Source organism: Carya illinoinensis, chromosome 3 (genome assembly GCF_018687715.1).
Source record: "Carya illinoinensis cultivar Pawnee chromosome 3, C.illinoinensisPawnee_v1, whole genome shotgun sequence".
In the NCBI taxonomy this organism is placed as follows: Eukaryota; Viridiplantae; Streptophyta; class Magnoliopsida; order Fagales; family Juglandaceae; genus Carya; species Carya illinoinensis.
This window is the reverse complement of record NC_056754.1, coordinates 19501377-19573465: the sequence shown is the minus strand read 5'-3', so window position 1 is coordinate 19573465 and position 72089 is coordinate 19501377. Positions and strand designations below refer to the sequence as shown.

The following is a 72089-nucleotide window of genomic DNA, read 5'->3' as shown; positions in this document are numbered from 1 at the left end:
ATTAAAGCAATCTCATCTCATTTTTTTTTTTTTTAATAGAAACAAGCTTCATTGAATTATTCAACAAACCAAACTTACAATTGTGATTTATCAATATAGGAAAACTAGATTATAAGCCAACTAATTCTTTTACTCTGGAGTTTTTCTGCACATATAGTGACAAATATTATCTTAATTTCTAAAACTCTCTGAAGAGAGGGAGAGCGCTCTGTATTAACAAAGCGGAATGGTCCCTTCCATCCTCCTAAGAAGGTAGAGTACGGGATACCACTGTTATAGACATTAAGTCCAGTAGCCTATTTCACCTACAATACATAAACTACAATACAAAACACATGACAAAAACTACAGAACCACGAACACCGGCATGAGCCCCGACGGCACACCCACTGCAGGCATCAGCTTCATGAGCACAGACAGAACGAGCACCTAGCACACGTACAGACTACAGTAACCTCCACTGCGAAGGCTGGTAGTACGACCACCGGCCATAATATTGCCTGTCACTCTCAACCAACTCTTACCCCATATTGCGATCGTTCTAGCAGCTTATCCCCTCATTCGAATCAAAACATAAAATGAAAAAGAACAAAAACCAATAAAAGCTCCAAAATTGGAGGGACAAAACACCGACTACATTGGGCTTGGTGGCTCCTAGGTGGCACGTGACAGTCACATATCGAAGAAGTTCGAGTCTTTGTCCCGTACATGCGGGTTACACTCCCCTCAGTTTGGTGCTGCATTTGGTGGTCTTGGAGATCGGCGGCTGGAAAGATCTGAACGACATTCCTCTGGCCTGAAAAAAATCAAAATAAAACAAAACAAAAACTGTACCGAAAATAGAGAGGGAGGAGAAAGGGAAGAGAGGGAGGAGCTGAAGCTCCCGAGCTCCCGACCCCCTATCGCGCGCCTCTGTGTCTTTGGAAAAGTTTAGAGAGAAGGGAGAGAGTTTAGGGAGAGAAGGTGACCCGGGGCTCAATTACTTTGGCTATGTACTATTGGTTCCCAACGCAATCTCCTCTTGGCTCTTAGCCAAAGAACAAGAGTCCGAACCATTGGTTCATTGTCTTTTTTTCTCTTTTATTTTCGTTTTTCTTTTAACTACTGCAAGTATTGTAACGTGCTGATATTTGTTCGGGGCATCTCACCCCTTCCTGTTATACATTTGTTTTTAATTTACAGAACTTGCTTCTAAAAATTTTCACTCATTTACTAATATTTCAATCATTTTTCTTAAGGATTATGATGGGCCACTCTTCCATCCATATCTACTCAATATCATGAGAAGGAACTAATTTAGCTAGCTGATGAGCTACCCCATTTGCATATCTATATATAAATTGGACTCTCCAATGTGGTCTGCATATTTGTAATCTTCTGGTATCATCGGTGAATTGTCCATGTCAGGTCAAGCTCTCTTCTCTACTATTGGTTACTTCGATAACAGCTCAAGCATCTCCTTCGAGTACCAATGTACCATTCTTATAAAACAGCTTTAAACAAAATTCCATTGGGGGCAGATATTAGCGCAATCAAGCAAAGCGGGCAATTGGTACGTTGTCTGTAGACTTCAAGCAGCCAATAATTTTTATTGAGCTATGTATTACATCCCCATGCTAAATTATCATTAAAAAAACAATACAATAATAAACCAAGCACAAAACTACAAAAATGGCAAAGATGGGGAAGATGGGAAATTAACCAACATTAGCGTATCTAGTAAAGCAACCTGCTGCTTACGTTGGGGTTGTGGGGGAAGGGCGGTGGACCAAACTAATAACTTTATTACTGTTTTCGTATTTTGCGCCCTGATATGTTCGGTGGCACTGCCAATGCCAGGTTAAAGCTAAAATACCCACATTGTTTTTAATGAACTAAAAGTAGAAAAGGAAGCAACACTACACTGAAAATAATGTTCTAATTTAACTGATGTCACCATCATGCTACTTATGGAGGTGTACAGCCTAACTCTGTATTTTTCTTCTTTGGTAAAGAGCGAGCGAGAGAGGAACAGGTAGAGCCAAAGATAATTTATTTATTTAAGAAAAAAACAAAAAGATTTGGAAGAAATATTGGAGATTTTATATTTTATTTGAGCATGATCATATCATATTGGCCGATTTATTTATTCCACAAATCCTTTTGAATTGAGATTGATTTGATGTTTTTTTTATTTAAATATTTTCAGTCGATACCCAAGTAGAATGGCTGGTATGTACACAAAGAAAAAGTAGAATGGCTGGTTTACATTATTATTATTATTAAATGCAGAAATGATATCTCATTTTTATGACTTATCTGAAGAGATGTAAACTCCTTTTAACACTCAATTATTTTTTAGTCATAATTTCAAATCATTTCATATTTTACTATTTATTTATATTCACACTTGAAAGAATTTTAATTAAAAATAATTAATGTAGAAATATATGCTAATGCCCCCATTTGTTCAACTTTCCGTAGAGATTACTAAAATAATTAACATTAACTTTGAAACCATGCCCACAAAAAATTAAAAAAAAAATTAATATGAGGTCAGGTTGATTAAGCTTGTGGTTGGTGGAAACTGGCCTGAAGTCAAAGGAAGGAGAGGGATTTGGAAATGAGACATATCAAAGGTCAAGCTATAATTATTTATTTATGAATGGAAGAGATGGATGTAGGTTATATGATTTGAGAAATGATCCCTAAAATTCCTAAATAAATTACTGGTTTGGTTACAATTCAAAATTTTTAAATCTAAAAAAAAAATAAAAATTAAAAAATTATATTATAATAATATTTTATTTAACTTTCAATAACATATCTCATAAACTGTATAACTCAACGATTCATCCAAAACCAAACCAGTGAAGGCAGTATTTGTTGATGAAGGTTCATGGCTAGCTTGCTGTGAATTAAAATATGTGGGATTCTGAGGCCTTTCCCTTTCAACTTTTAGAAAAATTAAATTTGGTATGGTTCCTATATCCATAGTGGGGTCTTGATTCAAACAAAAACTAATTCAATCAACCTACATTGCAATAAATAAATAATAAATAATAAATTTGATTGATAAAGATTAAAGAAATGAAGAATAATGACTTGTTTCTATTCATGCTGTCCAGCACCAACTTAATTAGCCTTGGGCTTAATGAGACCTCGGCTAAGCAAGCGGCTGCGATTTGGCTTCGCTCAATTAAATTCCCTCAAAAAATCGGAGATCTCAACTTCCATTGATAGTATGATATGTTAAAAATTAAGAATGGTTACTGACGTAATTTAATATAATATATTAAATTTATTTTATAACGAAGCTTTTCTCAACTAGCCTATAAAGTGATCTAAATACGTAGTATTCTTATTATACTAACATAGGATGTCATATTTTAAAAACTAGAGAAATGTTTAATTTATAAAAAGAATATTTGCCAAAATTAAATTCATAATTATCACTATATATGGTATATTAAATTATAAAATTATTTTTAACGTAAAAAGAATCTTTAACGTTTCGAATCTAGCCACATCAATTTGTAAATTTTATTTTGTAAGATTTGTTCTTATATATAATCCCGAGAGTAATTAGTATTTTTTCTCGAGCAGTATTAGAATTCTCGAGAGTAATTAATAAGAGAAATGATAGTTACAGTCGTGAGTGTGTAAGTATCGTATAATTACTTTAAAAAAAATAAATGAATACGAGACTTATATGAAAAGAAATTAATTTTTTAATAATAGATCTCATTCTTTTTCAAATAGATTGTACGACGCTTTTGTACTTTATGACTGACTATATATAACATTATTCATTAAATAATTTGTTTTTCCTTTTTTTTCTTAACTTATCACGCTAAATACAGGTGTGGAAATCCCATTGCTAACTGCTTGTAAAAATGGAATGTTTGTATATTCAGTCAGCAACTGGATGTGGCTGCCAAGTCAATTAATTAATTAGAGAGACTATTGGGCAGCTAATTGATTAAGTTGACAGTTATGTGGAATATATTAATTAATTAGCAAAGTTGAATATATATACTTACTACATAGGTAATAATCTGTACCTATGTAATTAATTTCATGTCAGACATTGCAATTTCTGAAAACCTGCGGCTGGAACATAACAGACCATCTCATATATGGTCTTGTTTCTACATTTTTATTTATTTATTTATTATAATTTTGCCTTTTTGTTTTTGCTGCCTCAAAGAACCTGCATGCTTATCAGGAGAAGGGAGCACCTTATTCTGGCATCCACCTTATTCTGAAATGCCAATATCGAATTAATAAATTAAAAAAAAGACCTAAACTAAGCATGTGAACAGTGTCTAACTTGTCGGTGAATTTTCCGACATTTTCCATATTTTCATCTTGGATATTAAAAAATAAATAAAAAGAGGGCATGCGCGTTTTGTGATGAATGAATATTTACATACTATTTAATTAGATAAAACATTAGAGTGTGGACCAAGAAAAAGAAATACACAACACCAAAGCTTAAAATATTATTTCGTACATATTTTCTGAGCAAAATACATATTATAATAGAATATTTTTAAGATAAAAATGTAATAAAATGTTATTTTGTACATAGTACAACGCATATTATACGGCGCGAATCTATTCGGGAACCATAATATCCTGTGTTTTGTAATGGGCTTAATATTTAAACTCATTTCCAGGGTGACCGTTCATCTCATTTTCCCCCATACGAAGAAACGTTTCTAAGAGATTTATATTCCGGTCGGACAAATCCATCTGGATGTTCCATGGCAGCCGATCCTAGGTTTATTTATTCTTGTCCAGAAACTGTTGTCATTGCATTCAACAGCTGGCTCAGTTCAGTGGTCATATTAATATAATTTAACAAGTAAAAGGATTCGTTAATTAATGTAAGGATCTAAACTTGATTCTGTTTGCCTCGATCCCATGCATTTGCAGCAGATCCAAGGCTATGCGACATTAATAATGTGAGATGATGTTCCTAAAGTTGAAAACGCGAAATCAATTGACTATTTTACACAATCTTATATGTACAGAATATTCGTCTTATTTTATCAATTTTTTGTTTTAAAAATTCGAATTTCAAAATTTCAACATTTCAATAATTAATGTCATCAAATATGATTGCGTGTCGAATTATAAAAAAATAAAAATAATAGTTGTAGTTGTGATTATGCAAACGCCACATAATTACTTTAATAAAAATAAATAAATAAAGAATTTACATAAAAAAAATTAATTTTTTAATAATAAACTTCATTTTTTTTAAATAATTATATAATATTTACGTATTTTATAACTATACGTAGCATTACTCAATTATAAATATAGAGATTATTTGTTTTTTTTCTACTTTAATAGATGGATTGGGGTAAAGTAGTAGAGATTTTGATCGGATAATATTTACACGATGGTTTGGATCAGGATGACAAGGACGCCTATAGATTCCCGAGGTTGGGCCAGGCCAGGGTTCAGAGCCGGACAAGGCTCAAAACTAAAAGAACACAGTGGGGCCTACGAAGTAGGAGCTTTCAATGGGTGGAGCCCTTATATGGGCCCCACGCCCAAGGAAAACGAACAAATGGACCCGATGAAAGGACCTGGTAGCAAGTCTTCTTGGGCCAGGAGAGATGCTACCTGCTTCATCATTTACTCTCATTAAGTAGCGCGTGGTCTTATATATAATATTCTATATAATTATTTTTTAAATGAAGAATAATTTTGTAAAATATTTTATAAAAATAACCTTATTTTATAAAAAAAAAAAAAACCCCATCTTACAACATCATTATAAAATGTATTATGAAAATGTATTACGTGGTATCATTACTCTTTTATATTTGCCCACTAAAATATATATATATATATATATATATATATATATATATATATATATATATATATATATATATTTGTTTCCTCTATCTCTCTAAGATCTTATCTAAAAATAGATTAAAAAGACAGTTGCTAGGGAAAAATACAATGCCAGTGGTTCAGATTAATCCACGTGAGTCGTGAGTGACACAAGCAGATGAAAGCCTAGAGGACAGAACGCAATACAACACAATCACATTGAACTAGCTAGTTAAAGGCAACATCATGCATGACCCAGCATTTATTACAGTATGCATACAAAATTATGATGAAAGTGGATATATAAAGAAAAAAGAAATATTTTGAATATTAATTTCACAAAAATAAATTAATAAATTAACGTAATTTAATATAATATACCATATTATAAAATTACTTTATCATATTAAATCATATCAATTTGAATATTTATTTTTATAAAATTGATTATAACACTTTCAACAACGGCAATAGTGCATGGTCGATTGAGAATGTACTGTTTTTGACGCCCATTGTATGTGTTGGTAGATGAGATCACATCATCATCACACCCTTAATATTTCAATATTCGTGACCCAATTGTGAGAAAAAAAGAGTCTACATCTACATGGCAATGTCAGCGTCATTCACAACATGCCTAGCTAAGATGGAGTCATCTCAATCCACTTCAACCCCCTTGCCCCCTTGTTACCACCTATATATCAAGTGGTTTTCCAATTGAAAATTACATAATAATATCTATCTTTTTGCAAAGGTTGGTACTTTAAGTTAAGATGCATAATGCAGGGTATTTCCTTTGCTCTCTGTGTTCATTTTTTTTATAAAAAATTTTCCCCCACTTTTCAATCAATTTGGTGCCTACAATTTTAGAAATAAATGATAGGGAAAAATATAGTTACAAGTATAATTGTGCACTAATGTGTGTATCAATATGATGTGATTAGTTAAAAAGTAAATTTTATTGCAAACAGTATTGATTTAAATTTTAAGTATGAATAAATCAGTATTGATACACAGATTAATGCGCGATTATGTTTGTACTTAATAAAACTCTAACGATAAGGATAGAGAAAAATGAAGACATGCAGTAGTTGTTGGCGGGAATATAGAGAGAAGTCGAGCCAAGATCTAAAATTCAGAAGAAAGAGGTGCGCTGCTGTAAAATACAATCGAAAAAGGGTGACGTTTCCATGATTTTACATCCCAGCCGTCAATTATATACGCTATATATAATATTTCTTTTGAAATACTATTCATCATCATGACATGCAGCATATATATCTTTTTGGTTACGGGGTGATCGAGAAAGCTTATATATCAATGTATATATCTTTTTCATTTGATGGAACAAGGTTTGTAATTGACATAGCAAACCTGACAGCTAGAACCACATAATTAAGTTAAGTTCTTCAAAAAATTTTGATGTCAATAGACACGCACAAAACTCAAGGAAGTTGAGTTAGAAAAGGATCATGGAGACGCTAAAAAAGGGAAGGATGGAGATACTCATGTCTTTCTTTCTTCTTCTTCATTTTTTTTTTTTTTTTTCCTATTCGTCTTTCTCCTCTTTTTCTTCTTTAGCTGGACAAAGGCTTCATCTCTCTTGAACCCCTTCTTCTTGAAAAAGAGAATGGCCGGAGAGGGATTTGAGATAGAACAGTTTCTCCCCTAGACCTTATAGGTGTAGATCATTATACCGAACCACATTATGTGTTTAATTAGTGAGGTGATTTAAGACTACTCTTTATTATTTTTTATTAATATTTATAGATTAGCTGAGATCACTTTAACCCATGAATATACTCTTAAATCTTTGTATTCTTACTGTCTTTTCATATCACTGCTGTAAATACCGTTGCGTACGTGTTATATATATAAACGACAAATTGTTGGTCACGAGGTTTGAAAAAACACCAACTGATATTATTTCAGAGACAAAAATTGCAACACGATAGGATAAGCAACATTATCCATAATCAAGATACTAAAAAGAATGATTCGATTTGAGCTCGATCGATTAAAGTGACGACATTTTAACATCAAAAGATTCCCTAGCTAGGAAGCCCGGCCAATCTAACACCTCCAATTCATGATACAGAAGTTGAAACGAAACGAGCCTATATATGAAGCAAAGGTAGCAAGGAAGATACTAGAGAGATGGGGATGGAGTGTTAAATCATTGCGTGGATTTAAACAAGAAATGTTTGCTAGAAAAAGCAAATATGAATCCAATCCAAAGCGTAGGAAGATGGATAAGAAAGAGGAATATATTTTTTTTGGGGGGGGGGGGTGTTCCAGTGAGGCTCACATAGTTGGTGGGAAGTAGACCCCACACCCACCACCCCCACGTATCAGGTCACGTCGAAACAATGGGGTGTTTTTTCTGCATCCACCCATATGAACTTTTGCATCTCTTTCTCTCACCCAAATACACTCGTTTGGACTCGGAAACCCGTATCATCGCTTTCCATTCCTCTCTCTTTCCCCTACACCCTGTGTACGTGACGTTTTCTTTTTCTTTCCGTTCTTTATCTTTGGAAATTAGAGAGAGAGAGAGAGAGGGCAAAACGAAGAAGGAAGCTTGGACAAATAGGGCTGTGAGCAGAGGAGAGAGAGAGAGGGATGAATGGGACCCATTTCCAGCGTCGTCTTTCTCTGCTTTCAGAACTTGTGGGACCCACTTAAAGTCTCCGTCTCCGGTCCACACTCCTCCACTTTTGCTTCTCTCACTCTCTCTCTCCGGTCACCCATGTTTGACTCTCAGCCCACACCTCTAAGGTTCAGATCCCCTAGAAGCATCTCAGACTGGACAACCCTAGTGTTGTCTGGACTTTGATTCAGTCCAAAAAAAGAGTTGTTTTGATTAAGGGGTTCCCTGATCAAGTTGCATGAGCCCCATCTTGATCTCGGGCGTGGCTTGAGCCGCCAAAGCCACAAGCCATTCAATTATATTTCCCTTTGGTATGCTTCAGTTTCGATACGATAATTTTAGCAGGCATGACCGCCAAAGAGTCCAGAGCATTGAATTTTCACTTTTCAGCTTATCTTCTATCTCTGCATCGACAAAACAATCGCACGAAAATGAATGATTAATCCTTGCTCTATGCGACGAGCTTTAGGGTTTAGGATTTATCTAAATTAATAAAAAGAGATAACTTTACATATTTAAAGCATTAAAAAAATTCTAAATACAAGTCTATATACTTAATTTTTTTTATTTTTTTTATTTTATTAAATATTTAGTATATGGATAATAACTAAAAAAAAATATTGATACATACCCACACCATCGAGCTAGCTGCCGTGCAATTGAAACCCATGCATCAGGGCAAGTTTAACTCTGGCACATGCACCTACTACACTATCAGGGAAGTAGCGTCAGGAATTAGTGACTGACTGTCACCTGGTGTTACATGGCTGAAGCTGTTGAACCACCCGAACTGGCTAGCATGCAATAAATTTGTCAACCCTCATTGAATATTTTGACAGCAGTACCTTAATTCAAGGAAATTCAACTGCCTGCCTTCTGAAGCCTGGCCGGGACACAAACTATTGCTTTAGTACTGTTAACCCGACTGTCTAAGAATATATATATAGTTGATAGAAAAATGTTCTTCTGGATGCAAACAAAAACTGAGAATGACCTGATCATGATGCAGATGATCAGTGAATAAATTGATGGTTTGGATCGTAATCTATAAGAAACCGTGGCAAAAGAATATGGCAAATCTGAGAGACGTCATTGCATGGGCTTGGCTTGTCTTGTATGTAACAACGAAATATATACAACTTTCATTTTTTCTTGTGTCGTGATCCGGATAGAGTTGGACCCAAGCCGTCCGTTTCCTGAGGTACGTAACTGACACACAGGAACCCTAATCCTAATACACATGACTCTGCAATGAAGAGCGCCTTGAACGGAAAAATTAAAAAATGTCAGGTATTGAACATGTGTAAAGATTATAGAGGCTCAATCGTCAATGATGGTGGTGGGGGCAACCCAAGGTGGTTTAAATGTTTAATAGCTTGGGTGAAGGGACACTCCATCTAACTCATTAATGGTGAGATGAGACAACACACAAGCCCACGTCAATATTTAATAGGTTCTTCCCCATAAGACAGCCACACGTACATGCATTATTTTCGTCGCACCTGGAAATATTAGTATACATGGAATTGAAATTGAAACTGATCATGCCATGCAAAATACATGAATTTGTCCAAAATACACGAGTGATCTCCAAATATGTTGTTATTTAAATGTTTAAATTAGCTAAATCTAGCAGCTTTAACTAGTCTGGAAATATTTAAATGCTTATAAATTATTTGTGTATAGTTAAAAGTATATCCATATTATGAACAAGAATCTCATGTATATGTTTCAATCACATGCATTCAACTAGTCTTTTAAGCAAAAAGATTAGGACATTGGGTTGCCTTGAGAGGACCATATAAACAATAAGGAAAACTACTTGAACAACCTAAAAACGTTTCTAGAAGATCAAGTTATCTAATTTCAGCCATTTTGACTGCTAATTCCCTAGGCGCCATAGAGAGCTCCCAATGGCATGCAATTTCTGAGAATGTTTTCGTCAGAAAGTTTTAGATGGAACATTAACTAACCTGATATTGACACAATATTACATAATTAAGACGAATCTTTTCACTTGCTAGCTAGCTAGCGGGGTCACGCCGTCACGGACACTTCTATACCGTTGTCATGACGGGATGTGTTTCCTGCATATATATATATCGACTTGTAAACATAAATTTCATTCGCCACTAAAATAATTAATTCTGGATCGTGATCTACTTAAATCATGGGACCATATAAACTAAACTTTATCATCTGTTTGTTCTCCCTATACCTTTCTTTGTTGCGCGTAGTTCCCTAATGCATATAAGCCTAACATTCATGCTAGCTACTTTCTGTCGAGCATGCATGCAAGTTTATTCTGAGAAATCATGATATTTACAGTTATATAATATGCAAACGCTGTATATTCTTTTGAAAAAAAGTGAATAAATGTAAAATCTACGTAAAAAAAATTAAATTTAAAAATAAAAAAGTACGCGACGTTTGCCATCAGCCATTACTTTTTGAACTTTTGTTTTGAAAATCGACGAATAATTTAATAAGCCATGATCTTAGGGGCCGAGCAGAACCGACATTCTGCAGTGGTACAACGTAAGCCATGACCCATTAGCCCCATTAATTCATTGAGTTTCATGAACAATATGGGGCCCAATCCAAAATCATTCTAAGCCCACTTCTTCATCCGCCAACCCAAACGAAAGAACTCATTTTTTTAATTGTTGCAGACTTTACACTGAGGATGTTCTCGCCCGTTTGGGAACTTACCGGTAATATTCTTCTTCTTCAAGAAAAGAATCCCATAGTTTTTTTTTTTTTTTTTTTTTTTAGTAAAAGAATCTCATAGTTGCATCAATCATGAAAGTTGCTTTTTTTAGTAATGCTATGTACGTGAGTGAGTAAGAGTTGCGTAATCGTTTTGAAAAAGAATAGGAACTATTATTAAAAAATTATTATTTATTTATTTTTCATATATTTATTTATTTTTTAAAAAAAATTATATTATATTTATACACTTCACGATTGTAAATATAATTTCATAATTTCTTCTCTTTCTTTCTTCCTTTTTTTGGGTAGACTTTGGTGGTCTCGTTCAAGGGAGTAGTTTGTATAAGCCATTGAACCAACTGCGTCGGCCCCAAAAACTGGTCAAGAAAAACAAATGTTGACCCAATAGAAAAAAGCCTACACTCTTCACCCCCTTCTTTTGTTTCTCTTATAATTTATAAAATTTAATTTTTTAATACAAATTTCCCCTCTTTCTACATCAGAAAAGTATTTTTTTTCCTTTTTATAAAAATATATCTCTGAAAAAAATGTAATTTAAAAGAATAATTGATATATATATATATATATATATATTAGAACCTGCTTTTTTTCCCAATAACCTATCGTCATTCTCATTTTGAAAAACTAATAAACAAAGTATTGATTAAGAAAGAGTAAATAAATTATATATGTTTAAAAGAGATATATATCGGAAATCAAAGATATCTTTCATTGGAAAATTATACTCCTAGTCTTCTATTCCACACCACTATGATGAGTAGACATTGTCCATTAATTTTTGGATTTTTCTTTAAAAAAAAAAATTAAAAAAATTATCTAACATTAATAAAAGTGTCATATTTTATATAGCATGATGAAAGTGAGAAGGGGTGTAGTGTGTAGAATTACTCTTAAAAAGTATTAAAAGATCATAATATTGTACTTATGAAATTAAGTAATTTTTTTATTTATATCTTGATGATTAAGTTTAGTATAAAATTAAGACTCGAGGATTCAGGCTAAATTGTTTAGAAATCAAATCGATTTTATTGAACTTTTTGAATCGTTTACTAAATTGCTTCAATCGATCGATTTTGGTCAGTTCACACCGATTATATTCAACTTTAGACTGATTCAAGTCGGTTTCAACTAAGGGCCTGTTTGGGATTGTGGTAGGAGATTTAAAAAGTGCGGTAGAATGATATAAAGTACTTATATGACAAAATTTATCTATTTGATAGTTTTACATTAAAGTATTTCTAAATTAAAAAAAAAAAAAAGTAAAAACCTACGTTTCATCAAAAACACTAAAGTGATGTTTTTTGTCAAAAGTATTTAGAAAAAGTAATCTCTATTTTATCGTGTTATGTACATTACGAAATGACTCTTATCATTTTAGCACAATGATAATTTTGTCGATCTATATTTTTTATTGTTCCTGTATAATCTACTCAAGACTTTACCCATCAATATTTTTCATTCTTCTCTTATCACTTATGCATCGTTGAATTTTTTTTTATTATAATTATTGAAAAATCTATTAGACTATTTTTGTTATTGTTTTATTATAATATTTTATTTTTATCAATTATATGACTTTTTATGTCATTTTTATGTCACAAGGTGCTTTTTAAATTTGTTTCCAAATAAATTAGTATGTTTGAAAGTGCTATAGACATACAGATTCCAAACAATAAATAGCTTTTTAATATTAGACCTTATTGCATTAAGCTCTAAGCTATAAGCTTTAAGTTAAAAGTAATATTTTCTACAGCAATTCCAAACATGCACTAATTCAAAATTGTATTTATTTTTAAGTTATCTTATAACTATGTTTTGAATACTATTAGATACAGTCATGGGCTGTATAAGCGCCGTATTAAAAAAGAATGGGATCCATAATTAAAAATCTAGTTAATTTTTTATGTGGATCTTATTTATTTATTTTCTTCAAAAAGAAGGCATAACACTTACATACTTTAATTACAAATATCATTTCTCGAAAAGGAAATGCCACTGGGGTTGATTTCGAAGAAGAAAACCGACATCATCCCTTGACATTCTCTCTTCAAAGAGGGCGCTGCGTGATTACTACAAGGGGAAGAACTGCAAATCCACTGGATTCCATACCCACAAAGGTTTGCCCATTTAGTACTCCTCCAACCTCAGTAATTTCATTATGGGGTTAAATTGAATTGAATTAAGCAGTGGAACATATAATACATTCCCAAGGTTGCTGGTAGTGGTTACATGTATACATCTTAGAGAGAAATCTCTGACAAGATATATCTAACTCAAATGACACCTTTTCCCCCCACACCCATCCGGTCAAAATAAACATAAGAAGAGAGTGGAAGGTGATGTCACAGGTTTAAAAATGCATTAGGTATGTATGTATCTTATTTTAATCAGAAATAGAGAAATCGGGGAAGAAGCCCTTTTCTTGATATATATTTTACTGCATACTAGAGAATTAAAAAGAGAGATCATCTCTGAAATCAGCTGCCTACCCCCCTTGCTGCTGTTTCTCCTCCTGCCTTTCTTCCCAATGTTTTATTTTATTTTTTCCTTTTCAATAGATAGGAGATAGCATGAATTGTTACAATTTTCAAATCTGTTTGCGCAGATGTTGCCAGACTTGATGCAGCACTTTAATTTATTTATATCTGCGCGCTGTTAGTATCGCAGCAAATACTCATTCAGACAACACTTTCCAAATAATATAGCTACGCCGCCAGATGATCCCACATTATCAACATGTAAAACACAATGGCATTCTATACACATAAAAAATCAAGTAAAACAGTTATGCTACTTGCAAATTGGTGTCTAAACACATCTTTTATTGTAGGACTTAATGTGTTGAATGTGCTGATACACGGATTCATAGATACATTTTTTCATCAAGCTAGCAAAGACCAACGACCGATGGAAATCTTCTTCTTCTTCTTCGATTTTATCATCTCAATCATACTTGTTGATGCGTTATATTTAAGTGGATTTTCATTAAAGCAATTAATATAAAAAAAAAACTACTTAAATGTACGTATTAATTGACTAAAAAGCCTTACATCAATTCAAAAAAGGGAAAGAGCAAAATCCAAAAAATTAAAGTGAAGTTCGGTCATCATTGATTTTGTTATTCAATAATATTAGTTGATGTGAGATATTTTAAACGATTAATGTGGCAAATCACTTAAACTATGGATCGAAGATGACAAATTCAGGATTAAACCCCCAAAAAATTTTAATCTATTCTATTATCTTTTTTTTTTTTGATATAACGGTACTAGAATTTCGAATCTAGATTTTTTATTAGGAAAACTGAATTATCATATACCAACCATCAGACTATTAGACTCTTGGTGAATCTATTTTATTATCGATGAGAAAGGGATTGCTAGTTGTAGCACGCTAGCTAGCAAGTGCTCCATAAAAAACCAATTACTTTAACAAAGAAAAAAAACTCCCACTTGTCTTAATATTTCAACTTTTTCAACATTATCTGTTCTTACGTTGAGAATTAAGTACTTACTGTATAAATTATAACGTTATTCTTATCCTTTAAAGCAATGGACAAACAGTTTGGGACAGAGACTAATTTTGTTCGTATTGAAAACTTGTATGCGTGATCCATAAAAATCTTAGGAACAAGAGAGAGAGAGAGAGAGAGAGAGAGAGAGAGAGAGCCAGGGAAATTCTCTTTTCCAATTGAATGCTTACAAATAATATTGGGTGAACATGTGAAAACATAGATTGTATCTTCAGATGTATATATGCTTTCTATGCAAAAATGATAAGGTTAGGTCATGTAGCCGTCTACTTCCGTGAGTTTATAAGGAATCAAGGGAAGCATATGCTCAATAATTTTTCGAGTATTTGCCATAAAAATTTAATGGGGTTTTCATTTTTTATTTATTTTACCTTCTTGATTTTCACTTGAAAGCTAATCATCCTACTGCTCAACTAATTTCCTATTTGTTTCTTGATTTATATCGGTTGTTATCTCTGTAAATTAAGGAAAAAGCTATACCCACCGACTGTGGTATCGAACAGAAAATATCTATTTACAACATAGAAAACTGAGCCTATTACCAACCAAGAAGTAAATAAAACAAATTTTTTCAAGACAAGTGTGATTCCCAGGCACTGTATTTGGTGGTCAGAGGGGTCAAAACGAGATCCAAATTTCCCCGTTCAAGACGCAGTTCTTCTTTGTTGTGTCTTCTCGTAATTTCTTGCTAAAATGCAGCCCCTTTGTTGGCATCCTAGAGGGCCCTCTCGGTCAACAGTCTGCAATTTTGAAGGAGAGAGAGAACGAGGGAGAGATTTATTAGGTCTTATAGCACTGGTATTCATCTAGCCAAATGTCATGACGAGTCAAATTTTGGTTAACTATGTCAAAAGTGATTTATATTGAAATAGCCAAAACTTTATGGCTTGAGTTTTGAGTTATAGTAATTTTAAAATTTTCTCTAAATTTAGTCAGTTATTATTCATCTTCAAAATAGTATTTTATTCTAAAAATATTCCCAAATGTGTTTGTTGAATAATAGGTTGAGAAAAAAAAAGTCAGGAAACAATAATTTTAAGTAAAAATTAAATTATTAATCATATATTAAGTGTATTTGTAAAATATTAAAAAAAAATTTAAAAATTATTATTAAAATATATAATATTATATTATTATTTTAACTTTGAGATGGATAGTCCAATGCAGATTAATATTTCCATTAGTTTTGATTTTAGCCAAAAACTTTAATTTTAGTCAAATTTTAAACTTGAGAATGGCTAGTCCATTGCCAATACTCTTAAGATTAGAGTCAGATGAAAGAAAGAGTGGTGTGGAGATTTGAGACTTTTTTTTTTTTTTAATTGATATCCACGTAGGTGGCATGCTGGGTTGCCACATTAGTTGGTATATATTCTCGGTGACTATAGCATCGCCTTTTTCTAAAACAGAATTTTGTTATCTCTTATACAATACAAGAAAGGAAAAAAGTTATGGGTCATTCTATAGCCACCATCTAGTTCTCTTGCTTGCAGATCCTGTTTGACGTGGCATGACATGTGGTTTTTTAAAAAAAAATTAAATAAATAAAAATAACAACAGCTCCCTCATTTCTTGTTCAGAATCTGAAAACCCCTACCGACAAGCCTACCCCTCATTTCCTCTGGCTCCTCTATCAGACCTTTGTTCGGCACCAACATCCAGTCCGCGAGGCAAAAGAGATCCATTTCCAGCACTGGGTTTTGATCAAATAGATAGATTTCTTTTCCTTTTCCTCGAATCAAATAGGGTTTTGATCTATAAATTGATTATACTTAAATCGGTAGGTTTGAAGGGTAGGATGATGGCAAGAATAGGATACCAATCAATGGGTTTTGATCAATAAAAAAGTGGGTTTGAAATCGGTGGCAAAATTATGACATTTTCTTGGCACATTTGGTTTTTCTTGGTACTTAGTTGGGTTTGAAGGGTAAGATGATAGCAAGAATATGATACCAATCGGTGGTTTTTAATCTATAAAAGAATGGGTTTGAAATTGGTGGCAAAATCATGGCACAGTAATTTCTTGGCACATTTGGTTTTTCTTGGTGCTTAGTTGGGTTTGAAGGGTAAGATGATTCTTCTACCAAATTGTGTGCGTGGACCTATTGATTTGATTATTGGGTAAAGTGCACAATGGAATGGAATTTTGTTTCTTTTCTAGCATCCTATTGGCTTTTTTTTTTTTTTTTGGTTTTCCATTTGTTTTGTTTTTCAGATGCTGTAAGTTGTCAATCCTAGTAGTCTAGGGAATCAAATCTCAAAGTTTCTTTGTATATAATTTTCAGGTTGCCTTCTAAAATAGTTTGTATAAAATTATTTATGCAATTTTAAGATGCACAAATTTTGTGCAATTGGTGCAAACCTTTTGAAAGGAAATGAGATTCAAGTATTATTTTTTATCTAGCATTACTCGTTAAATAGTGAAAGAATTAAGTGGTTATAACTCAAGATGTTAGGATTGCCCGGATCTTTATATTTGACAACCTTTTCGATTTTTTTTTTCAAACTACATTATGGTATTTTTTTTCTTTATTCGCGTCTTCTTTCATATACAATGCATTTTCCTTGTTTTCAAACATGCTGTATCTTCATAGACAATTCAAACTTTGGATGGACAGTGGATGCCGACATAGAATATTCAGATATTGAGTGTGATGAGGTAAGAATTGATAACGAGATTGAATGTAAAGGGAATGGGGTGTGTAAAGGGAATTCTATACAGGATGACGATGTAAATGTTAAATGTTTTGCTTGGCATGTGCTCGAGGAGGCACATCAAAGAGTAAGACTGTCAATGTTATGAAACCAAGATAGACAGAGAGCATATGGTGTATGGCGAGGATTAATGCAATACTGAATGATAAAAGTGGATATACCCTATCTAAAGTGGATCACACACACGTTTGTACTCTTGGAAAAGCAAAACATTTATTTTAAGAAGGTTGATGCTCGTGTAGCTAAAAAGTTTGAAATAAATGACGAGGTGAGAATAAGTTGTCCAAAAATTTCAAAGTTGTGGTTGTTGAGGTGGGGGTTTACCAGAATGTGTCATTCGGGGAGAAGGAGTATTGAAACTACATTAACAAAACATGACAGCTTTATCTCAAGGTTGGAGGTACTGCAGCTTTATGTAATTATTTCCAAGATATGGAAAAAAGAATCCGAATTTTTATTATAAGATAGATGTTGACAATGAGATGAGGTGAAAGAGTGTGTTTTAGGTAGGCACCCGAAGCAGAGCTACATATGAATCATTCGGGGATGTGATTATATTTGACACGATATATCTGACTAATGCGTATAAGATGCCTTTTGCACTGTTTGTGAGTGTGAATTGATATCCAATGAGGATGCAAATACATTCTTATTCGAAAGCATTGCTTCTGCTTGTGGCATATAATGAAAAAGTTTCATGATAAGTTTGGATCACATTATCGATATGAGGAAATCAAGAGTACTCTACATAGGTGCGTTTATGACTTTTTTAGTGAGAATGAATTCAAGGAATATTGGCATGATATGCTCGATACTTATGATCTGCATTCGATCTGCACGAGAATGCATGGTTAGTATCATTATATAGTGATGGTGTTTTTGGGTGCCGGCCTACGTTGGAGACACATTTTGAGTAGGAATGTCAACTACACAACGAAGTGAAGGTATAAATGCATTTTTTGACAACTACTTTAACTCTAGAATAACTTTGAAATAATTTGTTGACCAGTACAATTTAGCCCTTAGGTGGAAGGTAGAGAATGAAGCAATTGCTGACTTTAATTCATTTAACATGTAGATTCCTTGTATCAGTCACTATCATCTTGAGAAGTAATTTTAAAAAGCATATACAATTGCTAAATTCAAAGAAGTGCAAGAGCAATTGCGAGGATTTCTATATTTGACTATCTCGTTATTAGGATGTGAGGGTGGTAGATATATGTTCGTTGTTGCTGATGAGGTTTAAGTTGGTGATAACTTGTTAAAATGTGCAACCTTCATTGTCAAAGTTGATCAACATCCCCTTGATGTTAAATATAGTTGTAAGTTGTTTGAGTTTATGGGCATATTATGCAGGTACGCTCTTTGTATCTTAATTTAGTTAGGCAAGCATACAATATCATTAAAATACATTTTAGATCGGTAGAATAAGGATATAAAGAGAAAATACATCTTTGTGAAGAATAGTTATGACACTAGTAGCATCGATGATGCCTGAAGGTATAATAGGATCCAAAATTGCTTCTATGAATTGTGTTTCAATGCTTTAAAGGCCAAGAACAGCTGTGTAAAATTGTTTAGCTAGATAGAATAGTTGAAGGTACAGTACCCTGGTATCGCTAATCGTGATACTAACAACATAATTGATCCAACTAATTCCATGGAAGGTACGACATGTAGAGTTCTTAGTCCGTTGGTAATTCGGAGTAAGGGAAAACCACCATTTAGGAGAAAAATGAACCCCGTTTGGATGAGTCTTAAGAAATCTAATATAGGAAGGCGATTGTGCCACGACGAAGCTGAGGTTCCTTTTTATTAATGTTGTATACTAAATTTACAGTTAAAAAAATCTTATATTTCTTATAATGATAAATTATTATCTTCATTCCAATGCACAGTAGAGTAGTCACGCTCCAAATGAATGCACTGTGAGTGGCACACAGCACGAGGCTCCTCAAACTCATGTACTTTTTTTTTCTGTTCACAATTGCTAGATTTTTTATGTTTATAAACATGGGAAAAATAATGTACTTTTGCTTAGGATCAACAGAGTCAAGTTTGGACACACGTGCCATATTTGTTTTTCAACTCCTTTGACTGCTATGGATTATTTTGGCATTGGACGAACTGCTTCTCCCTCACAAGGAATACAAACTACATTATGGTGGACAAATTTTTAATATGTTGGTTTATTTAACATTTTTTTATGTCACTCACAGTACGCACATGATCAAGTATACACTACAGATTATTTTGGTATTGGATAGACTGCTCCTCCCACACAGGTAATTCAAAATACATTATTTTGATATTATTTTTTGTTAAGTGAGTTGTCACTTTTAACATTTTTTGATGCCCTCCTTAGGACACAACTAATCAAATATACACTACAAAGGCTCTTCATATTGAACCAAGTGCTCTTATAATGTAGGTAGTCTCAACGTGAAATATCATATTTAGTTTTTCAAGATTTTTTTAGATGATAGTAGTGACTTTTTGTTCATTTAGGCACAATGGAGAAAATTACATCTTTCGGACTAGGATAATAATCTGAGAAACTAATCTTAAATGATGCAGTTTTGGTGATTTGAAGACGCCATGCTTTTGGAAGATAGATAGTTGATTTTGTATTTTTGCTCCAATTTTCTAGTTGATTAATGAGTAGAGGGTCCAATGGTATATTTGCTCCATTTTTCTAGTTGCTCCATATTTTGTAATGAAACTACAATTTTCTTGGAGGGACTAATAGTATATTTACTCTATTTTTCTTATTCCTTCATATTTTGTAATGAAACTACATTTTTCTGGTTGATTAATGAAGGGAGGGACCAGTGGTCTAACCTTTATCACATCAGCCTGTTGATTTTGTATAATTTAATAGTATATTTGCTCTATCTTTCTAGTTCCTTTTTATTTTGTAATGAAACTACATTTTTCTGGTTGATTAATGATGGGAGGAATCATTGGTCTAACCTTTATCACATCAGCTGTTGATTTTGTATATTTACTATGTTTGTTTGGACGAATTCACATGGTAATAAATAATGGTAGCATGAAAATTAAGAGATATGCATGTTCCATGAATGATAGGAAAGTTTAGAACATGAGAGAAGAAAGAAAGTTAGTTCTTTAACAGTTGGCTTCTATTTTTTGCTTTTATTAGAGGTATTAGTTTGATTGGAAAATTAAGCTAGCTAGCTAGGTAGCCTTCCAAAGCTCATTGGCAAGCAATCTTGGTAGAGACTCATGTAGTGAGATATGCATTAACATGGTTAGGGCTGTAATCGAGCCGAGTCGAGCCAAGCTTTGGCTTGCCGAACTCGAGCTCAACTCAAAATACTCGAGCTCGAGCTCGAGCCCGAGCTCGAGATTTTTTTTAATTCTTTGTTTGAGTTCGACTCGATAAGTTGAAATCTCAACTCGAGCTCGAGCTCGAGTTCGTCCCACAAACGAGTTTGAGTCGAGTTGAGCTCGAGCTCGAATTTGAATTTTTTTTTAATAAGATTTAATAATTAATAAATTAAATAAATAAAAAAAAAAGAATTAATATTGAATTTATACAATTAACAAATAGAACCTCTATTAAATTATAAAATTTTAAAAAATTTATAAATAATTAATATCTAACTAGTTGATATTTATCCAAAATAACAATATATTATATGCCTACATATATTATTAATACATATACTTAATATGATAGAATATATCTATTTCATATATGGTTTCCACATACTAGTATATGAAATTATTAAATTTTATCAACTAATTATTATACAAATTATAAAATATACCTATGAAGTATATTTACTATATAGACATAAGTAATTAGAATACATATTATATATTTAATTATAAAAGTGGTATGCTTATATTATTAGCTAATACATATATACATGCATAGGTGTATGTATATATTTATTAATATATGAATGGGTTTTAATCAACTTGAGCTAACGAGTCGACTCGAACATAAACGAGTGAGCCTTAGTTGAGTTGAGTCGAGTTTTGTCGAGTATGTGTCATTTACAAATCGAGCGAGCATCTGCTTTAACGAACGAGCTTTTTTTTTTTCACGAGTCGAGTTCGATTTGAGTTTAACCGAGCGAGCTATCGAACAGACTGGTTCATTTACAGCCCTAAACATGGTTCATGGGACATATCTTAATGTCCTACTAACACCATACAAAAACAACCTTATTCATATTTATATCACAACCCTTGTTGCAGAAGTAGAGTCACCAACCAATTAGTGTAGAAGAAGTTCTCAAAATACATCCTTTACTTTTTACTATTATAATAAGTAACCAACCAACCAACCAACCAACCAAGTACAGTCACCATACAAAAAAACGGTTCTTCATATTAATATTACAGCCCTTGTTGCAAAATGAGAGCTTTTTACTAATTAAACATTCCTTACAAGTTGACCTATCCTCCCCTGAAAATTAAGCTAAAATAAAAAATTAAGCTAAAATATATTACATCTTCTTTTCTTAGAATTTTCCAAAAAGCATGCCTAAATAAAGTACCCACGACATTGAAATTACTAAAACTACAATGACCCTCTCAAACTTTATCTTGCACCTCTTAGTCTTTATTTCTAGTCAATTTCAAGTTGTTCGGATATCCATTGCTAGTTTTATATTTTGAATTTCGGTTTTTAAATGGTTGATTCTCTTCTCGTTATATGGTGGTATTTCTCGATCATACCAACAAAAAAACCCGCAAGAATGCCCAGCCTATAGAATCAACCAACACATATTCACAAACAAATATCACCAATCACTTTTTAGCAAACAAGAATTAAATAACATACCTCAAAGTTTTGGCGATTGAAAAATCGACAACCCTCATTATTCTCCGTATGCGCAATTCGTTGACATGCTCTAATACCACAAAAGCATATTGGGTAATCATTTTGACAAGAGTTTCTTAAATGTGAGATATTGCTAGTGCTACTACATGCTTCAAACATTGTATCAATATTAACATCCTTTATTTTTAGACTACCAAAAAATTGATTAGTGGCCTCATATATATATATAGGAACATGAATTGTTGAGGATGAGGTTTTTCTTTGGGAGAGCTTGAGTTGATGAGCTAGCATATCTTTATTTTTCGAAATGGAACATCACAAACTCTGTTATTGAGATAGGAAACGTGCCTCTCAATTGAACTAAATGTGGAATAGTTGCCAAGTAAAACTACTAAAGCGAGTTGCGACAACATCCAAAGATTACATGCTGAGCAACTAGACAATGAGTTTACAAATTAATCAAGAGATTGATTCTTAGACCATTAATTAAATAAAAAATAACTGTCAACAATAATATAAGTTAAAACCAAGAGAGAGTACCAAGGTAGCAGCCTTCTAGAATGACACTCAAAACAGTCGAACTTATTTCTTGTAGGCCACCATATTACAGACTTCACTGCTATTTCTCATTCATTCACAGCTCAGGATTTTCTTTTTTTGAAAGACACAACTCAGGATTAATATAAAAGATTGACAACATGAATGCAACCAAGTTTTATACCTCAAACCATTTTTATCCAATGAAAAACAAAAGACTATGTAGGCCTTTTCCAAGGGCGTCTTCTTAATTTTCTGCACCACTTCAAAATTAGAAGTTTCATACTTTTTGCAATAAAATCTCAAGCCACCAACCATCATATTCATACAACTATTTCAAAACCAACAAATGTGATAGTACCACTTCATAAAAAATATTGAAGTTTATTAGTTTGAATTCCAAATTTTACATAGGAACATGCTCTTCAATAGTTGCAAAAATAGTTGTAAAAAAGATTGAATTTGCATCTGTATTCTTGTAGCACCAAAATTATGAACTCTTACTACTCATCACACTAGTATAAAAACACCCACATCAACATCCAATAACTTAACTCCATTGTTTAGTCCCACAAACACCCACATCAACATCCAAGATGAGCTAGCTTATCTTTATTTTTGCATTCATGTTTTATTCCCACATACAAGAGAGTTGTGCACATATAAGATAAATACCAAAAAAAATTTTAATAGATTTTTTCTCTCTTCATTTTTCACGAGAGTCAGAATCATAAAAGAAAGGGAAGAGAGAGAAAATAGAATGTCTCTACCTCTGTTGGCATGATAACAGTGAGTGGCGATGGGGAACAACAAGTGGCTAGAGCTGAGCTTGTTTTTGCAGAGGACTCAATAGTAAGGGGCTTCGATTTCCGGCCTTGGGATGGAGGCGGCAGAATGGTAAGGGCCGGCTTCAATAATCTTAAGGTTTGGCCTTGGGATGGAGGCGACAGAGTGGTTTGGCATTGTTGATGAAGGCTTGAAGGTTGAGGCGATGGAAGGCTAAGGGTAGAAAATAATGGAGAGGGTGGAGTAGGTCTACTTTTTCATTCTTGAAGAAGACGAATCTTTCTTTTCTTTTCCTTTTTTTTTTTTTTTTACCCCGGTGGTCTTAGGGTTTGGTCTGGATGGAGGCCACGGAATGGTAAGGGCTTCGATGGTCCTAGGGTTTTGCTTGCAATAAAGAGCTTGACTTTCAAGTAGTACTTTCTGCAACAATCGAATAAGTAGATTTTCTTTGAGTGCCGAAACTATATGCATCTCCCAACACTTCATTAATAGTTTTCTTTTGATAAGCTAAGTCACTTGACTTTAGCAAAAATTCAAAGTCTTTATGGTTATCTTGGTTGCTTTCTTCAAACTCAAAGTCTCTAAATGGTGCTTCCCCCCATCTGCCAATAATACCTCAAGAGATTTAATGAGTATACCCTAAGGCGAGTTTGAATGACCGAACGAAGGGAGTGAATTTATGGGTCACTCACATGTTGTCAATTCAAATGCTTTATAATTTACTTTCTTTTAAAGAGAAAGGAAGTTGGGGTTTTTTCTGTAAGGGTTTTATCTCTTACAAAGCTTTGATCCAAAGTGTTTGGGTGCTTTCATGGTGTGTTTGGGTGTGTGAATACATTGTAAGACCTATGATTTAGAAGTAGTACGTGCAAGTTGGTTATTGATAACATGAATAATAGCCATGTAGTTTGTGATTGGATGTAGCTGTTAAGATTCTCTAGATAAATGATCTTTCTCTTGATAGATCTCTCTTCTTCTTTCTCAATCTTCAGAGAATGTTAGGGGTGCTACCCGCACCATACGGTGCGGGATAGACCCCCCCCCCTCGGCATGGGGTGTACGGGGAAAAACTTCCCCGTCCCCCGCCCCTGGTGTGCTGGGGCGGGGTATCCCGTCCCGCATGACGGGGTACGGTGTGGGGGGGGGGGGCAATCCGTCCACCCCCCCCCCCCCCCACCCCTCTTCTGGGCCGAAAATGACCCATCAGCAATTTTTGAGCCATTTTGGGCCCAGAAACATTAGCAATGGGCCAAATGAAAATGACTTCCGTAGATTGATGGACTAGTATGGGATTCTGTGCGAGGGTCTTAGTCCACGACATTTTGCGCTTCTTTGTAGGAGGCCCGATCACGGTGTCTGTAGAAGGCATTAGGGTCGGTATATGTGTCTTCGATGTAGTATCACCTTTAATTAGATTAAACTCATCATACAATTTTTTCAGGGTATCTCGGGCCAATTCACCAATAAGTTCAATCCATACCTAATCGTGAACAAATCCCAACCCATATAACAAGCCTGAAACTTTCAGACGGGGATTAAGAATAACAGCCACATATAAGAAAATATTCATTCTAGTCAAATCTCTCCAATACTTGTCATATTTTAGCATCATGGTCACTGCCATCCCCCTCATCATTTCATTGGAACCCTTACGCATATCTTTTAATTCTTCTTTTACCCTACATATTTGTTGACAAAACCCATGAGATGTAGGGTACAAAGAACCAGATATATTCAATGTGACATCATAAAATAATCCAAGAAAATCAACGAAAGTATAAACTACCACCCAATCATCATCATTAGGCTTTCGTGATCCCCCGTGCTCATCAAAGTATTTGACATTGGATGTCTTCATCATCCAATAATTGAAAGACTGCCTTATATTCTTGGGTCGCCTCCAACATCAAGAAGGTTGAGTACCATCTGGTAGGAACATCAGTACAAAGACCCTTCTTCGATGTTATGCCCGCAGCCTTTGCAGCAACTTTAAATTTCTCCAATTTAGAAGGAGAAGACCTCACTCATTTCACAGTCATTCTAACTCGTGCATCCGAGTTATCAACATCTTTTAACCCCTCAGTCACAATTAAATTCAAAATATGTGCAACACATCTAACATGCAAGTATTCACCACCTAAGAATGTCTTATTTGCATCTTTAAGATAATTCTTTAGATATCCTAATGCGATATCATTAGACGATGCATTATCAACTGACATAGACAAAACCTTTTCCAACCCCCACTCCTTTATTGCGGCCTCCAAGGCCTTTCCAATCGTCTCACCCTTATGATCACTTATTTGACAAAATTTAATAATCTTTTTATGCAGAACTTAATCAGCATAAACAAAATGCACAGTTGACGACATGTAATTCATATTTTGGATAGAAGTCCAATTATCGGTAGTGAGGCAAACTACCAAACCTGCCAATTGGCCCCTCAAAACATCTTTATCATGGATGTATATCTTCTTAATATCCTTTGCCACAGTGTGACGAGAAGGAAGTACAAATCTCGGTTCCAACTCTTGGACAAATTCTTGGAACCCTTTACCCTCCACAAACTGAAAAGGCAGCTCGTCCATGACAATCATACGAGCTAACTTCCTTCTACACTCATCGGGGTTATACTTTGTATACCCCTTCAATGTTGGCCCCCCGGCCCTACTACTCCCATCCGCTATTTTAAAATCTAGTCTAAATTGACTCTTCTCTACTAAGAATTTTAAAATTGGACTCTTCTTTCATTGTTCCTCTAGATGGACCTTCAGCTGGGATGTACCATGTTTCCTATAGTGACATCCATACATATTTCCACAGTGATTACATTTAGCTTGTGGGTTGTTGGGGTCACCACCCTCTAGTTTGGTAAAGTATTGCCAAACTATGGATACAGGTTTCTTGCCCTGTGTGGACTTCGGAGCAGGGCAAGGTGTACTCGTTATAGGGGTAGGAGTAGGGTTAGTTTCTGGGGTAGGGGTGTTGGCTGGAGAAGGCTAGTTATCACTAAAATCCAAAGACATTCCTGATTCTCCAAAAAAAAAAAAACAGCAAAGTGCAATCCAACACAATCAGCAAAAACTGCATACAAAACTGCATACATCAAGAAAACAATTGGGTTTCGGATTGGAACCCCAAATTGGAGTTCCAATCCGAAACCCTAAATCAAATTAGGCCCCTCATTGATTGAAACCCCTAATTCAATTTAGGGGTTTCAATCAATGAAACCCTAATTTGGATGAAACCCCTAATTCAATTTAGGGGTTTCAATTTTCATTGATTGAAACCCCTAATTTAATTTGGGGTTTTCAATCAATGTAACCCCTAAAAAAAATTAGGGTTTCAGATTGGAATCCTAATTTAATTTAGGGTTTCAATGAAATTTACAAAAAAAAAAAAGAAAACAATCCAATGAATCCAAAAAAATATAAAAAAAAAAAAAACAATCACACGAATCCACAGCACACAATTCACAAATCTCATCCTCCATCTCCGATTCAACCCCATCCTTCATCCAATCTCCGATCAAAATTAAAAAAAAAAACTAAAAAATAAAAAATCAACGGAGAAAATCAAAAGAGGAGGAGAAAATTTAACTTACTGTGTACCATGCGGCGTCCTGCGAGAGAGAGGGAGGAGGGAACACGGCGTGCGGCGGACGGACTGGTTGTGAGAGGGAGGAGGGAACACGGGAGCGACGGGAGTGGGTTTCGTGCGAACTGCGAAGGTTGAAGGGACTCGGGAGGGGAGGGGAGGGGACCGCCGGGGGGGGGGGGGGGGGGGGGAGATGGAGACTTAGGTTATAGGGTTAACCCACTAAATGAAACGGCGCCGTTTTATGGTGGACAAAACGGCGCCGTTTTGTCAACTACAAAACGTCGCTGTTTCATATAAGCATACTTATTAATATATATAATATAATATATATTATATATATATATATATAATAACCGGTGTGGGGCGGGGGAAAACGGATCGGGGGGAGTCCGTTTCCGTCCCCCTCCTCCGTTGGAATCCACCATACAGGCCAGGGGGCCCCGCCCCCGGCCCTAATGGTGTGGATGACCCACCCCGCCCTATGCGGGGGCGGGGTGGCGGGTTCTAGGGCCCCGCTGCCCATCCCTAGAGAATCTGGCATTGGCACCTTCTACGTACCATATTGCATGGAGCATCATAAAAAATTATTTGATTGAGGTTGTTTTGTGTTTTTTTCAATAAGCGCCAATCTTCTTCATCGATCTGTTCGCATTGCATGCATCAATATGGATCAAATAATCCATTGGATATACATTCAAATATGGATAAAATTGCTTTTCACCCTTATTTTTATGTAAAGGATCTAGGCAAAAATCTCGGACTCGATGGTTTAAGTACTTGGCAGATTAGAATACATGAGAGCTTCTTCTTCTTCTTCTTTTTTTAAATTTTTTATTTTTTTTAATCATTCCATCGGTAGTTGGGACAATAACGTGCCCATGGGGAAGGACTAATCGGAGGACGAGGAATTAGCATACTGACTAGCCTTCTTCCTTCCTAATGATCTTCTTATTCCAATGAAACATTTTTTCTAAGAGTAGCTAGGTTGAGAGAAAGTCAATATGATATTTTCGTTGGTTTTTTCAATGAAACTAAAACGTACGTCGAGCTTTCAACCCTAAATAAACGTGTAAGACCAAGTGTACGTGAGCATTTCAAGAACTCTGTTGTGGCGTTATCTATAAATTAATTAATTAATTGGGATCTTAATTTCTTAGAAAGTCCGAAATGGCAACGATAATGAATTTAACCTAATTATTATTAAACAAGATATGACTCATTAATAATAAATTGGACGTGTTTAGAATTAAGATAATAATTTATAATTGATTACACACATACACAGCTTCTTCCTCCTTATGTATAGCTAATACTTAATTTACTTGATTCTTAGACGCCAAAAGTTCAGCTTTTCTTTCTTGATGATTAAATTAAACTCATGAATTGATATAATATATATATATACATACATTATCGGAGTCTTTTTAGTCATGTTTACAAATACTACATAGTCTATTCAGAAAGAACTATTTAAAAAAGACTTACAAAGTCTAATAGGAAATTGCTCCAACTCTTCATTATTAATAAAAAAAAATTCAACTTGGGTTTGATTTAGAAACTTAAAAATGTTTTTAAAAAATTGATAAATAAATTTGAATTATTCTATTTCTAATTCGATAGATAAAGAGAATATATTATTCACATAACTTAAATGTTAAAATTTAAATTTAAAAATTTATTTTATAAATCAAATTATGTTACCGTAATGATAAAGACAAAAAATAAAATAAATTTTGTTCTATATAAATAAAATCGTGTACTAATCTGCGTGCTAATATTGATTCTTTCATACTTAAAATTTAAATTAATATTATTTTTAATAAAATTTATTTTTAAATCCATCACATTAAATTGATAAATAGATTAATACATTATTATGCTTATAATTAGATTTTTTTAAATAAAAAAAAGCACCGGACTACGAGATGGTAAGATTCATCCTCGAACCAGTCCAACGTCTAATTACAAGGTTGTCGGTCATTCATTCTCAGTCGACAAACCCCACGTGCGCAAACCCATCGAACCCCGCCCTACTTATTACCCCTACGTGGCTCGAGACGAGACCCATTAGGTAGAATTTTCCTAATATATATATATATTCGTAATTTATATATATATATATATGAATAACATTATATTTTATATTTTTATCTTAACATATTTATTATTATTAAATAATAAAAAATTATTTAATATTAATAAATCTATCATATTTTATATATTAAGATAAAAATAAAATAGTAGTAGAATTTTCTTATATTTATAGGGTCCGGCTTGGGTCCTGTGGCAAAAACAACAGGAAATTTCCTGTTAGTTAAACCGATGTCGTCTAATGTGTTTAGTTAAAGAAAAAAAATATGAGAATTTAATACCTAATTAACAGGTTAAGAATACAAGAGTTTAATACTATTGGGTTTTGGAATCATCAGTTGGTTAAATTATTAAATAATAATAATAATAATAAATTTTAAATTTAATGCTATTTATGGTCCTTACCTTACAGCAATTTCAAATCTCTTTACAAAACATCTAAGTTTCAAGTATCCTGTTTAAAAAATGTAGATAAAATTTTTATTTATATAAGAAATTCTATTTTTAATGGCAGACTCACTTTTTTTAATGAGAGTACGCGACACTTACGCACTATATATTTATGAGTAATGCTACATACAGTCATTTTTACGCATTTCTTGCGCACTCCACTGATATGATTGGTTGGATTAATTTTTTTTTAATACACAACTAATCATATCACTGGAGTGTACAAAGGAGTCTGTAAAAATGACTGCACATAAAATTTTCCTATATATATAATTACCCAATAAGAAAAATAACGCTACACATGTACAATATTATACGTACTTCCCATTCAGTAAGATTTTTTTTTTTAATTTAAATTTTAAGATTTTTACTATCTTTAGTAGTTGACACGTGTTATGTAAGTAAAATTGTAAATAAAGATAGTAAAATTGTAAATAAAGATAGTACTTCAAAAAAAAAAACATTTGATTTAAGGTGTGGTTTGGATAGTAAAATGAGATGGTTTTAAATAAAAGTTGAATAAAATATTGTTAAAATATTATTTTTTAATATTATTATTATTTTAAAATTTTTAAAAAAATTAAATTATTTATTATATTTTATATAGAAATTTATGAAAATTATAATAATAAGATAAAATATTGTTATTATCTAAACGGGTTAACAGATTATGGTGAGCAACATTTTAGACGATATTTTTTTTCTTTAAAATTTATGAACAATACTGCTATTTGTTAGCTAAATTCAATATTGATATTTCTTTACTTAAAATAGATATTGTAACTTGTGAAGAAAAAAAAATGCTAGAACTTAAAAACAGAGATTTGAACATAAAAACACTACACGGCACCAGTTTTACTAACAGGAAATTTCCTGTTATTTTTACCACAGGACCAAGCCGGACCCATATTTATATATATAATATATATGTTTTCTTCCCACGTACACCGCCGTCCCCCAATAAAGTGGGTCCCCGATTACCGGCAGTCGGCAAATTCTTCTCCCATCCTGGCCGTCCATCAAGCTGGTAGTTCAACTTTCCCAAGAGCAAAGTCACAGCTCGAGGTCGACACTCGACAATCACAACCCGGCCGTGACCATTTTCGCACACAGCTCCATTATAAGCAAGCAGTGATAACTGTTATAACACCAGAATGTAAGGTTAGAATTGTTTAGAATATAACCGGGAACCTTCGTGGAAAACACGTACTCGTGCGTCTGTGTCCCCCTCCTACATCGTTATTGTATAAAAGCCAAAAGTGCCAAGAAAAATCACTTTGCAAGGAAGTCCATAGAATCCGTATCAATATCAGAAAGTAGAAAAAAAAAAATGGGTAGGTCTGAGTCACAGCAAGAGTGCAAGAAGCATCAAAATGAGAAGCAACTGCCGGGGGTTTGCTCCTCTTGTCTGAGAGAGAAACTGTCGCAACTCAATGCTTCAGCTTCAAACATGAAAACAACCGGCGGTTTTGGATATTTTGGTTCTTCTTCTCCTAATTCCCCTTCTGCTTCTTCATCCATCTTTGTGTCTCCGATTTATGGCAGGCATCATCGTAGGGCTTTGGAAAAGACGGGTGGTTCTATTTCTTTTACGCTAAAAGTTGGTCATGATTATGGGCTGAAGAAAAGCAGATCGGTCGCTTTTATTTCGAGGAGTCTACACGAGGAGGCTGCCAGTAGTGGGAAGAAGAAAGGAGGGTTTTGGTCGAAGCTGCTTTGGTCTGCAGGGAAGAGGACAAAAGATGTTTTGAAGCATTCAAGGGCTGAAAGCCGAAGGTTGGAGTAATGGGACGACGGACGAATGATTTACAAAAAATAAAGTTTGTAGATATTTCTTTAGAATATTTCTTTTTTGATCGAGTTTGTTTCTCTTTTTTATTTTTCCTAACTGGAGGGCTTCAGCTTGGAGTAGAAAGATTACCCTCTTCTCTTTCTGAAAATAATTAAACATGTACGTTAATCCCTTGGGGATCGGAGGATGAATTTATTGAAGTTTGTGATCATAGAACATGCATGCCTAACGTTCGTAATTCAGAGTATTTCGTTTCATTCGTGTGTTATTATGTTTGTTCATTCCTTGGGAGATGTTTGGGATTGCGGTAAAAGTGTTAAAAAATATTTAACTAGCTTTAAAAGTTTTTTTTTTTTTTTAAATTAAATTATTTAGGTATTAACTTTCAATTTTAAATAAAGTTAAAAAAGTAAATTTTGTTGTTTTATTCAAACGTGCTTCTCTCAATAATTCAGAACATAATTTAAAAAAAAACTCAATTAATGAAAATGTCCACATAATTTTAAGTTAATTATAATTTTTAAACTTTTAAAAATATTATTATAATTTTTAAAATTTAAATAATGTTATTTTTATCTTAAAAAGTATTTTTTTTAATCTATTTTTAAATAAACATAATATGTTTGAAATATATAATTATTAAACAGTTAGTAATTTTTTAATAATAAATTTTATTATTTAAATTATAAATTATAAGTTCTAAATTTTAAAATTATAAACTATATTTTATACCATACTCCCAAACATGCGTTTAGTTGAATATTCAGATAGATAGATTTGTAGGGTTTTAAAGTTGAAGGTTGATTTTTGATCAGAATGTTGGCTTTCACGTTATACATATGCTGAATTTCCACTGCAATTTATAAAAAGGAACACTCAGTTTTGACCATAAAAGCCGTGTTTGAAAATATGACCTCTGTTTTTGTTGCTTCGGTCCTCCATCTTGTCTGATGTAGTCTTTATATTTATCACAAGCAGATTTGGATCAAGGTAATGATATACACTAACTTATTTATAAGTTATAAATAATTTTAAATATAATAATAATTTTTTATTATATTTAAACACATCAAATCATCAATAAAATCAAAATAAAATTTAAAATAATATTACTTTTCTATTGTATATGAATTATAAATAAAAAATAAGTTTATCATTTTCATCCAATTGGAAACTGTTTGATTGGGTGGATATCGTACGTCAATCTGCAATCTGTATAGGCTGCGAGCGTCACTATAAACCTGCCAATTTTTATTCTTTTAAGCTGGAAGCCACCCACCCATCTGTCCCTTACGTCACAGTCACAGCTGCTCCGCTTTGACGTATTTATCTTGGCGGCCACCCTTTTTATACTTTTTTTTTTTTTTTCCTGTTATGATCATGACCTGGACTAACTTTAATGAACAACGGGTCCAATTTTGGTAATTTAACATGTTCCTGTCGAAACTTTTCACGGGTCAAAAATAAATGGGAAGAGCTTGAAGCCTTGAACTCATACAATGAAGAGCCTCAGTACGTGCACCACTGGGAAGATGGAAGAACGCAAGGGAGCCTTGAAGTTGTACTGATACATAACCTTTTATTATCTATCAAAGTCGGATACGTGAAATATGCGCCACCAAAATCAGTTCAACCCCCAGAAAGTACTGCATGTGTTCCCGACCCGTAGAGCAGGGGAAGCGCATGCAAATGTTTTTAATTGTACATTCGAATAACGAAATAAATTTTTAACAAAATACAGAGGTTTCTCTGTCCGTATGTTCTTTTACCCTTTCGTAACTCAACACCGAACATATACAGCTTTCCTTTCGTATTATGTCCAAGTCCTTCTTCAACTTAGCAGCACAAAAAATGTATCATGGAGTTCAGTATGGCAGTTCATCCTCCCAGGCTTCAGTTATATTGGAGGATCCAACAAATACTTGTAAGGACAACAGAATCCGCTGTACCCAGGTCCTGTACATCTTCTATGCAATATAAAGCCAACTAAAAGACGCATATTATCTATTGGGGCCGGAACTATCAATTTCAATCCCATCTTCATCCTCGTCACTATAACTCTTATGGTTGGCAGATGGCCGTTTCAATCGCTGAAATATCTCATCAAGAGACTCGGATGAGGAAACACGAGAGACAAGTTTAGTTTCCTGAATTTGGCGCAAGGGAATAAATTTTTTGGCCCCTACGTTTGCCTTGAAACTTTGAAAACCTGTCTTCATGGATTCCCATGTCGAAGCTAAACCAGAAGAAGGCCCTCCTGTAGTGTTAGCAGGGCTCGAGTTACCTGCATCAAGCAAGGAGACCTTGGCCAAAGCAATGTTCTTCCCCGCTGGCTCCATATTGGATGATGCTTTTTGTCTGCTTTGTTCTCTTATACCAGCATACTTGTTGCTAATGGCTTCTTTGCTTGAGCTATACCTACGAGTCTCTTCTTTTGAAGATCTTGATGGACTTTCACGTATTCCGTCATCGATTAAACTGGCTGTCACTTTCATTTCAACAGTCGTTTTATCCTGAAAGTTCAGATTTCAATTAAGAAAAAGGAATTACAACAAACTATCAAAACCAAAAAGCGTAAATGAGAATAAATGATGGCATTAGGAGATTCTTTGAAAAACAATTTCCATGCATGAGAGAACCACATTAAAAAAAAATAAAAAAATTAAAATTAAAATAAAAAATAAAAATAAAAAAAGGATGGAAAATTGTAGGGGCCTCATGTTTAGTAAATAATATCCAAGAGAATCACAGGGTAAATATTTTCAAGGGGGAAGAATTACTTTGATAAAGAGTACGTTGTCTAATCTTCTGACGCATTCTCTCTCTTTTGCCTTCGCTGTCTGGGTTGCTAGTAGAATTGAGAAAATTTATCATAATTTCTTATGGGTAGGGTTAGGAGAGGAAAATAAGTTTCATTTGGTTAGTTGGAATAAGGTGTGTCAACCGGTTTCTTGTGGAGGATTGGGGGTGAGAAATTTGAGGTTGTTTAATAAAGCACTCCTTGGAAAATGGCTTTGGAAATTTCATGAAGAGAGAGATGTTTTCTGGAATAATGTTGTTGCTGTTAAATATGGGTGTGGATGGGGGGATTGGTATTCTAATGAAGTTAGAGGAGCGTATGGGGTGAGTTTATGGGAGGGCATTAGGAAAGGTTGGGGGGAGTTTTCTAAACATAATAAATTTAAGGTGGGGGAAGGGAAGAAGATTCTCTTTTGGCATGACATTTGGTATGGGGAATCAGCTCTCAAATCAGATTTTCCATCTCTTTACAGGATTGCAAGGGATCAAAATGTGGTGGTGGCAGATTATCTTTGATACACGGATAATAATATTCTATGGAATGTGGACTTTATTAGAGATGTAAATGACTGGGAAGTGAATGTTGTTTCAGATTTTCTGGGAAGAATTTATAATTCTAAAGTGATGCAGGGAAGAGAGGACAGGCTATTGTGGGATCGTGCTGGAAATTTCAGGCTTTCAGTTAATTCTTTTTATAAGGTGCTTAATTGTCATGCTAGCTGTGTTTTCCCCTGGAAGAGCATCTGGAGGGTGAAAGTACCTTCTAAGGTGGCGTTCTTTAGTTGGGTGGTTGCTCTTGGGAAAGTATTGACCATGGATAACCTTAGAAAACGTGGTTGGTGTATAGCTGGTTGGTGTGTCATGTGCAACAAGGATGGTGAATCTGTAAGTCATCTTTTTTTTTACATTGTGAGATTGTAAGGTGGCAAAGTCTTTGCGGAATGAGGTTCTTGGTTGAACAGGGTTATATTGGGTGATGCCTAAGGAGGTTGTGGAATGAGATCCACAGCATGTTGGCGTGGTTTTGAGGCAAGGAAAAGTGCTGCTCTCGGATGGAGAACGATTCCTTTGTGTTTAATGTGGTGTATATGGCTGGAAATGAATGCAAGATGTTTTGAAGATAAAGAGTGTTCTTTTGATGATCTTCGTTATTTTTTCTTTTCTACTTTGAGTTTGTGGACTAGGATCATTGTAAGGAATGATAATAATGTACTGAATCTGTTTCTACCGTAGTTTCTTGCTTTCTAGTGTGTGGTAGGTGGTATTTCCTTTGTATATTTCCTGTGTATTTGAGCTTTGCCTATTCTTGGTAACAAAATTCTTATTAAATATAAAAAAATAAAAATAAAAAAAGATATTTTCAAGCGCTTCACACAAATAGGTGAAATATTTCAAAAATAGTGAGAGAGTTTCCATTTTTTAAGATGTTTCTACATACTGTTCCATTGCTGCTGGACTCGATGTCAGTACTGTTGAAATTCCTTGCCAATGGAATAACATGCTCACCAGCTTTTTCCCCTTGTTCTATCCAAGAACGTTCTGCGAGACAAAAGGGAAACTACTAAGATAGACACCCGTATATATCCAAATGATTTTACAAATAGGCAAAAACCAAAAATGAAAACAACCCAGTTCAGAAAAATATCATAAGCAACTTGATAAGTCATAGCCTGTTTACCTTTTTGTAGGATAATTAATCCTGATGGATCAAATCCATCCATATCATCTGCCTCAGTTTGAAATCTAAACATCTTCCAGCTCCCAAAATAACTAATCACACGGTTGAAGAAATTGCTAGCAACCAGGAGGGTGTATATAACCATGATAAGTGGAAAGATATTATTAAACGTTTTTCCAAAGAAAGGGAGAGTGAGACCGATGTTCCCCATTCTCTGCCATTAGGATTCCATAAGACCAAGAGAAACTAGTCAACTACCATCAAAAACTAAAATGGAAAACAATATAACGATAAACATTGCTACAAAAAGATTAAACTTCAGATTACATGCAATAAGATTTGGAATTGGATGAGGAAACGTTATGCTAAACAATGTTACGTCAAACAAGAAGTACTCTGAGGATGCATGAGCAAGCAAAGATATTTTACTAAAAACTTGAGAAAAAGCACAGCCCATTCTTAACAAATACTGCTTCGCAAAGTTTTCCAAAAACGTATAGATAAAGTTCCCCATAGCCATCCAAGAATATTTATGACTTTCTTTTGACTGTTTAGAAACTCAAACTCCTTGAGAGTGGAATCCGAGACCAAAGGCACCACCATAAGGGGTAGGGATAATTGGAAGTGACTCAAAGGTCATCAGCTAGAGAACCCATAACCTTTCCCAAACTTGACACAGAAGTCCAAGATCTATAAATTGGATACCCACCTAAAATTCCCTCTAACTGCAAACTAGAAACAGGGAATTGGTTACCCACCACAGGTACCACAATATAGAGGGGGTGGGTGGAAGTGCCAATTGACTCAAAGGCCATTAGCGGGAGTATCCATAACCTTTCCCAAATTTGATACAAAGTCCCAATACCCATAAATTGGTTACCCACCTAAAATTCCCTTAACTGCAAACTAGAAAGGGGATGATTCCTTTGGGGAAAATCATAGTCAACGCCCAAACAAACACTTTACATGAAACATCTAGGACGGAACTTTTTATTTTATCATTGAAGATATGTTACTCAGTATCTCAGTTTACCCTTTTTTTTTTCATCAATAAACAAAAATTTTATTGATTATGAAATAGACAAAAGCCCGAGTATATATGGGACATATACAAGATCGTCGATATGTGTGCCTAAATATCTCAGTTTACTATAGAACTACGATTCTTTTAAACGAATAGAGGCCATGTCAAAAAGCGAAATAAATAAACGCTATACATGCTTTCTTGCACATGATGCTAACAGCTCAGATGATTCCGATCAAGAAGCAGAAAAGGTCAAATAATGTGTAGAAAGAAAAACAAAATTCTTCCGTGTCTTAAATGTAGCTAAATGGAATGCTGATCTTCACAACAGGTGGGACAACCCATATAAAAATCTTGATTTCTGCTAGGCTAGCCATACAGTTTGGAAATAATTGAACACCAAGAGAGTGCGAAATACCTTTTCAAATACAGTTTCTTGCCCATCAAGATTAATGAGATTGAGAAAGTTGTAAGAAATTGGAGGAGCATACCGAGCAACCATCCTGGCAGAGATATTGAAATGGCATACAAGTTATTTTAACATAAATGGATGATGAATGGTCCAATTTGCGACAACACAACATAGGTAGGAGGCAAAACTTACGAGCATATCATGAGCAAGTTGACTGAGCTTGTTTGCCTTGGTGTTAGTGAGTAAAACATAAACATTCCAACTTTGAACAAGGAATAATATGTGCACATGCACATATACATCAGAGGAATAAATGCAAGGACCTGGAGAAAAATGGAACCAACCAGTTAATAACATTTATTTAAAAAATCTGAATGTAAACTATTTTTTTTTTTTTTCAGTAAAACAAAATTTTATTGATCATAAGAATAGGCAAAAGCCCAGGTATACAGAACATATCCAAGAGCGTGTTGCCTGAGTGTACTAGTTCAGTGATACAAAAAATCCATGGAAACTCATTCAATTGAAATCAATTACAACCGACCAATAAAGTAAAGTATTGAAAACAATTTCCCAAGCTCTTCCATTGATTGCTCTCGATCTTCGAAGCTTTTGAATGTAAAACTTAACCCATGCTTAACCAATCGAGTAAAGACCCAATGGAAAAACAACCAATATATAACCACCAGCAGTAAAATATGAAAAAGGAAAGGAAAGGAAGTAAGAGGCATCTCATACTATCACAATGCACAGAAAAATAGCATTAGGTAAAATAAAAAACAAGCAAAAGGGAAATGACACTCAACTTGCATATCTCAGCACAAAGTTCTGGCAAAGAACAAACAACAAGAACTTAGCGTTGTTGTTACTTTACATCAATAGTTGAAAACAATATGCTTACAAAAAATCCGTTGAAAAAATGCAAGGAGGTATAGAATGACAACAGAAAATAGCACTTAAGAGGTAAGCGTTACAGGGGATGGAAAAGCAAGAAATCTCACAATTGTAAATGAAAATTAGTTGTGAAGAACATATTAAATGAGCAAGCAAGAAGTAACATTTTTTTTTTATCAGTAAATGAGCAAGCAAGAAGTAACTTTCAGGATTACCAAGATTTTGCATTCAGAATGGAGAATGCAAAAGAAATGCAGACTGCAATGGCACCTAGCACTTCTCATAGTACATTCATAAAGAAACTAAAGTACCTAAGTTAAGTTTTAACAGAAATACAAGGCATGACCGAGTAAAAGGGAAAACTTTTATGTTAGAACTAAGTGAAACAGCTTATAACAGATGTAGATTACCATTGAGTAGAAATATAAAAAAATGCATAAATGTAAAGTAGTTGCAACAATCATCTGCAGCATTTATAGTGATTTCAAATACCATAGTCACAAAAAAGAGTATGAAACCGTTCCTTTTTTCCTCTGAATAATATATCTAAATCTTCAATACCAAAATTGACTCATGATAGTTTAATACTCTTCAGTCCATGTATGAAATGGGAGGCAAAGAATAGCATCTCATGTGAACTGGAATTGGTAATTCCTTATGTGCATTCATTTTGAGTGTGATTTGCATGTATGGTCATTCTATTTCTGGTAATAAACATTCAACTCAAAAAACTACAAGCAATTGCTTCCAGTGAACATATCAGCCAGCATGGTACGCCTAAATATGTATAGACTTAAACAGATCTGATCAACACGTATGTAACATCAGCCAGTTGCCATTAAGGCAATTCGATATTGAGAGTCTATAATGAAAGCAGGACTAGAGATATTCACTTTTACAAGATGAAAAAAATAACTATTCTCCAATGCAGGCCAAATGCATGTCCAGATAATTACAAAAACTTGAATCTTTTAGTACATTATGTCAAAGGAAAACTAGGGTTTTCTTCTATTATCACACATGGCAGCTAGATTTCCCAATTTGTTGTGTTGTGGCAGAGCAGAATTTCAAATAGATTAGGATTTGTTTTCTAATCTTATCTTGTATTTGAATTAGACTTGTACATATTTAGATGAGATAAGGTAAGGTTAGTTTAGATAAGATACGATGTAGTTTGTTGAGATTCAAATTGAATCCTCACTCTTACCTTTGTAATTATTTTCTATATAATGAAAGGCAAGCACCTCAGAAGAGGTATATGGTTAAATCTGTCATGGTATCAGAGCCTGCTCTAATTTTCTAGTTTTGTTCTTGATTGGCCAATCCTAAATTCTTTAGGGTTTATGTTTTCAGGTCTTTCTGAGGTTCAGCTTGCCTCTCGAGTTTCTTGAATTCTTGTGTTCCCTTGGCTGCTTCTTACCTCTAGTCTTCTCAGTTTTCTTGGGCCCTGTGTTCATGACAACAATTTTTCTTTTTGCTTTCTTTCTCCTGTTCCATGCTTGGTCTGCTTTCATGGCATCTGATAGATCTAATTCCTTGTGCATTCGGTTCACTGGTAAAAACTATTCTGCTTGGGCATTCCACTTTCAGCTTCTTGTCAAGGGTAAAGAACTCTGGGGTCATGTTGATGGGCTGTTCCGGCCCCTGATAGTGCAAAGGAGCTGTCTACATGGGGGAGTAAGGATGCCAAGATCATGTCTTGGATCCTTGGTTTTATTGAGCCTTATATCATCTTGAATCTACGACCCCACAAAACCTCCAAGCCTATGTGAGAGTATTTGAAGAGAATCTACACTCAGAATAATTCAGCTCGAAGGTTTCAGTTGGAATATGAGATGACTAATTTTTCTCAAGGTGGCTTATCAGTAGAGGAGTTCTATTCTGGGTGTTCAAATCTGTGGGCTAAAGACACGGACATCGTGTATTCCTCTGTCTCTGCAGCTGGTCTCTCTCATGTGCAAAGTGTGCATGAAACTAGTAGGAGGGATCAGATCCTTATGAAACTATGTCCAGATTTCAAATCTGTTCGTTCTCACTTAATGAATAGAGATCCAGTTCCTTCTCTTGGTGTTTGTTCGGGAGATTTGTTGCGGGAGGAGTAAAGGTTATTTACTCAGAGTATAATGGAACAACAGCTTGCATCTCTTGCTCAAGTGGCATTTGCAGCACAACGAAAATCCAAGGGCTGAGACTATAGCACTACACAATGCTATAGTTGCAAGGGATTTGGTCACATTGCCACCCACTGTCCAAAAAAATTTTGTAACTATTGCAAAACATCTAGATTTATTATCAAGGACTGCCCAATCCGACCTCTTCAGAAGCAAAAGAGTCCCTATTCCACCTCTGTTGAAGTCTCGGTGCATCATCTTCTCCAGTTCCTGCTGCTGCTGCTCATAATTCAGCATCTGCCGGTTCCAGCTCTACTTCTCTTACTCCTGATATGGTACAACAAATGATAGTTTCTGCCTTCTCCACTTTAGGTATCTCCGGTAAAACAAAGTCATCCCCTAGTTATTGGCTAATAGATTCTGGTGCCTCAAATCATATGACCAATGATTCCACATTGTTACGCAATCTTCAGCCCTATGTTGGTCCTCTCAAAATCCACACGGCAGATGGTAGTTCACTACCAATTTCTGTCGTGGGTGATGTGTCCCCTACCATCCAAAATGTTTTGGTTTCTCCTACCCTCTCCCCAAGTTTACTTTCTGTTGGACAGCTTGTTGAAAATAATTGTAATGTCTCTTTTTCATCTTTTGGTTGTGTTGTACAGGATCGAGAGTTCGGGAGGATGATCACGAGAGGTCCTAAGGAGGGTCAGCTACTTCCAATAAATCCTAGTTCAGCTTCTGTTGTGTCTAGTTTTTTTATTCCTTGTCATGCTGTCAATGTAAGTACTAGGGATTAGCATCGATGCTTAGGTCATCCCAATCCTAGTGTACTCCAAATGTTGTTTAAATCTGGTGCTATTAAAAATAAAAATTCTGTTTTAGCAGAAACGATTTCTTTTGATTGTACCTCTTGCAAACTTTCCAAAAGCAAAGTGTTACCATTCCCACAATCTGGTTCTCATGCTACTCGGGTGTTTAATATAATCCATAGCGATGTTTGGGTTATATCTCCAGTTATATCACATGCTCACTATAAGTATTTTGTTAATTTTATTGACAATTGCAGTAGATTTACTTGGATCTATTTCCTCAATACTAAAAGTGAAGTATTTTCTGTTTTCAAGACCTTTCTTGCACTCATTCAGACACAATTGGCTTCCTCTATCAAGGTCTTACAATCTGATTCAGGAGGTGAATAATGTCTCATGTATTTCAGAATTTTCTTCAAAAAAAAGGTACCCTTTCTCAACATTCTTGCGCAACTACACAACAACAGAATGAGGTAGCTGAGCATAAGAATCGTCATCTCCTTGATATGGTTCGGGCTCTTCTTATTGACTCATTAGTTCCATCTCGTTTTTGGTTTTAAGCATTAGCTACTGCTGTCCATTTAATTAATAGATTGCCCACACCAGTTTTCCATAATGTTTCTCCCTATTTCATACTTTTTGGTCACCCTCCTAGCTATTCTAATTTGCATACTTTTGGTTGTGTGTTTCGTTCATCTTCCACCACATGACAGACATAAATTGACTGCACAATCCGTTAAGTGTGCCCTTCTTGGATATGGTTCAACTCAAAAAGGATTTCTTTGTTATGATCCTAATGCATGAAGAATTCGAATTTCCCGGAATGTGTTGTCTTTTGAAAATCAACAATTTTTTCTCTCTCGTGGATCCTATCTCACCTAGTTTTTTGATTCGCCATAATGAACCCGAGCCAGAGCCCTACCACATGCCCAGTTCTTATACCACTTCTGCTCCAATAGCTCGATTTAAACCAGGTTTTTTCTACACTCGATGTCATAGCACCCCTTTGGCAGAGTCTCCTATGGCTTTTCAAAATTCTCCTCCTCCGACACCTGATCCACATCCACCATAGTTCTTGTTGCTCCTGTTCCTAAGAGATCTACCTGTGTCTCTTACCCACCAGCTCGATATGGTTTTTCTTCCCCCACTTCTATGATTGCTACATTATCTTCCATTGCTATCCCTTCTTGTTATAAATAGGCTATGGAAACATGAGTGTTGGCAGCAAGCGATGCAGACAGAACTTGATGCACTTGTGGCTAATCAGACCTTGGATGTGGTACAATGTCCTCCTTCGGTCAAACCAATTGGTAGTAAATGGGTATACTCCGTAAAGCTTTGTTCAAATGGCTCTTTGGAACGATACAAAGCTAGAATGGTTGCTTTGGGGAACCACCAAGATTATGGCGTAGATTATGATGAGACTTCTGCTCCGGTTGCCAAGATGACTATTGTTCACATGTTACTTGCCCTTGCTGCTTCTAAATCTTGGAAATTATGTCAAATGGATGCCAAGAATGCTTTCTTGCATGGCAATCTAAAAGAAGATATCTACATGAAGCTTCCATCTGGTATGCCTGTTTCCTCTCCTACGGCTGTTTGCAAATTTAAGAGGTCTTTTTATGGTCTTAAACAAGCTCCTAGAGCCTAGTTTGAGAAATTTCACAATACTTTACTATAGTTTTCTTTTGAGCAAAGTAAGTACGATGCTTCCATATTTTTTGCACAGGGGTGATGTTGGAGTGGTATTTTTATTTTGGTTTAAGCAGATAATATTATCATCTCTGGGTCGAGTGAACCTTTGGTTCAAAAACTTTAGCAACATCTTCATAATGTGTTTCACATGAAGGATCTTGGGGATCTTACCTACTTTCTGGGGTTGGAAGTTAGGTCTCAGCCACATGGTTTATTTCTCAATCAACACAAGTATATTCAAGACCTAATTCAGTTAGGGAGATTGGAAGATACTACTCTAGTTGATACTACACAGGAGGTGAATGTTAAGTATAGGAAAGACGAAGGCTAACTTCTCCTGGATCTTACCTTATACTGTAAGTTAGTTGGCAGCTTGATTTATCTCACCATCACGAGCCTGATATTTTCCTATGCCGTCCACACTGCTAGTAAGTTCATGGATTCTCCTCAGCATCTTCATTTTGTAATTCGTCGGATTATTAGCTATCTACTTGGGACTCCTAATCATGGGCCGTTTTTTCCTAAGGGTTCTTCTCTTCAATTAGCTGCTTACAGCGATGCAAATTGGGCTGATTGTCTAGACTCTCGACGTTCTACTATTGGGTGGTGTGTCTTCCTTGGGAATTCTCTCATCTCTCTTTTTTTTTTTTTTTTTTTTGATGAATAAACAAGTTTTATTAATAAAAAACGGATGGCAAAAGCAAGTATTACAAAGAGGCAAGATGCCTAAACTAAGTAGGCACAATAGAGACAAGGAACTCTCGAAGAGCCATGCCATTGAAGTCAACGGCAATAGCCCAACTACAAAGAATTCTAAAAAATAAAACTTTAAGCTCCTCTAACGATCTCGTCTGAACTTCAAAAGTCCTACTTAGTGTAAGAAGCAAGATTGTATGTCTAAGTTATCTACAGAGACTGAATATTGGGTAATGTCTGCGGCATGTTCTAAAATTATGTGGTTGCGTGGTATTCTTTCAGAACTCAGCTTTGCACAGGCACATCCCACGCCTCTTCATGGTGATAATACGAGTGCCATTCAAATTATAGCCAACCTAGTTTTCCATGAATGTACGAAGCACATCGAGGTTGATTGTCACTATATCCGAGATGCCTATGAGTCTAAAGCTATCATTCTCTCTCATGTGTCCACTAAACACCATGTAGTTTATATCTTCACCAAAACTTTGACTCGACAACAACATCAATACCTAGTTAGCAAATTGCTGCTAGTCGACTCACCTGCATCAACTTGAGGGAGGGTGTCAAAGGAAAACTAGGGTTTTCTTTTATTATCACACATGGCAGCTGGATTTCCTAATTTGTTGTGTTGCAGCAGAGCAGAATTTCAAATAGATTAGGATTTTTTTCTAATCTTATCTTGTATTTGGATTAGACCTATATATATTTAGATGAGATAAGGTAAGGTTAGTTTAGATAAGATAAGATGTAGTTTGTTGAGATTCAAATTGAATCCTCAATCCTATCTTTGTAATTATTTTCTATATAATGAAAGGCAAGCACCTCAGAAGAGGTATTCAGTTAAAATCTATCACATTATACCTGCACAAGTACTTCTTGCTTTTGAACAGAATTTATAAGAATGGAGAAAAGAGATAGATCAACGCCACTTGTCAGTAAAGTTGCCTCTGCTAGTAGAATCGCAGCTGATATGATACCAAGTAAGATAGCTAAGAGTTTCTTAAGTTGCTTTCTGAGAATGCATCGCCAACAAAATTCTGCAAAAGGAACCACTGCATTGTAGTTATACCAGATAATATGCTACTAACTAAATTTTAGAGTCATTTCAAGTCATAGTTAAAATAAGGCATACATAATAGATTAAAGAAGCAAATTCTACAGCTCTACTCAACAAGGCCAAATATGCCAAGAGCAGAACAATGAAAGGACACGAAGACAAGAAAATTGCTGAGAGCTTGTGCACCCTCGGGATTAGTCGGGATGCTGTTCCCAGACACCCAGTGCAGATATATATATAAATTAAAAAAAAAAAAAAAAAAAAACGAAAAAATACACTTGCACACACGCTCGCGCATGCATGCTACACAGATCCATGTATTTTTCTTGTAACATTATTTTCTCTCTTGGGAAAAAACTTATGACTCAATAGACAAGTCCTCCGTTAAAAAAACAAAACTAAGAAAAGTAAACAAAACAACTTGAGTTTTTTTTTTTTTTATAAGAGAAATATTATTGATATGAATGAGATAGGCATAAGCCATGTACACCGGAAGTATACAGAAGAACAAAACCACTTGAGTTCACACCGGTTTATAAAATTTAACAAACCAATTGGTTGATATTAAGTTTACCGATTGTATCAATGAGGGGCCCTAGTTTGCCAGCTTTAGCAGGTCTAAGGCTTGTGATATACTTCCTGAAACAATGGATATAAATGTCTAAGGTCATGAATAAACAACCTGAAACATATATTGAGACAGACTCAATAAGCAAAAGAGTAAAGAGTAATCATAAACAAACCATCCAGTTGAAGTACGGCGTTCGTAATTTTTTACTGTATCCTCCAGTTCAAGGGCCTCCATGACATATTTCATATATTCACTGAAACAATTTGGTAAATTAGATTCAGTAGAAGCAAAACTCTAAATTATACACAGCCAAAGGAGAGCTATCATGTACTCTCCCAGAGAAAAAGTGCAGGTGCAGAGTATTGCTTGAAGAATGAGGGTTTTTTAAAAAAGTATTTTATTTTTATTTTTATAAGTAAACGAATATTATTAATAAGGATAGGCATAGCCCAAGTACACAAGTTGGTATACAAGAGATAAGACCCATCTAGGTCGCAGTAGTGGAAACAAGAAAATCATGTAAATTTTGGCCATTAAAATTAAATTCACTAGAGAAATGCAAGCGGATTCAAAAGAAGTACATTAGAAATGTATAGAAGAGGACCACATTTGAGATTAGGATCCTCTCCAAGTGAATTAAAGAGGAGCCATTTATTACAAAACATGGGGTGTCACTGTCTATTCACTTGTGAATCTAATTCTTTTGGAAACAAAATGGCCAAAAGAACTCTATGTTTTACACTAAATGGTTTCCATTTTGATCCTATTCCCCATCTTTGATGTAGAAATTAAAATTTCAACTAAATAAAAATAATCAGATGCAAAACTGCTGCCCTGAAATCTTTTTTGATAAGTTGCCCTGAAATTCTATGGTGGATGAACAAGCCTCTTGAAAAATACAGCTATTCCTACCTAACCATAATTGCCAAAGAAACACAGAGAAACTCTTATTTTCATTCAGTTAAGCTTTCATTTAGGAGTGACAAACAACATTTATAACATAACATGAACATATTCGTCAGTATTGGCCAACTTTAGCAAACTTAATATAGAATCCTATAATATTTAGGCTACTTTAAAAAAGGCATTAAAATCCCTTGAAAAATACAGAAGGAAGAATCGCAACAGTTAAATTCAAGGATGTTAGGCCTCAAGAAGTACGGAACACCCTTTACAGGGACATTATCCCAAATTTGAGTGCCCCCATTCCCTGCAGCCAAGGCGGCTACAGCAGAAAAATCTCCCCCTTCCATGGTTTCTCCTACCTAATACGAGAAAAGAAGTTTCATATTGTGGCAAACAAGCCCACAAACATAAATGGAATAGTTGAGAAAACAAACGGTTCTTCCTTTATTTATTTATTGATAAGTACAAACGGTTCTTCCTTTAACAGATAATCCAAATCTGTCATAGCTAAAATAGAGTAAAAGATTATCCATAGGTTTTGAGAAGATAAAAAATGTTGAATAGATGGGACAATTTTGTTTTTTTTTTTTCTTTTTGGTTAAGGCATGCAAAGAGAACATACAAAATTTCTTAATAGCAAAAGACTATTTTACAACCGTCCAGTGTGAGTCATGACAATGTCATTTCATAAAAAATATTATTATTTTCTGAATTTTGAGTTTCCCATCTTATTTGAATTCAAAATTTTGCACAACCGCCTTTCATTTTACAAACAGTTGTCAATAAGATTGTGTTTGTAACATTACTCATTGCAAAAACCTATGTGAAATTTCAATGAATAAATCAGTTTACCTTTTGTAGCGGTAGTACTCCTCTCGAGCTCGTCGAAGATTGCGCCTAAGTGTTGCCATTGATTTCTCATCTGTATCATAGTCCATATCGTTTTCCCCCAATCGACCTCCTTGTGGTTTGAAGGATGGATCTTGTGTAAACTAGAAGTTGGAAGATAAGATTTAAAATATTACAAAGAAAGCTTGGTTAATCCAAGTGAAGATTTCAAAAACATAAAGGAGAGAAAAATAAAAATGAAAACAAATCCAAAGAAAGAAAAAAGAAGAAGAAGAATATACCATTTGAGTTAACATATTGTCAATAACATTCATGTAGGGTCTCAAAGGGTCCCGCTTTGACATTTGATTGGATGTTGCTTGAGCAACCTATGAAATCAAAACATAAATTTAAAAACCAAATGAAGAAAAAAAATTAATGCATATAATCCTTAGGTGAAAAAAATTCACTCAGTGCATATGAAAGTTTTCCATCATTGGTAGAGCCTATAACCAGATCCATATGTCTTTTTCTTCTTTGAAAAGACGGTATAATGGAGCTGCTGCCAAATAGTTCTTAAATCACCATCATACAATGATCAAGGGACAATAAGCCCTTCAAGGATAATGAAGAACAAAACATCAAACACCACAGCCTCATGGTCTCGCAATTTCACTTCAAATAATTGTTTGCTTCAAACCTTTAGGATAAAAGCATATTGCCCAAACTCCTGAATCTTACAGAAACCTTGATTAAGAGATTTTCTTCACATGTTCCCACTTTAAGTATGGGCTTAGGGTTATATATAAACCAAGGTATAATCAAAAGCTAAGAAATCCTAGGCAAACTGCAGATTTTGAGACTTTGTCTACAGGTCAAAGCTTAAAAAAAAAAAAAAAAACGAATACAACATTTTTAAATACACATGAGCGCCTATCAAAAAATAAAATAAAAATACGCATGAACGCAAAAACTTTGTGGATGTGGAGAGGGATGATTGTCGGGAAGTATGGTAGTGATTGGGGGGTTGGTGTACTAAGGAGAGCAGGGGGACTTATGGGGTAAGCTTATGGAAATTCATTAGACAAGGTTGGGATAATTTTGCGAAACAAATTTATTTTGGGGTAGGTGATAGCTCGAATTCGTTTCTGATTTGACGTTTGGCGTGGTGAGTCCGCTTTGTTTAGAGCTTTTCCGAATGTCTTCAGATTGGCTATTAATCAGCAGGATTCCATCTCTGAGATGATGAGTTTTTCTAATGAAGAGGTGCATTGGAATGTCTGTTTTTTCAGATCTGTTCAGGACTGGGAAATTGAGGAGGTTACTGAATTTTTCAAGTTGCCGTATTCAGTGGCTATTAGAAGACATGAAAGATATCATATTCTCTGGAAAAGTACAGAGACCAATAAGTTTTCTGTTAGATCTTTTTATAAGATGATGAATGGTCAGAAAAAATTTTCTTTTCCTAGGAAGAATATTTAGAAGGTTTGTGTTCCATCAAAAGTTGCTTTCTTTGTTTGGACTGCGGAAATTGGAAACATTCAGACTATTGACAATTTGAGAAAGCATGGAATGATGGTTATGGAGTGGTGTTTCATGTGTAAGAAAGCCGGAGAATCAGTGGATCATCTTCTTATTCACTGTGATGCGGCAAAAGGGTTATGGGAAGGGGTGTTTAGAAGAATTGGACTGTCCTGGGTTATGCCAAAATCAGTGAAAGAAATACTTGCATGCTGGCCTAGAATTCATTCTTGTTCTCAAGTTGCAGCGACATGGAAGATGATTCCAATGTGTATTATGTGGTGCATCTGGTTGGAAAGGAATGAGAGGTGTCTTAATGATGGGGAACATTCTGTAGATGATCTCTGGAAATTTTTTATGTTTTCCCTGTTTTCTTGGTTTTCAGCCATTGTTCTTAATGGTGGGGCAGTCCATGAGTTTTTGTTTTCGCTGTTTTAGTACTTGAATGTTCTTAGGTGTTTCTTTTGTGTACTTCATGTTTACATGGGCTACACCTATTTCATTCGTTGAATAAAATTTTTACTTAATAAAAAAAAAAAACCTATGTGGATTATTCATATCATTAAGATAAGTGGTCACAAAGATAGTAATAGCTGCACCTTTTTCATGATTTACAAGAATTGGGAGCAATAGAAAAGGAACAAAAGGATACTATTGTGTTCTAATGGGAAGAGACAGGGGTAAAGAGAGGAGTAAAGAGACTTACTACAATAACATTTGAAAGTTCTTGATGAGCATCATCAAGTTTAACAGCCATTTTGGCAATCTTATGAGATAGAACTTTCTGATGTGTGGTCCAGTTTGCATTTCTCCAAATGCTTTTGGGAATTTCACCCAAACCAAAACCAAGAAGAAATGCACCTGTAACGAGTCCAAATGTATTTGAGCAGGCCATTGCCAAACCCAAAATACCTCCACGCCTGTTACAAGGGTATTAAGCAAGAAATGAGAACATAGCCCAACTAGCCTAACCAACAAAATGTATTTTCCAGTGAGAAAGGAAATAGTAACTGTGCTAACTGGCTAGTTTATTTTTTGCATGTAAACAATTAATTGGGAAAAAAAGAATGGCTTATTGACCATCCTTGTATTTAGTGACTGTTAAAACAATTAATTTGCCTCATTTGCCAAGTCCTTTTGTTTTTTGGCTTTATGTATTTAGTTCCAACTACATTGGTACACAACTACACCGGTATCCTAAAGAGGAGAGAGAGGATGTATAAGCCCACCAAGAAGTATTGTTTTTTTTTATTGGCTACTATTGACCACTTAGAAGTATTGTAACAATAACAGAAGCCAAACACAGCTGCAAATTAGAAAACAAAACAAAAACCTATACCATTAGAGTGGCACTAAACCTCTACATTACATAAAAGTGACTGCTCCTATCTGAAAATTCGAAAATCAATTTCCAAATTTCTAGACCCGAAAGAAATAAACACTCAATAAATTTTAGGTGTTCAACTCCTTATAAGAGCTGGATAATAAGTTCGCCACAACCTTTTACGTACCATAAATCTAGCTTCTGTTAGGATAAATCCAATTAAAGCAAGATAATTTGGAGAACTACCTCTCCACCCAAAATAAAACAGACACATTGAATTTTAAGCCCTTTCTATCTATGTACCGTTTTGAAGAATTTTCCAGCTGCACATATCATAGTATGTAAAATCCATCAACTGACACAGCAAATTTATGTTCTTTAATGGCTTTTTCTTTTTAAAGAATTTTCCACATACATATATATACAGTGTTAAATCCACAACTCATAACCACATCTGTAAATGAAATATTCATATGGCAGAGCTCAAAACAATACCAAATAATAAGTTTATATATACATAACTATAGATAGATAATTCAAAAAGATGTGGAACCATTGAAGTTAATAAAAGAATTCAGATTAATGACTTGCTAAAGTCCTGGCCACCTCCAAGACAAACAAAAGATAGTATGAAAAGAAACTAAAACACAAATGAAAGACACATGAGCTCTAAGAGAGTACGAAACAAACCAGCTCTTATGCATCATAATTACGAGAATAAGTCCGAAGAGGCCTATAGATCCAACCACTAAATAAAAGACGAAGTTAACATGTAGGCTGGTCTTCAATCTTTCTTTCATGGTGAAGTCCCCGGCATCTTCAAAACCCTGAATAAGGGGCACCACAGCCCTGTTTAGAGATAAAATAACTTAATTTATGAGGAAACATGAATCTCTTGACTGTAGCAGGGGCACTGCAGCCCTGAATAAAGGGCACCACAGACATTTAGAAGCAGCTATGAAATGAATTAGGCCATCTTATGCAGTCAAAAGTATAAAAAATGGGCAAGTAATGATTTTTTTTTTTTTTTGGCTAAATGGGAAGTGATCATATAATCCCCCAACTAAAACGCTAATACTACATCCATCTTTGAAAACACATTAAAGACAAATATGGCCTCCTTCACATGTATGGACATGCTCAGTTATAGTTCCCACTTTCGATGTGATATACACATTGCTTTAGGAGGTTAAAACTATGTCAAGGAGATGGAAATAGTAGTGCATGAGACGGAACTATATAGTGAAAATCATTGAACAGGAAATTTAGTAATGCTATTAAGAAAGAGTTTACCAGGTTCATAAAGATGGAAAAAATAAATTCATTCCAAGGAGCTAGATCAACTGTACCTAGTTATGACTTGTTGTGCCTTAATACCTGATAGAATAAGGAGTCCCGTGGCAAAAATTGTTTCCAGATAAATGCTATTGATTACCAAACTCAGAGTTAAATTTTTTTTTATAAGTAAAAACTCAGAGTAAATTGAATATTACATAACACAAAACACAACAATAATAAAGCTCAGAAGAAGTGAATGACCGAACATCTTAAAGTGAAAACCCACGATTTTCAACATAATGACCAAGTATATAAAAGAAAGTATCATGTGTTTACGTTTGGCATACCAAGTAAGCAAGAATGTACTCCAGTATGACCAGCTCCAAAAGAAAGAAATTCCTCCATTCTGGCTATGATGCATGGTCTGTACACGTAATAACCACAACATTAAGGAAAGAAAGTCGATCAATGAATGTAAAAAAAAAAAACTCAATAAACAACGACTCGCAATGAGATGTACGTGTCATTGTGCCTCAATCGATACTCCTGAAAATAGCAAGCTCAAACAAAACAAGCCTAGCTTCCCCAAGATTAACCGCACATCACCGAATCCAGTATAAGTAAAAATTGAACACTAAATCACAGAAGCTAGATCATAACTAAAATGAACCCTAATTACAAAAACAACAAGGAAACAAAAACAAAAGCCACAACAAACCAACCACAATATTCGATCAAAATAATACAGACAGAGGAATTCCGCTTCCTCTGAGTCTAATCACGGTATCGATTTGACAAGTGCGGAGTGAAATGAACAGAAAAAAATAAGAGGATGGAAGAAATGTACCGTCCAGATGTCCGCGGGGACGAGAATGATGACAGAGAGGGAGCAAAACCATGTGTATCCGACGGTGAGCAGTACATAACGAGGGACCTCAGGGCCGGCGAAGTACCTGAGCGTGAATATCACCATGCCCACCGTCAGAGGCAGCGAGATCAGATAGAACACCCACATCTCTCCCTACAACTTCCTCTCCGCCTCCGATACTCAACGAGAGAGGATATGCAACGTAAAAGGAAGGCGAATCCGAAGGAGCGATCGATCGATGCGAGTTTTAGAGCTAAAAGAGGGAAATGCAACCCGACCTGCCTGCTTGCCTGCGTTACGTTTTCAGGGGGTGAGTTATCTGTGTCCCTATTCCTATCGAGTCTGTGCGGGTCAAGGAATCGACTCGACGCAAACGCTAGGAAGGTAGGAGTAGGACGCAGTCCAGCAGGTAAAGTTAGAACTAGAGATCCCGGGAGATGGAATTTTTATTTGGTTATAATATCATTCACCTCGTTTTATTCTTGCTTTACTAATCGTTTAGTTACAGCCTAGACGAGAGGTTTTCTTAAAATTAAATAAAATATTATTATAATATAATTTTTTATATAAATGAAATAGTTTGATTTTGTATAATTAAATAAATCTTTTTTATGTATTTTTTTCTTTTACTATTTGAATTTAAATTAAAATTTTCAAAATATAATCTTCTTATATAATTTAAAAGAAAATAAATTTAATCAACAATGTAATCATGTAATTTAATTAAAAATAAATACAATTTTATAAAACTTGACATTTTTGTTATTTGAGTCAATTTTTATAAAATTAAATTTGTTTTTAATTAAATTACATGATTACATTAGTTAATTAAATTTATTTTCTTTTAAATTATGCAAGAATATCTTATTCTAAGATTTTTAATTCAAATTTAAAGAGCAAAAAGAAAAAAAAAATTAAATTATAAAGCAGTAATAAAGAATGTGTAGAGAAATTATTATCCTTTTCATTTAGAGGAAATGTAAGACATTGATATAAATTTATGAAAAATATAGTTGCAAACACAATTATGCACTAATCTGTGTACCAATGTGATGTAATTGGTCAAAAAGTAGATTTGATTGAAAACAGTGTTAATTTAAATTTTAAATATGAATAAATCAGTATTAGTATACAGATTAGTGCAAAACTGTGCTTATATGTAGCAAAACTCATAAATTTATTGCATGCTTAAATTATTCATGTCTACATTATATGTATACATTCACCCTAACTAAATTATTTAAAGTAAAATCCCCTCCCCAAATCCCCATATCAAAAAAAAAAATTATTTAAAGTAAAAGAAAGACAAAAATATGTTTTTTTCCTAAAGAAAATGCAGATAAAGAAATATAGATGAAGATTAATATAATGATAGATTTGGAATGGTATCCATCTATATAATTTTTTTCATAAAGAGTTTTACCTATTTAAAAAATTTTGAAAGAGAAATGATGGAATTATGAAAAAAAATTAAAAATAAAATTCATAATATGATTTGATGAGATATGTCAGTTTTATATATATATATATATATATATATATATATATATATATATATATATAAAAGAATAAAAGCTTTATGGAAAATCACTTTTGAGTATTTTTTACGCACTCTACTAATGTGATTGGTTGTGTCATTTTTTTAATATAAAACAATTATTTTGATTAATCATATAAATAGAGTATGCAAAGAACACAAACAAAAGGGAATATGACTCAAAAAAAGAAATTGCATTTCTCTACGCTAAAACATTTTTATACCAATTTCGTACTTTTGAGTGCTAGATTGCATTATATGATTATAGAAATGCTGAATGAATCCAAGATTTGCCCCCCACTCAACGTGATAATTAAAAAATGAGAAGCACGCCTCATATTCGCACAAATGTGGATCATCCACTAATAAACCTATACCGCTTTGCGTGCGGCATTCTCAGTGCATAATCTATGTGCTATTGCTTAATTATAAGAGGCCGTCCTCGTTGGGTCGACGATTTGTTAGGCTATGGAAAAGGACTTGCATATCCATTCATTGTTCCTTAGAATATACTCTTATAGATATATTTTTATGCTTGTTTATTTGCAGCCAATTCTATATCTACCATACTTTCTAAAAAAAATTCTATATCTACCTCCTTATGCTTGGTTTGGTTATATATATATATATATATATATGAAACTATCTTATTTCATCTCATATAATTATTATAATTTTTTTAAATTTTTACATAAAATATAACAAATAATTAAACTTTTTAAAATTTAAAAATAAAAATAATATTTTATTTAACTTTTAACTTTTATCTCATCTCATCTCTCTGTATAACCAAACCGAGACCTCTCCCTTCGTAGAGAGAAATTTTAAAATATAAGTAATAGACATGTAGTAATAATTAGATAGTTTTGGAATACCACTACATCCCATTACAAGATGTTATGGATTTAAATAATATGGGTGTAAAAAATACTGAAAAATCGGACTAGTCCGGTTTGTAAGTGGTTCGGTGCAATACTGACTCTTAAGAATCTAATCTAAACCGGTCATAAACTAGTGCAATATCGATTTTCATATTTTAAAAACTAGTTTAAACTGAACACGACCGGTATATATGATTATAATTTTTAATATTACATGTCATTATTTATATTATATGATATATTAAATTATAATTAATATAACATGAAATTCTAATATGATTATTTAAGTCTATTAATATTATAACATAAAATTAATCTTTTAATTTTTAATATAACATTTGATATAATATATACATTTAAGTCTTAAATATAAACATTAATATTAAGATATTAATATAAATTTACTTTTGATATATATATATACATATTAAGGATAAAGACATTTTTTACATAATAAATTATAATATATATTCTTTCTGTAAATACACTTAAATGCATTGATCATATATACTCATAAAAAAATCTAGAATTTATATAAACTATAGTTAAATTCAATATTATACTAGTATGTGTTAATTATTATAAAACAATATATTTATACTATAATATAAATAGGCTAATAGTTTAGTATATATAAACATCATATTATTACTAATATAGATCATTTGTAAAATCGAAAAAATTTGAACGGATAGAACCAAAATCGGTAAAAATAGAAGTTTTGATTTTGATAGTGAATCGATCTGATATCGATTCTTAAATTTTTAAAATCGGTATATACTAATTTGATTTTAAAAAATATATAAAACTGGAGTTACACCCCTAAAATATAAACATGGTTTTGCTACTTGCGAACATGGCGGGTCAACACACCATTTGTTTTAAAATTTATTATATTTATAAAAATTTAAAATACTAATGTTTTTCATTATTTTGAGGCTCACTGCAATAATATGTTAAACGTGTTTAAAAAAAACTCACAGAGATTTTTTTTTCTTCTGAGATGTTTATAATTTTAAAAAATAATACTACATATAGCCGTAAAGTATACAAATACAGCACAATCGTTTTAAAAAAAGTGAAATTCAATACTAAAAAGTTAATTTTTTTTTATGTAAAATTCATATTTATTCATTTTTTTAAAAAAGATTACTTAACACTTGTACATTTCTTGATTACAAATATTATTTCTCTAATTTTGAATTACCTAATTTGTTATTCGGATTTGACGTACTCTGTGTGAAGGCTTTTGGGTTCCTTTGGGCCAAAGGTTGGATCATGGGTTTTTTCTGGTTGTCTTCGTAGATGAATGGGCTGTTCTTTACAAATTTGACGTGTGAATGAGAAAAGAAGAACTAAAATCTCAGTGATTTCAAGTGCTTGTCATGGTTCCCACAGTCCCTTCGTTTCTATCAGGTGTAAAATCTACTATATATTTACTATAACTAGAGTTTAATACAATGTCTTTATCTTCGCTATACTTTCTACAGTCTATCCCATGGAAATCTTTAGGAAAAGTGGTATAGCCACTTTGTGCTTCTCCTTTCCTTCTCAAAGTCGGTCCAGCTTTAAAAGAAGCAAATTTCTTTCTATGTTGCCTCTCCCTTTCTTTAAGTCCATTCCTCTTTATGTCTTATCTTCTAGCTTTAATCTTTCATTAACTTAAGTGGACTTAACATTTGCACTAATTTTACCCTCAACAAATAATATTATCATCCACTCAAAAGTAGTTGTCCATTTTGGAGCTCTCTTGCTTTCTGAAGAAACAATATTTCTTTTTCTTTTTCTCGTTTGGTTACACAAATAAGATGAGATGAGATGAGATGTTTTAAATAGTAATAAATAAAATATTTTTATAATATAATTTTTGAATATTAATTTTATATTAGAATTTAAAAAAATTAGATTGTTTATTATATTTTATATGGAGATTTGAAAAATGTGTAATAATGAATTGAGATGAGATGATATGAGATTTTTTATTTTGGTTAACCAAACAAGGATGACAACCTTTGAGCAACTATATACTTTGGAGTTATGCCGATGCATTTACATTATCAAAAGCCATATTTTCTCTCTCTAATATGTATCTATGGGGCTCTTGCAAATTGGAACGCCAACTTGATTAGTAAAAATTCAATTAATTAATGAGATAAAACATTAAAACCCTCAAAGGTATCTATCTATGGCCGAAACTGAGGTTTACATTTTATGGTATTCTTATATAGTAGATTGGTTTTGCCAGCCTCTACAAAAACCAATGAGATAACCACATGCATCAATGTCATTCATTTTCATGGTAACTCATTTTTTAAACTAGGGTGTCATTTTAATAGTTTATATTGATAATTGATGGGAGTTATACATAATTGAAAAAGAAAGAAACATTATTATTTATCTTTTTTAATTTTTTTTATCTTCACTCATACCAACTGATGTCATATAAAATGTAAGAAAAATGCTTTAACTATAAAATTTTTTTTATAGAAATAAACTTACAAACTGATATGACTTGATGTGATAAATCAGATTATAAAATTATTTTTATTATAAAGTAAATCTAAACATATCACATGAAATCATATCAGTTTATGAGTTTACTTTTATAAAAAAATTATTTATGTCTATAACACTTCTCAAAATATAATATTGTATTAAGCATAACTAAAGATTAAAGAAAAAAAAAGGGGGAAAAGTAGCCTTCTCTTAAAAAAAACAGAAAAAAGAAAGAAAAAGTCAGGCAAAGAAAGACAAAAAAAATAAAAATCAGCAAAAATGGTTTATGCATCATTCCACTGCCACTAATATTGTATTTACATATTGACCAATCTTGTTTGGAATAACAAATAGGGGTCCAGGCCTTACCGCTTGCAGATTATATATTTTTGCAACTGAGAGTCTGAATAAATTCTCAAAGGACAATGCTAGGGGCTTTTGAATTTTTTTTAAACATTTATTTAATATTTTTAATTATTTAAAAAATACATAAATTTACTAATAGCCATTTTTTTAATTATTAAATAATATTAAAATATCCGATAATTTAAAAATCCTAATATTATTTTTCATTCTCAAATCCTGAAACAAAATTTTGGCAAGCAATGTCAGAAATTTATTATATAATATAATATTATTCTGCATCGTTGGATCTAGCCAGCTCATTCACGTTAATGTCAACATAAGAGCACTATCTAGCCAAATATTAATGCCTAGTTAAATTTTGACAATTTTTTATTTAAGTATTCTGCATTAAAAATAATCAAAACTCTAAAGCTCTACTTTTGAAGTATAGTAAAATCAAACAATTCTTTAAGTTTGGTTAGTTACTGTTCATCTCTAAAATAATATTTTATTCTAAAAATATTTCCATCTATTATTGGGTGTGAGAAAGGTTGGTAAATTGTATTTGTTGGATAATTAAGTTGAGAAAAAAATAATTGAGAAATAATAATTTTAAGTAAAAATTAAATTATTAATTAATATATGAACTGTATTTGTAAAATATATAAAAAATTAGTATTAAAATATTTAATATTATATTATTATTTTAACTTTGGAATGAATAGTTCAATGTGGATTAATATCTCTAATATTTTTAGTTTTAGCTAAAATCTCAACTTTTAGTCAAATTTTAGACCTAGACCATTGCTAATGCTCTAACTTTAGACTTTATATGGCTTTTATTTTCACCCCGCCTTTGTTTTGCCATTTATTGGGGTGTTGCCAACCTAATTTAAGAATATTTATCAACTATTCAGAAAGCTTATAATAATAATAATAATAATAATAATAATAATAATAATAATAATAATATTGTGAGATTCGGTTTTAAATTTGTATCCATTTTTCCACTTTATATATGATCTTAAAATATGTATAGCTTGGAAATATAGAAATCTTCATTTGTTTGATGATACAAAGAGTACAATTCTAGAAATTATTGATCAATGTCTTAAATATGTGACCAGTTTCAATGCTTTTAAAATCTCTCAATTGATTGTGAGAAAGGAAAAAGTTATTTTATGGCAACATCCACCACAGGGTAAGGTTAAGTTGAATTTTGATACGACGTTATTTCATAGTACAAACACGGTTGGTATTGGTGTCCTATGTGATGGGGGTTCATTATTGTTTGCATTGAATAGAAAGAAAATGAAAAAATTTTTTAATTTTTATTTTTACGTGGATGATATTAAATCTTTGGTGGCATTGAGAAGGTTATCGGTGATATTTCACTTGGATATTTTTGGATTGATATTAGAAGGGGATTCGTTGAATGTAATTGAAGCTGTAAAATTCTTATTATGAAAAATCAGCATCTTTTTCATCACTACAAAAATTTTGAGCTTTTCCATGTCGGAAGATAGGGTAATGAAGTTGTTAGCAAGACATGCTCACACAGTTAAAGATACAACACAATAATAGCATACATGTCCTGATATTATATTGAATAAAGAACTCTTGGACGCTAATATTTCTACGTATCTTATTTGTAAATGTACTATAGTTTATGGACCTATATGTAACTTATTATTGACTTTGAAGTGTGAATGAAGTTTGCCTTTTATCAAAAAGAGAAAAAGAAATAAAAAAGGATATGTTTGATTTGCTAAATGCCTACAGATTAGTGAACTTTTAATATGGCCAAGAAAATTTGCTTGAACAATAATTTTCTTTCTAGGAGGCTGGTCCACAAAATGTCGGGACCATATCAATCGAGGCTCAAGTTGTCATAGCGGGCCACAAATAACTCTTTCTTCCCTTCTAGATTATTGTGTGATTTTCGATAGAATAGTCATAGCACTACTCAAAATGTAATATTGTATTGATTGATATAACTAACAATTGAAAAAATGAAAAGTAGCCTTCTTTTAAACAAAAAAAGTCAGCCAAAGAAAGACAAAATGATATGAACTCGTAGAATTAGAATCTCTTCAACCTATAATTAATTTGAAAACTTACCAAAGAAAATCAAAATCAAGTCAATTGGATGGAAGAATCTAGAACCGTTGAAAAACTCATTTCAATAACTTAAATTATATTAAAATCTAGACATGTTGAAAAACATGTCTCAAGAACCCAAATCACAAAGGAGAAACACTACAAAGGTTATGATTTAGTTTTGATAAGTTCAAACGTTCAATCAAAAACAAGAGAAGATAAACTCAACTCACAATAAATAAAATTCATCAATTTCATAAATTTTTATATATGTTTAAAATGAGACAATAAATAGTATTTAAACTAAAACATCACAAAACCCCAAGTAAAATAAAGCCTCATCTTCCAAAAATGTCCCTTGGTGAATAGTATTACGCTACAGTAACTTAGCCTTTTGAAAACCTAAATCAACAAAGTAAAACATATATGAGCCAAGCATCCCAAGCCCAATTATTCTAGACTAATTCATATAATTAATAAAATAAGTCATTTTAATGAAATAAACAAATCCAAAACTTTCAATCTCATAAATATAATAATAAGCCATAATTTATGTTGCACTCTTCAATTACTTATATCACGTGCATGAGAAATAGATCTCCTTCTCTCGAGTCCATTTTGAATATTGGGCTCTTGCTAGACCCGTCCCAATTGGATTTCACACATCCTTGCATAATTTTCTTAGTCTCCCTAGTTCTTGATTTTGTAATTACCTCATCTGAAACTTGTAAATGATATTTACGACTTGGTTCACCTTAATGCCCATCACAAAAATAAAAATAAATAAAAATGGTTGATACATTCAACTGCAATGCTACTAATATTGTATTTATATATTCACCGATTTTGTTTGGAATAACAACTCGCAGGTCTACACCTTACCAACTTGTAGATCATATATTTTTGCATCTGAAAAAGTGTGAATAAATTCTCAAACCCTCATGCCAAAGATTTTGGTAGGCAATGTCCAATAAATTTATAATATTATGAGAAATAATATTTGCAATTGTGAGTGTGCAAGCGCCGTACAATCACTTAAAAAATGAATAAATACGGGACCCATATAAAAAGAAATTAATTTTTTAATAGTGAACTCTACTATTTCTCAAAACGACTGCACAGTACTTGCGCACTCCACAACTGTATGTACCATTACTCACATTAGACTAGGCCATTGGCCGAGGGTTAAAACCCCATCCTAAGAGTTGTTTGATCATCTCTGATGGCAGTATGGAGTGGTTGAACATGAATTTTAGTAGTCTTAATCCCCTTTAAGAATCAATCATTTTTTATATGAGTCTTTTAGTTGGGGCTGCAATCCAACTAGCTAGAGTTGGGTTTGGGCCCAATCTAACCAGTTGAGCATGCCAAAATTGACCCAACCCAATAAATACGGGTTGATTTGAGATTCGAATGGGTTTTTTCTTTTTTAACCCCATCAATTTACTAGCTAAGTTTTTGTTCCCATTTTAGATTGTGCCACAAATTAAACCACTAAAAGTTTTGACATTATGTACATAGATTGTGAACAGCAAAGGATCCTGATGAAATATGTTGAACCCAAGATTTTAAGTTTCATGTAATTATATATCTACATATGAATTTTGATAATAATAAATGAATTCAAATAATAAAGAAGTCTCAAGATTAAGTTGTCTACACAATAGCATTAAGCACATCAAGAAACCAAGCATGAGCAAGAAAGGAACAAATTTACATTAAAATCATAGGGTCATGTTGTAAATCTCTTAAAAATTTGAAATTAAGATTAATACTCAAAATTAATATTTTATCATAAAATATTAAAATACATTTTTTACATGTGCATGAATATTTTAAAAATTTTGAAAGATGATTAATTGTCATCTTTTACATGTACATGACATGATTAAATGTTTGAATTTTGAAAATATTAAAGATGATTGATTGTCATTTTTCACATGTGCATACTTTATTTGAAAATTTTCAAAAGTGATTGTTACTCTTTTTGACTCATGAAAAAAGTAGATGATTTTATTTGAAAATTTTAAAAATATTAAAGATGATTGATTGTCATCTTTCACATGTACATGCTTTATTTGAATATTTTTAAAAATGATTGATGCTTTTTTGATTTATGTAAAATGTAGATGATTTTGTTTAAAAAATTTGAAAAGTAAAGTGTACTCATTTTATCATATGTCAAAAGTAAAAAGATTAGTTTTGAAATTTTAAAAAAGTAAATGATGTTGTCTTTGACATGTGAATCTTTTTAAATTTGAATATGAAATCTCATATGACTATAAATTGATCATTTGAGAGCTTCAAATTCATAACACTAAGAGCATACAATATTCATTCAAAACTTTCATTCTCTCTTCTCTAAGCATTGAACCTTAAACCTTATTCATTTTGAGAGAGATATAATTTGCACTGTATTATTCTTATTTCACTCATTGAGAAGTGTTTTCTGATAACCTACCCACTATCAGCTCTTGTATCAGTAAAAGAGTGTGTATAACCCTAGTGCATGTAGAAAGTGTTCTACACAAGGAATAGTTGAATCACCATGTGTAAGGTAATTACAGTGTAGAGGGTGTTCTACACGGATCCTTTGTAGCGATGTTGTTTAAAGGTGTAATAGGTTTCTATTTCCACCTGAAGGAGGTTGAATAGTGAATTTGGGGATCCTCAAGGGGTAGCTTGAGGTAAGGACGTAGGTAGTAGGGCCGAACCTCATTAACATACTGAGTTTGTTTCTCTCTTATTTTTGCTCTTTATATTTATTGATGCTTCATATTTTATTTATATTTTATATTGTACATTTGATTTATAATTATTAATTTTTAAATATAACCCAATTCATCCTCCCTTTTGTGTTAGTCATCTGGGTAACAAAATAAACTTCAATGATTTTATAAACTTCAATAATATCAAAGTCTAAAAGTATACACATGTCCTTGTTGATGATCATGTCTCAAGAACCAGTCATTCTTAGTATGAGTCATATTAGTTAAGGCTGCAATCTGACTAGCCCGAGTTGGATCTGGGCCCGCTTTGACCAGCTGAGCATGCCAAAATTGAGCTTTGACTAGCTGAGCATGTCAAAATTGACTTGACCCAACAAATACGGGTTGGTTTGAGATTGGAATTGATTTGGTGCCTATTTTAGATTGTGCCACAAATTAAACCACTGTAAAAGTTTGACATTACATAAATTGTGAATAGCAAAAGATCCTGGTGAAATAAACTTCATAAACTTCAATAATATCAAAGTCAGAAATTATACACGTCCTTGTTGATGATCCTGTTGCTGGTAATACTACCAGTACTTTGAGTGAATAGCAAAGGATCTTTTCTAATTCCATTGACAATAACACAATCTCAAGAGTCAAGAAGATTTCTGCAAACAAGCTTCTAAACATGGGAGCAACTTGTGGATTTGGAGATAGTTAAACAGGGAACAAAAGCTAGCTAAGCAAAGATACATACATCCAAATGTTGTACAATCTCCAATTCAAGAATTTGGTGAACTCTACACCCAAACAACCAGTCAACCACCACCCTTGAATGAGAAGACTCCACCTCCACTACTGCATGCCAACTAAGTTTTGCTGCACACACAATAATGAAGTCTTTGTTGTAATTCTTGATTAATGTTGAGGTCTCTTAAATGTTGTACATTGGTCCTCCTCCAATAAGATTTCATCAACACCATACCCATAAGATTTCAGCAAGTAGATAGGACATGTGCATGCATTATCTAAGATTATATGGCTAGAAACTAGCAAAACAAAAATACCAAACAATTTACAAAGAACTTTAGGGCTTTTGAAACAATGTAAAATGTCAAATAGTAAACAAATACCAACCTTGTCATGTGTTATATTCTCATGAATAAGCAAAGTCTTGGAAAATGCAAGAAGATTTTGACAAGGAAAAGAACAGCTAAAAACTTGCAACAGAGTAGGGTAGCAAGTGAAAACTATGCGCTTCGATGATGATTTATGTTACATTGACATACATGATCGAAATGTTAAATAAATATGGATCTTTCTACTGTACCGCCCAACTCTTACTCTCTTACCGCTAGACATGGCCTGAGTGTAGTCTCACTTTTTTTTTTTTCCAAATATTTTCAAATATTAAAAAATATATATATACACAAATTCATTAATAATAACTTGCTTAATTGTTTTTTTTTTTAATTTAAAATACATGAACGGTCAAACACATGGGCGAATCCAAGGAATAAACTATCATTTTCCTATAGATATAAGTTAACGGGTCCCTCTTATCAAGGCAGTAGCATTACCTCTTAGCAAACTAAAAGAATCTTCTAAAAATTTAGAGAATAATTCTACAGAATCACATTGTAACAGAAAGGGTGACTAGGCTAGCTAGGTGTCACAAGATGAGTGGCTATAGGATTGGATTTTGTTAAGTAAAAGTACTATATATATTCACTATTGTACTCTGCTCATGCTATGCAAAAATACAGGAACTCAATATAGCAAATTCTTTGAGCTCTTTTCACAAACAAGTGCTAGGCATTAGCTTTCTGTGAAGCATGGTATTAAGAGCCTAACGAACTCAGATCCAGATTCCTTTCTAAATTTTCTTCCCACCTTTCTTATGGCTTCTTCCGATAAACCTCTCCACACCACCATCAATCCCTCTCATCTCAACTCAACAACCCATTTCATCACCATAAAATTTACCATTGAAAATTTTCTCCTTTGGAAGGCACAAATTGTGCCTTTTCTAAAGGGCCACCAGCCGTTCGGATATGTTGATGGTTCTCTCCCCATGCCCTCTGCCACACTTGATGATCTTCCTAATCTTGCTTATACCCAGTTACTCCTACAAGATCAATTAATCATCTCTGCAATTAATTCATCTCTTTCTGTCTCGATATTGGCCCAAGTCCTTGACTACTCCACCTCTTGTGAGGTTTAGACTACTCTCAACAATCTTTTTCAGCCAAATCCTCTACCCATCTCATTCATACCAAATATTAGTTAGCTATCTTAAAAAAAAAGTCCTGAGTCAGTAAACAATTACTACAATAAGGTCAAATCCCTTGCAACTACACTGGGTGCTGCTGGACACCCTTTAATGGACTCTGAACTCTCTATTTATCTCTTAGCAAGTCTGGGTACAGAATACGAATCCTTGGTCACCTCTATTACAACTCATCCAGACTCCTTATCTCCTCATCAAATCTTTAGTTTCCTTTTAAATCATGAATCCCAACTTGTGCATCAAACTCAATCTCTCTTATCTGGTACCCCTCTTACTGCTCACAATACCACAAAAACCATGAACTCGATCTCTTCAATTCGTGGTCGAAATAATTTTTTTCGTGGTTGAGATCGTGGTTAAACAAATAGTCACTATAAGAGAAGTGGGCTTTTGTGACCAAAATGATTATTTTCTACGAAAACCGTGGAAAATAGTCATTTTGGTCATTAAATTTTGGTCACAAAAGCCCGCTTCTCTTGTAGTGAGTAGAGGTTTACTTCCGGGTTTGCAACCCACAAACCCACCCTTCAACACCTTTGTTTCTCAAATGGACACCAAACCTGTGTGTCATAAAGTTGGTCACACAGCTCTCTTGTATTACCACAGATTCAACCATTCCTATTAATCTCCACCACCAGCTTTCCTCTCAGCGAATTACACGACCTTTACTTCATCTCTCTCTCAAACCAACACTTGGTTTTATGATTTTGGCAGCTTCCCATCATTTTACTTCTGAGTTCCAAAACCTTAATTGGGATTCAACTACATATCAAGGCCCTGAGCAAGTGAGCGTCGGTGATGGCTCCAGTCTTCCCATACACAATGTTGGAATGGCACAACTGAGCTCTAACACTGCAAAATTTCTCTTAAACAATCTTTTCATTTTCCCTTGATTTCTCGTAACCTTCTTTTAGTTTGTCAATTCTGTCATGATAATAGAGTTTTCTTTGAGTTTAACTCCTCTATTTTTGTGAATGATTCATCCACCCAGGAAGTTCTTCTTCAAGGCCACGTTGAGGATGGATTGTATGTGTGTCAGACTGATGATGAGCCCTTCACAGTCTCTCTACAAGCTTTCCTTGGTCTTTACACAACGGCTCAACTCTGGCACTCAAGGTTGAGCCATCCCTCCCCTCGCACAACCTCCCTCATCTTTTGTCGATTTAGTCTACCTCTTAGCACCTTTACTATGATTCATCACTGTCCAACATGCTCCTCTACCAAATCACATACCCTTCCTCATCCCCCCTCCCACTCGATCCACCTATCCTTTTTAATTGTTGTTTTTATATGTATGGGGTCCAGCTTCTATCTTATCTACTAAAGGATCTCACTATTTTATTTCAATAGTGAATGATTATTCAAAGTTTATCTGGTTCTTTCCCATGCAATTAAAACCAAATGTCTCCACTCTTGTTCTTACTTTTCTCAGATTTGTAAGCAATACTTTTTCATCAAATATTGGTTCGGTTCAAATTGATGAGGGAGACAAATTTCAACCTCTCCAATCTATCTTTCGCTCCTTTGGTATTTCTCTAGAATCACTTGTCCATACTCTCATCAACAAAATAGGAGTGTGGAACGATGTCACCATCACATTGTGGAGACAGGCCTTTCATTACTTTCTGATGCCTCGGTTCCTCACATTTATTAGGTTGAAACCTTTCAAACCGCTACTTATTTAATCAATCACATGCCTACACCACTTCTTTAAAATTATTCTCCCTTTGAACTATTAATGGGTCAAATTCCAGATTATTCTTTTTTACGAGTCTTCAGGTGCACTTGTTGGCCCAATTTACGGCCATTTACTCTTCATAAATTGGACTATCGATCTAAAGAGTGTGTGTTCATGGGCTACAGCCCGAATCATAAAGGTTATGTCTATCTTCATACTCCATCAGGCCGCAATTTTATTTCCAGGGATATTATGTTTAATGAGTCCAGCTTCCCCTTCTCTCAGAAGCCCAATCCAAAAAAGTTGTTGTCTACGCCTTCCCCTTCTATCTCAACCCTCCCTCTCACTTAGCTCATTTCACATCTTGGCCTGACCTCAGATACTCTCTCATCTCAATCCGTGTCCAAGTTGCCCTTATCTCCTCTAGGCTCACCCTCAGGCCCATTGCCCACTCAGCCCCTACTAGGGTTCAATCCACTTCCACTTATCCATCTCTTTCACCCTTTCACCCCTCTACTCCCAAAAATCCTAATCCCACAGACTTCTCCCTCTCACACACAGACTCCTCATCCCCTTTATTTGGTTCTCCGTCTCCCCCTCTTGCATCTCCTCTTAAACATCCAATGGTTACTAGATCTCATTCCAATAGTTTATGTCCTCGTTGGCGCATGGATGGCACTATACCATGGCCTACTCCCAAACCAACTACTTCCCTCACTGTGTCTTCTTTTCCTTTAGAGTCTTCTCTTGTGTTTGTTCCCGAAGAACTCTCATCATACACTGAAGCCTCCAAACAACTGCAATGGCATTTTGCCATGACCACTGAAATAGATGCCCTTCTCCTCAATAAAACTTGGGATCTTTACCACCTTCCCCCACCTATAATCTACTCAGTTCCAAGTGGATCTTAAAAACTAAATGCAGTGCTGATGGAACACTTGAGAGGCACAAGGCAAGGCTTGTCGCTTAAGGGTTTCATTAGCAACAAGGTATTGATTACTCTGAGAGACATTTGGTCCCGTTGTCAAACCCACCACCATTCAGCTTTGCGAACTGGGCTCTTCACCAACTGGACATACATAATGCATTCCTACACGTGGATCTTGAGGAAGCAGTTTATATGAAACAACCTCCCAGGTTTGTGAACCCTGATTTCCCTCTCCATGTATGTAAGTTAAAGAAGTCTATCTATGGTTTGAAACAGGCTCCTAGGGCCTAGTTTGCTAAACTTAGTAATAAACTGATTTCTCTACGTTTTCGGTGTTCTAGTGCTGATTCTTTGTTGTTTATCATGCACACTATATCTAGTCGTATTTATATCTTGATATATGTTGATGATATCGTCGTAGCTGGATCTAATTCCATGCTTATATATGAGTTTATCACTTCCTTACGTGCATATTTTCCCATTAAGGATCTGGGATTGTTACATTATTTTCTTGGTATTGAAGCTCATCAAACATCCTTGGGTCGGTTTTTATCTAAGTCTAAATACATCACTGATTTACTAAAACGGACCAATGTGCACAACTCTAAACTTGTGTCTATGCCTATGTCGTGCTCAGAAAAACTCACAACTTTAGATGGTTGTACATTTGAGGATCCTCAGTGGTATCGTAGTGTCGTAGGTAATCTTCAATATTTTGCTTTCACTCGTCCTAATATCTCCTTTGCTAGGGGTGTAACCCGGTTTGGTTTTGGATAAAATTTGAGACCGAACTGGTATGAACCGGTTTTGCATTTTCAAGAACCGACTCCGCACCAGTTACATTGCTAAACTGGTTCTTCCAATTTCATCGATTTCGGTCCAGTTCGATCCAATTTTTCAGTTTTAATGTACTATATTATATATTATATAATATATATTATAGTATATAATACTATAGTGATAATATAATGTAATATATAGTGATATAGTGTTAGTATAATTATTAATATATACTATATAATATTAGTATAATAATTAATACAATAAACTATAGTGATATAAGATGCTAAAATTTAATATTATATTAATTAGTACTTTATCATATAATACAAAACTATTTTATATATAATTATATATAAAAATTATATACAATATAAAAATTAAAATATATATATATATATATACATATATACGAACCGGTCCAGTTTGATACGGTTTTAGAAAAAGAAAAATAAGAATTAGACATATTTTGACCGGTTTTAAGAAAACTAAAACAGGTACCGAACCGAACCAAACTCAGTAACAGACCAAACCCACCATTACGGTCCAGTCCGGCTCGGTTTACTGGTTCACCATTTTTTTGAACACCCCTATCCTTTGCTGTCAATTGAATCTGTCAGTACATGCATTGTCCCTATCTTCCCCATTGGACAGTTGTTAAATGCATATTGTGTTATCTTAATAATACGCATCATCTTAGTTTATGTTTTTCTTCTACTTCCCCATCTAAATTGTTTGCTTTTTCTGATGCCAATTAGGCCGGATGCTCTGATGATAAACGGTCCATTGGAAGTTTTTGTATATATTTTGGGAATTATTAATTTTGTAGGGTTTCAAAAATAGTCCATTGTAGCTCGATCTTCTACAGAAGCCGAGTATAAATCTGTTGCTAATACTGTCTGCGAGCTTCTTTGGTTGCAGTCCCTTTTGAGTGAACTTGGCAGTGTACTTTATAATCCTTCTACACTTTGGTATGACAATATAGGTGCCATATACCTATCCATGAATCCGGTGTTGCATTCTCAGATGAAGCACGTTGAATTGAACTATCACTTTGTCCGGGAAAGAGTTGCCATGAAGTCTCTACAAGTATCCTTCGTTTCCAGCAAAGACCAAATAACTTACATCTTCACAAAACCTCTTTCTACTAGTCAGTTCAAATTACTTAGATAAAGCCTCACTCTCACATCGATGTTGCTTGAATCGTGGGGGGATATCAAGCCAGTAGCTTTACCTCTAAGCAAACCAAAAGAATCTTCTAGAAACTTAAGAATAATTCTGTAGAGTCACATTGTAATAGAAAGGGTGACTAGGCTAGCTAGGTGTCACAAGATGAGTGGCTATAGGATTGGATTTTGTTATGTAAAAGTACTATATATATATTCACTACTATACTCTACTCTTGGTATGTGAAAATATTGAAACTCAATACATCAAACTCTTTGAGGTCTTTTCACAAACAAGACTTGAATCTACTACTTTTTCTAGTGCTTGGTGATGTGGCAGGTGATTTTTTCTGCTAGGGTTTTTACGTGCGTTTTGCATGGTAGCAGCCGTGGGGGCCACTGGTGGCCCCAGACCCGTGGCCAACCCATGTTCTTTCGTAGATCTCCTATTTCTAGCCCCTCATTCGATCTCGAATGCTCTTTTGCCTTCAAGGGCTTCAAAAGCAATTGATGGATACCTGTATTTCCTTTTCTTGAAGGAGGAAATTATGAAGTCTGCCAAACCTTTTAGGTTCTCTTTGGTGCTTAAATTCCTTAGACAAAGACCATCCCAGACGCTATCAGAATGTTTATTAAGAATCGATGGGGTTCGTCTGGTGTTGTAGTGGTTTCGTCCATGAGAAAGCTGCATAATGTTTTTGTCCGATTAACGTCGAAGGAGGATTTCAATTAGGTTTTTTCTAGGGAAGTTTGCAACATTGATGGAGTGGCATATCGTCCTTTTCACTGGTCCACTGGGTTTTTCAAACAAGAGGAGCCATCGATGGTTCTAGTATGGATTTTCCTTCTAGGGTTGGCTCTAAACTTTTATCATCCTTCAATCCTAAAAAGTCTCACGGCTCCTATTGGTAAGTATATACATAGTGACAATTCAACACGGTGAGCGTATGTTTAGAACTAGATGCTGCAAAATCTCCTCTCTTATCATTTTGGATTGGTGCTCCATCTTGTCCTAGGAGTCATATACAGGAGGTGGTGTACGAAATGTTGCTTGCATTCTGCACCAAATGTAAAATACAAGGGCATAATTTGAAAACATTTAAGAAAGGGAGTTTAAGGAAGGAGAATGAGAAGCAAAATGTTAGACTTGAATATAGGGAAGTGCTGAAACAATTGAATTCTTTAGATCTTTCTGGTTCAAAACCAATGCTTCAAGAAGTGAAGGTTATATGAATGGAAGGTAAGGTTTTGGACTCCTTGGTGTTGGTGACTGACGTTCAGCCTATTGCTAATAGGGAAGGTAAGGAAGGGGTTATTTCACAGCCGGTGGATTCGCATGGAATGGTGCCTTTTGATAAGGAAAAAGATATGGAGTTGAACGGTCATTTGAAAGTGGTGTCCTCTGTTGTTCTTGAGGAGATGGTTTAAGTGGTCCCTAAGGTGGTGGTTGTGCCCACTTCTAGTCCTATGGAAGTGGCTCAAAATGATGTGAAATCCATCGTGTTGAACAATTTGAAGAGGTTCCAATCGTTCCTACGGAGGTGGCATCCTCTATCGTTCTTGAGGAGGTGGTTTCCTCTGTTCTTGAGGAGGTTAATGTGCCAGGTTTAGAACATATGTTGAGATCTAGTCTTGTGGAGGTGGCTCAAGAAGATTTATTTTCCATCATGGTGAATCAATTTGAAGCTTTACAAGGTGGAACGATTGTCATGCAAGCATTTGAGCGTGTATTGAATGAGGATGGTCTTGATATGGCTGAGCATTTGACCAATTTATCCGATACTAAAATAGTGGTAGATCAAGTGCTACCGAGTAAAGATGTTTTCTCTGACTCAGAAATGCCAAATCATGTAAAGAAAAATGGTGAAGATATTGTCACGAAAGTTCGCAGTAGTAAGCGGGTTATTACCCGATCCTCTAAATTAAATTTATGATTAGTCCAATTTTATATTGGAGTGTTAGAGGGGTAAGATCTTCTAGGAGCAGGTTGAAAAAGATTATGAGACTATATAAACCTAAAGTTGTTGCTATTGGGAAACCTTTTTTGCATGAAGATTTATTGGATGACATTAAGAGGGTGTTTGGATTTGATCATGGTTTTTCGAATGGCGATTAGGATAGAAAATTGTGGTTATTTTGGATGAATGATGTTAATGTTAGTATGATAAGATGTGGAAATCAACATAATTCTATTTTCATGTCTGATGGTTTGATGAAATGTAAAGTTTCATTTGTTTACGCTAAATGCTCTTATGATCAACGACGTGAGTTGTGGGAAGACCTTGCAAGGGAGAGTAATTTAGGTGAGCCATGGTTAGTAACAAGGGACTTTAATATTATTGCTTCTAATAGGGAACAACGAGGTGGGAGACCACGTCCTGTGGTGGCTATGGAGGAATTTAATTCTTGGGATCCATTCTTGTGGATTACTGGAGTTGCAATTCTTGGGTAAAAGTTTCCCATGGTGTAATGGCATGCCGATCGGTCTCGAAGCTGGGCTTGTTTGGACCGTTCGTTGGTAGATCAGATTTTTTTGGATGCTTTTCTGGATTTAGTTATGAGATATTTGTCTCATCTCACTTTAGACCATGCTCCTATAGTCATTTCTCTAGTGAAGAATGCATAAGCGTATGTGTCGACGCCATTCCGTTTTCAACAAATGTGAGTGGATCATGTTGATTTTACTAGATGCATGCAAGAGGCTTGGGAACAATCTGAAGTCGACAATGATCTCATGAAGCTTGCGGCAAAATTAAAAAAGGTGAAACTTGCTCTAAAAGTTTGGAACAAGTTATTTTTGGATGGACAAGTGGGCATATTCGGGAGTTGGAGAATTGTATTGAGTGGCTGGAAGGTCAGTTGTAGATGCGGTATGATGAAGAGATAGAGCTCGATTTGTTCGCTTCAAAAATGGAGCTAGATACTTGGATTCATCGTGAAGAAGTACAGTTTGCTCAGTGTTACAGTCCCTTCAAGAGGTTCATGATGGTGTTGTGCAATATTTTACGTAATTCTTGTGGCAGTCATCCCTAGTGGTGTTTCCAGATTTTACTGATTTAGTGTCTAATATGATTTCGAATGAAGAAAATTTGAGACTTTGCTCATTGCCCACAAAAGAAGAGGTGAAACAAGCAGTGTTTAGTATTCCCATAGAGAG

At 34.0% G+C, this 72089-nt stretch overlaps 2 protein-coding genes and 1 long non-coding RNA gene across 5 annotated transcripts; 1 reads left to right on the top strand and 2 right to left on the bottom strand.

Moving 5' to 3' along the window:
- Nucleotides 1-7739: 7739 nt before the first annotated feature.
- Nucleotides 7740-9782, bottom strand: LOC122303951. The gene is made up of 2 exons (XR_006240866.1): nt 9117-9782; nt 7740-8889 (listed from the first exon to the last, which is right to left on the bottom strand). It is a non-coding gene; the product is annotated as an uncharacterized LOC122303951 (long non-coding RNA).
- Nucleotides 9783-31016: 21234 nt separating this feature from the next.
- Nucleotides 31017-31797, top strand: LOC122305540. Its single transcript, XM_043118138.1, has one exon. The coding sequence runs from the start codon at nt 31079-31081 to the stop codon at nt 31532-31534; it is 456 nt and encodes a 151-aa protein (XP_042974072.1). The 5' UTR covers nt 31017-31078; the 3' UTR covers nt 31535-31797.
- A 1296-nt stretch (nt 31798-33093) lies between these two features.
- LOC122303662 (LMBR1 domain-containing protein 2 homolog A-like) lies at nt 33094-52470 on the bottom strand. 3 transcript variants are annotated; one of them, XM_043115534.1, is made up of 14 exons: nt 51997-52470; nt 51486-51573; nt 50562-50698; nt 49254-49467; nt 47329-47415; nt 47051-47190; nt 45465-45545; nt 45296-45360; nt 44526-44701; nt 37646-37776; nt 37460-37544; nt 36018-36231; nt 35778-35878; nt 33094-34053 (listed from the first exon to the last, which is right to left on the bottom strand). In XM_043115534.1, the coding sequence occupies exons 1-14, from the start codon at nt 52071-52073 to the stop codon at nt 33541-33543; spliced, it is 2109 nt and encodes a 702-aa protein (XP_042971468.1). In that variant the 5' UTR covers nt 52074-52470; the 3' UTR covers nt 33094-33540. The 3 variants fall into 3 exon arrangements, with proteins under 3 accessions (XP_042971468.1, XP_042971467.1, XP_042971469.1); XM_043115533.1 differs by having other exon boundaries at nt 50562-50720; nt 51497-51573; XM_043115535.1 differs by having other exon boundaries at nt 51497-51573; nt 51997-52063.
- Nucleotides 52471-72089: the final 19619 nt, after the last annotated feature.

Bases quoted from the DNA above. Each gene is read 5' to 3' on its own strand.
- LOC122305540 (XM_043118138.1), top strand. From the start codon at position 31,079: ATGGGTAGGTCTGAGTCACAGCAAGAGTGCAAGAAGCATCAAAATGAG.
- LOC122303662 (XM_043115533.1), bottom strand. From the start codon at position 52,164: ATGTGGGTGTTCTATCTGATCTCGCTGCCTCTGACGGTGGGCATGGTG. The intron at 47,416-49,253 runs GTAAGTCTCTTT...TTGATTTCATAG, and splicing joins AACTTTCAAATGTTATTGTA to GTTGCTCAAGCAACATCCAA. The intron at 44,702-45,295 runs GTAAACTTAATA...TTCCTTTTGCAG, and splicing joins GCCCCTCATTGATACAATCG to AATTTTGTTGGCGATGCATT.